A 71,882-nucleotide genomic window follows, 5' to 3' on the forward strand; every position below is an offset into this window, starting at 1 on the left:
GGAACATAATGTTGATGTGTGGTTTTAGGTTTTGATTTCTTTCGCCGCAGTCACTCTGCCCAGGACTTGGCTGGCTCCAGGACTGGTGCCTTCTCTTATGGCTCTGGCTTAGCGGAAAGTTTCTTTTCATTTCGGGTGCCCCAGGATGCTTCTCCAGGTGAGTCCAGTCTTTTGATCAGGCACTCCTGGCCAGTTTCATCGGGTAAAAGAAACCACTTTCTGCCTCACCACTACCAAGGCTCCCACCTTGACAGAATTATGTTGTGATTAAGAACAAAGGAAAGCCTTGAAGGGATTTAAGCAATAGAGTAAGTTTGTCTAATTCATGTATTCGAAGCACTTCCCTGGTTACTACTTAGAGACTAGACTGATGAGAAACAAAGGTGAATATGGGGAAACCAGTCAGATTGTTCCAGCAAATAGTCTAGGCAAGAGGTGATGGTGGTGGTTTGGTTGCAACTGGTTAAAGAGAAATGGATGGATTTGAGATATCCAGGAAACATTTGTGCATTATTTTATGATGGACGTGATCAAGGACATACATCTAAGCGCTAAACGGGATACACCTTGACTAAATGAGGGTCTGCCTGTATGTTTTGCTAACATTATATTTGCTGAGCTTTATCATTTCTTGACATTCTAAGCCATACATAGAGCACTTTCCCCTGGGGCGGGAGCTTCCACAGAGCCTGGCTCTCCATTGGACTTGTGATTGGTAGCAGTGATGACAATGAAGTAAGTTTAAGAGTCTTACTTTTGCTTCCCAGTCTCGCCGCCCCCCCCACCCCCCACCCCCCACCGGAGAAGCTGGTATCCAGTACATCAGACCTGCCAAAATGTCTCACCTCCCGGAAGCATATGTCTCCTGAGAAGTTTACAGAAATAATGGACCAAAGAGAACAGTTCTACCACAAGGGTAAGAAAAAAGGCAGAAAGAGAGGAGGAGAAGGCAATTTTTCTCAGATTCTATGCCAGGAGCTGAGAGCCAGGGATTCATCAGAAGTCTAGAATATAGTGGGTGAGAGTGACGACTTCTATCAGATATGATTGGGAGAAGGTTTGTTAGGTTCGAAAGGGGAAGAACTGGGTGGGGAAGCAGAAGACAGAGTTGGGAAGAGGTAGGAGGCAGCATGTGGCTTCCCAGCACTGAGCATAGATAACCACCCAAAACAGGATACTGGACAATGAAGTCCCCTGGAAGCCAGATGTATGGTCTTTGAAAACACTATCTACACAACAGTTGAAAAAGCCCAGATTTTGGAGCCGGATATCAAAGTCTAAGCTGAGCTGTGATAACTTATCAGCTCTTTATCTTTGAGAAAATTATTGAAGTTTTCTCAGTTGCCTCATTTCTAAAATCATACGAACTTTGCAGGATTGCCAAAGAGATTAATGAATGAATTAATGATAAATAAGTTATCGGCAAATATTACTGTCTTCTTTCAGCGACCCCCTTTCCTTACCAAACATAAAACAAAATAGTGCCCCCAAAAAGCAACAAAGGAAAAGTACACCAAAGCAAAAGTTAGGACTGGAGAAGCCAGATGGTGATTTTAAAATCAGGGTAACCATATTTTTTCAAGCAAAACTTGGGACACATGACTTGCCCTGAAAAGGAGACTGAACTTATGGAATTGAGAATGTTCCAGAAAACCTAGACCTAGTAGTCATTGATCTTATCTGGAACAGGGGACATGTTAGAGCAAAAAAGAAGCCAAAATAAAATAAAAATAGGACCTCTGAGATGAACGTTAATGGACAAAACTTTGAAATACTACAATGAATCAGAGTTGGAAACCTTAGGGCTAGGATGGAAGTGTCTATTAGAAAACAGGATGCTCTGAGGTACACCTCAAGCTAGGTACCATTGGCAGAAGGACATGATGAAGATTTCAATGGAGGAAGGGCATGTCTACTGCAGAAAAATGGCATACTCCTATAGCAAAATTTCTAGTAGACAAGTCTTAGGTACTAGCTCCAAGAGAGCTGCTTCTGGTTCTTCTGATGGCCCAGTGCCCTACTGGGTGTAGACTAGGTGACCTCGCCACCCCTTGCAGCACAGCCAGGAGAGCTCCACGTGAAGGTCTAGGCGTCCCTATTACCATTTTCTCTTCCTCAACCCCATGCAGCCCTTTGTGAGTATTGCCTCTTCTCATTCCACAGTGAATTTCTCACCACTTGGTGACAAAAACAGCCTTTTCCTAGGCACTTGATACCTGAAGAGAGTGGATGAGCTGTATCACCGAAAGTATGCCCGGCGTCCGGTCTAAAGTTGATAAGTGAAATTTTAGAGTGTAGGTGGCTTAAAGATTCTCCTCTGGGTGACAGATGCAGTTCTGAGAGTGTGAACAGGCCAGAGAGGGTCCGTAGCTTCCAAAATGATCAGAGGTGGGGAGTTTGTACCACGAGGACCAAGTAAAACTCTTGGGGCTCTTTGCCCATGAAAGGCAAAAGCTGGGGGGAGGGGCACGTTCTTAAATCTTGAATCTGAAAAAAAGAGTCAACTTGTTTACCTGATCTACTCATGATAGGAAGCTCCCCTAGAAGCCTGATAGAAACAAAATTAGCATCCACAACAGAAGCAGGCAGGCTGTGAACCCGAACCTATGGAACTCATTACTCCAATGGGGCGAGTTGGTAACAAAGATGAAGAGCATCAGAGAAGGACACGCCAGTGTGTTGGAGAGACTCATAAGGAAACAGGGTGCTGGGGATTCTGTGAGAGGCAGAAGCCTTGGCTGGAGGGAACCTTAGGCTAAGGGGCTGTGAGCAATCGTCCCGTGTTGCGATTCCTTCTGGGTAGAAGAAGTGAGATTTGGGAAATAAGTGGGTAGGGGCAGAAGGAGAGAAGAGTTTGATGGAAGTGGATGGAATCGGGAAGAGAAATAGGAGAATTCTTTATGGTACTTTTTAAAGGAAAATCAAAGATTCAGAATTAGAATCTTGTAGTGCATGGACCCAGATATCTGCCTTCAGTTAATCTTCCAAATTGGGAAGATAAGCAGAATGGAAGTGTGAGAAGCAATTGCTTTTACAACACATAAATCTCAACAGATCAGTCCCTGTGCCCGAATACTTCATCTCTATTTTCCTGTTTTTAAATTTTCCCCCCTACTTTGGTATATGAAGGGGGAAGACTAAAAAGGTTTGCCAAGGGCAGGATAGGGAACAGGGAAAGATGAGGAAGAAGTCCTGGGTAAACCAGATACCCGGATAAAACAGGAAAACTGCAGGATAAAGGGTGTCCTCTGTTCACTCCTAACCACTGCCAGCGTTCTCAGCCTTGTGGGGCAACTGAAGTGTGCCTCTGGGATGTTAGGAGGTAAGCGAGGTTGGAAAGGGGGCCGACTGGCCAGGCTGCAGGGTATGGTTGAGAACGGCAGGCTCCTTAAGCAGACTCATCAGACTTTGGCGCTACCAGGGAGTCATCTGTTTGTTTGCTTATCTGTTGTCTGTTTGTAATATGGTTGTTAAGGGCAAGTCAGTGGCAAAGAGGGGGCCATTAAATGTGTCAAGCTAGTTCAGTCATCAGAAGCAGAGAGAGAGAGAGAGAGAGAGAGAGAGGAGAAAGAAGAGACAGAGGAAGAGAGAGAGAATTGGGATTTTTCAAGGGAGAGTTTCCAAATCAGGTTCCCTCCCTCTCCTGGTCCACATGCTTAAGCAGCATTGTACCAAGAAAAGAAAAGCTGGGCCTCATCCTTGTCTCACAGGAGCAATGAACCTACACCACTGAGATGTTAGCTGAAATAAAGATTGTATGTCAGTGCAGTGCTCTGCGGAGCTCTGCCTCTGCACTGCCCAGCCTGTTTTCCCATCACAGACAGGATGTGTCATGGGGACCCTGCCCACCTCCCAGCCTTGGCTTCCATGGCGTTGGGCTCAGGGCCCTCAGGCGTCCAGGTTTGTTGCTGGAAGGGCAGTGGAACGCCCCAGACCTCGGGATATCTTTAGGAGAGCCTGCCTCGGGTAAGGAGCAGGTATGGGGAAAGGGGGGATGCCCAGGGTGAGACTCATGATTGAATGTCCTTCTTTTGTTTCTTTATCTGTGGAGAGGTTCCTTGAAAAAGTACGCTATAGAATTTCTGCCCTCTCTCGATCGTATAAATGTCCCCCACTCTTAGCTGGTAAATAGATTGGATTGGACACAGCAGCCCCCAAAAGCACTGGCCCTGTAGAGTGAGGGGCCATCCTTAGGGGGTCCTTCATGCCTTTCCCTGCTGTAGTCACTGTCATGGGCTTGTGGTGCTAGAGGAGCCCTTTGTGAAAAGGGAGATGGAGGGATGGAGGGAAGGCTCAGCCTTGAATCACAGACCGGAAATGTGGCAGATCCGTTGTCTCCCGCAAGATCCTGATAGCTTGCCTCTCCTTTGTTACAAGTTTGTTATTATTAAATTTCTGTGCTGTTAGTTCTTTCTTCGTTTCGTAGGGTTTTCTGTGAATTTCTAAATTTTAGGTTTGGTACTAAACTAATAGAACACAATTAAAAAGTAGGGAAGGAGGGAATAACTCCCATATTTCTTGGAAACCAGAACACAACCAGTGCAGCAGCTGTCATGCAGAGAAACCTGCTGGCCCTCCTGGCTCTGAGGTCCCACTCTCCCCACGCGCATGTACGCCCACAGCTGTGAACTTGCCGAGCGCTCACCTCACACCCTCCCTCTCTCCCTTCCAATTCCATTCTCTGAGAGGTACAGGGGGAACAAAGAGTGAAACACAGCCTCCACCGCCAGCTTCCTTCCCTGATCGTAAGACACCTTACAGACACCTTACAGAGCCAGCAGACAGGGGCCAGAAATGACTTCAGGATATGAGGATCAAAGCTCCTTGGTCCCGTGCCTTGTTGGTGTTACCGGCACAAGTGAGCACAGGGCAGAGGTGAATAGGTTACGTTTTGGGCTCCTGCAGCCAAAAACATTGTTTCAATCCCTAGCAGGAAACTCTTCCCTTAGAGGATGGTTTTTCCCTCTTGAGCTAGGGCACTGCTTCATCTAGGATCTTCTTGTAAAACAGCAATAGTTCAGGGGCGTGAAGTTATTTCAGTTATTAACTTATGTACTTGTAGAAAGTTTCCTCTGCCACCCCAGCAGGAAAGGGGCACTTTGGAGGAGGGAGGATGGCTTCTGTCAGTGGGGAGGAGGGCAGGCGTGGGCAGGCCGCCCTAGGGATAACAGGACACTGGGCACAGGGAGATGAGGTGCTGGGCCCGCCCACTTCACTGCTTGCTCCGGGCTGTTCGACTCACAACAGGCACCAGAAAATCCGAGATAAAGCCCTGCGAGAGCGCTAATCTTGCATCAGCTGACTCCCTTCCCAGGCCCTCTCCAGGTGCTCGCTGAACTCTTGTTCTCTTACACCAGCTGTAGCTGCCACCCAGCAGCCCGCCTTGGCTGACCCCCATTGCCTACTCCTCCTCAGCAAGCTGTTTGGGGGCCCTCAGTCTAGTTGGCAGCCCTGGCAGGACAATGTATGCCTTTCCTAGGATCTCTGGAGTAGTGTCTGTAGTCATGGGAGCAAAGCCCTTATTCACCTGAGTTCTTTTTTTTTTTAATTTTTATTTTATATTGGAGCAGAGTCGATTAACAGTGTTGTGTTATTTTCAGGTGTAGAGCAAAGTGATTCAGTTATACATATCCATGTATCTATTCTTTTTCAAATCTCTTCCCATTTAGGTTATTACAGAATATTGAGCAGAGTTCCCTGGGCTATACAGTAGGTCCCTGTTGTTTACCTATTTTAAATACAGCAGTGTATATGTGTCAATCCCAAACTCCCAATCTATCCCTCCCTCCCATCCTTCCCCCCTGGTAACCGTAAGTTCATTCTCTTAGTCTCTGAGTCTGTTTCTGTTTTGTAAATAAGTTCATTTGTGTCACTTTTTTCTTTTTTTTTGCAGATTCTGCATAAAAGAAATGTCGTATGATATTTGTCTTTCTCTGTCTGATTTACTTCACTTAGTACCATAATCACCTGAGTTCTTGAGGCAGGAGACTCCGGACCTTGCCTTCTATCCACATAGTTTGCTGGGGGGTCTTTGTGGCCTGAGCAACCAGGACCTTCTGTGTCACCGAATGCCGCAGCCAGGCCTGCTGCCACTTGTGAGTCATTTGGACACTATGTGGGGGTGATATTAAAAATATTTAATGAGACTATCAAGGTGCTGCCCATACCGTGCACGCCGGCAGAATATGAGCCCTGGTTCAGCTGCAGGGCACCCAGGAGGGCACTGGTCATTGTCACCACTGCACAGAGGTTTCCAGCCCCTTCCTCTCCCCCTCTTCACTGACCTTGATACTAAGCCCTAGGACTTCCTCTGGTACCTCCGGCATCTACTTCATTAAAACTGACTCCTGCTGGCTCTGAACAGAGCCCTCTCCCCCTGTTTAAGGTCAGCATATGAGGGAATGATTTTCCAGTTGCCCGGTCACCATTTTCACCCTAAGGTAGGCTACAATCATGCAGATAAAGAACTTACCTATGTGGACAAAAGTCACCCAGGACAACCTACAGCAGGAGAGGACGGAGTGATGACTTGATAAAGGCATTGAGGCCTGTTAACGCAGCTCAAGCAAGAATACCAACATGTCACAGTATATTGACACAGATGTGGAGAGTGGTCCAGCCCACTGACCATGAGGCAACTTCTGGTCTCCAGGGGACATACTAAACACACACACACACACGCACACACACACATGTACGTACGTACGTACGTTTCTGAATCTCAGAGTCCCAGGAGCCAGCATTCGGAGGCCAGTTCCCTCCTGTCCCACTATTCGTCTGCCTCCCTCACTGAGCTTCCAGCAAAACTTCTGCTTCCCAGCCAAGACACACAAGAAGGAAATTCCACTCTAAAGTTAGGCGGTGCAGAGATGCCACAAACCACAGAGAAATGCGAAGGAGTAAACAGCACCAGCTGGATCTTGAACTTAATCTTGCCTTTTTAAATTTAGGAGAGTTTACGTGGGCAGCCACAGGACAGGGTGATACAGTGAATGTGTCCCATGCCTTCAAAACCTACCCACGTCTAGGAAGATATCTGGGGATGCTCAAGTAATTGGGGTTTCTAGAATTGTTTTGACCACCTCAGAGCACAGCATATGGTTTGTCTAGGGGCTTCTGAGAAGAGGCTGGGCGGCGGAAGATTGAGCTCAATTTTTAACTGATCAATCTCAGCCTACTTTTCTAGCTATCGATGGGCTCCAGCGCCCACCGCCACCCCCCCCCCGACCCCCACCAGATGCTTCTTGATCTCTTTCCAGGCAGAGAGAACGGGCTGTCTGATGTCAGGACGCCCCACGTCCAGATCTGAAAGAACATTACCGCAAGGGCAAAGGGAGGGCCGTTTGGAGCAGTGATTCTATGTAAGCGACTGAGACCTGGTCGTCTGCTCTTAAAGAAAGACACAGGGATGAAGAGACCAAGTGCCTTGGGCACTTCCCATACACCACTTTTTTAAGCCATTCAATCCTGAGAGGCGTCCTTATCCCTCTTACTGATGAGGGAACAAAGGCTTAGGGGAATTAAGCACTGTGCTCAAGGTCAAAGCAGCTCAAAGCCACCTTGCTGTTCGAGTTCAGGCCCATCCCCTTCCAGGTCTGCTACGGCAAGGCCCTAATACATGTTATGAGCTCACAGCTGAGGTCAGCACAGTGAGCGGTTACCGGTGGAGCTCTACCGACCTTCGGTTCAGTCGCAGCTCTGAGGCCACAGTGACGGGTTTGCTCCTGCCACTGTCAATTAGCTGCCCGGTTCTGGGCCTTCTTAGCCTGCCTTGTCTCCAAAACAGATGCTGCTGGGCGTAAGGTAGGAATGGGTCATCCCCTACAGACGGAGTAAAAAACCCTCAAAAGGTGAAACCCTTAGGATGCAGGAGTACCATTCTGCCATGTTTTGCGAAAATCATCTTAAAAAAAAAAAAATCAAGTAATATACTGCCCAGCCCATACTGAGCTGGCTTTGGGAACTCATCAAACAACCTCAGGCCCTGTGCCTCTACTCACACTTTCTTCCCCTTATGAAATCTTTCCAACTATCTCCTGGGAACCACCATCCACAGCTCCAATGACTTCCTCCGCTGCTCTCAACAGAATTCATATGCACCTGTTGTGGCACTTTCCTCACTGCTTCCAGTGGCCTCTGTGCGCTCTGTCCCCCCAGCAGATGGAGACTTCTGTGGGAGCAGTCTGAGCTTTAATCCTACTCCTCCAAGGCAGAGCATCTAACCCCACGGCTGCCTGCGGATGCCCTCTGGTGGCTCTTCAGGGTAATGACAACACAAAGGTGCCCGGAAGAGTACGGGGTAGGCTCTTTATTGGGTGGTTATTGCTGTACGACAGGGGTCAGATGAGACACAAGCAGCGTCAGCCCCAGGAATGTGGCTCTCCTCTCCCAGTGGGTGTGTTTCTTCAGAAAATCCCACGAGGCTGGGACAAGTGAGCCCAAGGTTAGAAGTGGAACTGGAACGCCTCGGTCGCGTGCTGCTTCCAGGGCTCCAGGCTGGGCAGCAGGGAGGAGATGCCCATGACGTGCCAGGTCTCCCCATCCGACACCATTGAGGTCTGGTAGGACAGCAGCTGCACCTCCGACTCTGCCAGGAGGCCTGGAAGTAGAAGAAACCCCTGGTTGGCACAGGGCTGGGGGGAAGGAGAAGCAAGAGGCTGGGAGCAGGCTCACAAGACTTGAGTTCCCAAGATCAATGTTGCAACGGGGGTGATGGTCTCAGAATCAAAGCGCTGAGACAGGGAACAAAGGGCTCTGCCCAGGTCCCTCGCTATTCTGCAGGCTTTAGGAACACCCTGGCCATCAGGCAAGGCAGGGGAGGGAAGATCAACCACAAAGAGCCAGAGCTGGACTTGCCAGCTGCCAGTTTTACCCAGACCATCAGCAAAGGGGAAAAGCAGGGGAAAGTTCCCCTGGGCAGCTGGCAACGATAGTGAAATTAGGCCCTTGGAGGCCTGTGGACACAGTCTCTGCCATACTTGGAAGTGCTCCAGAACTCCCAGGAGCCCGAGCGCCAGGGGACAGGAGCAGATCCAAGATGCCCACGACATCTGGAGGGGATACCCTGACATGGTTTGTTGGATCAGGCTGGCCACCACCGGGCCTGAGGTCAGAAGGAAACCTGCAACTTAATTCTGAGCTCCTGGGATACAGCTCTACAGGCAGTTCTCAACTGTGTCCTTGCTGTGGTGAGCACCTGCCTATCAATAGGGGCTCTGGGGCCCTACCCCTGACGACCTTAGATAAGGCACTGAACCTCAGAACTCCATACCGGCTCCCCAAATGTCCTGGAACCTGCTGCAGATCCAGTGATGCCGGCAGGCATGGAGAGGGGCTGAAGGAGGCAAAAGTCCACGGAGCCCAGTCCCAGGACAGAGTCCTCAACACACACCCACCGCTGCCTCAAGGGCACCGGCCGGCCCGACAGGTCCCTCCTCACCAATCATGGTCGGCAGCATCGCAGGGTTGGAGGGGTGAGTCCTGAACATGAGCAGCGGCAGGCCCCGGTGGAGAGGCACCTCTGGTCTGAAGACAGCTCCGTTGAGTGCCTGCAGCACAGGCGTGGTGCCCTGGACCCAGCCCACGGCCTGGTAGGGGGCACCTGCCAGGGCCACGGTCAGGAGGCATTTCCCGCAGCCCTGCTCCCCTGGTGCAGCAGGGCTGTGGGAAGTGGTTACCTGCAGAGAGAAGGCAAAAAGGCACCGTGACGCCCACCCCCTCGCTAGGCCTAATCGCCAATTTATAGGGCTTCAGCCCTGCGGCCACGCCATGCTCAGCAATTCAGGGCGGGTGGCGGTGGGGAGAGGGCAGATGGGGAAGCCACAAGGGGCGGCAGAGGCTAAGAGGATGTGCGGCGAGCTCCCGGAGTCTGCAGACTAACCAGGAACCCGGGTGCCGTGGTAAAGGGGCACTGGTTGGAGTGGGCCGAGCACGCCGGGCTATCTCCCAGCTCCCAGCCGGGCTCCTCGATTTCCTCAGCTGTGAAGTGGGGCTACTGCTGTCCCTCCCACTCACAGAGCACTTATACACAAAGCACTTTCACGAGTATTAGTTCACTCGTAGCGATGCTCGGGGCCGGTGGTATCTGCACTCTGCAAGTGAAGAGATCACAGCTACTTCTCACAGGCAGACACTGTCACCTGCAGGACTGGCGCCCAGGGCTCCCGCTCGGGGAGCAGAGCTGCAAGGTGCTCTGAACACAGGCGAGAAAAGCAGTGCTGACCCGGGATGGAGGGGATGGAGGGCAGGGGAGGGGAGGGGAGGGGTGCGCACATTGAGGCCGGACTCTTTCACCAGCAGCTTGGCATTCACCAGGTTCACCTCCACCTGACGGGAAGCATCCTTCAGGAGGCCAACGATGACGGCGGGGGTCAGGCAGTTCCCAGAGTTCTTCAGGGACAATCCTGGGGACCCAGAGAAGCCACCGTAAGGCCACTGTGTGTAGAACAACAAGGGGGTGGGCAGCACATCACTGGCCCCGAGCTCTGGGTCATGGCTCCTCACTGACCTGGGGGCCCAACTCCAGCCTGCCAGGCGGTTCTGCTTTCCTCTCGGGGTGGGGGACACACGGGGGGTCCAGGCCAGGACACTGGGGATGCTCTACACCAGTTTAAGAAGCTCTTCTCCAGAACCCGGCCTAACTCTGCTGCCCCGCACACCTGCCCCTGGCCTGTCCGCCCTGGCCTGCCTGTCCTTCCCCAAAGGGACACTTGAAAATTATCCTACCCTCATCCCTACCCGGCACTCAGGCCCTTGCCAGCCTCAGGAAATGGAAGCAGGAAGGGGCGACTAAAGCAGCTGGGCCCACTTCCCTGTCTTGTCTCCTTGAGGCCTCGGCACCCCGGCCAGCGAGGCCCCTGGCTCTGCCCCTGCCTGGTACCGGCAATGCTCAGGTTCTACCTGCCTCCGCTCCAGTCTCTCCCCAAGGGAGGGGATGCCCAATGGTCAACGGGGAGGACAAGCCCCTGCAGGGATCAGGGGACCGGGGCCCTCCCTGGTCTCTCAACCACGCCTGCACAGGGCTGGACCCACTGCACAGGCGGCCAGAGGGGCAGACAGCAGGGACTGCTCCCGTCCCCACTCCCCTGCGGAGCAAATGCCCCTGCGGGCATCAGCCTGCCCGAGGGCCCACCTGAGGATGTCAGAGCACAAAATGTCCTCGCCGCCTGCCTCGTCTGACACCCCCGCCCCGGCTTTCACTTCACAGGTGAAGAACTCACAGCTCAGAGAAGGAAAAGTCCCACAGCAGGTAAGCAACAGGGTCAAAACCAGAATAAAATGTTCTGTTGCTTCACCTGGACTCCCTCCACCAATCCTACTGCCTCGCACGTGAAATTCCAAATCTTACGGAGGTCCCTCTTGCACCCCAAACATGCATGTCTTAAAAAGACTGCATCAACGTGATTTACGAAAATTAAGTATATCTCCCAATAACTTTTTGTACTCATCCTCGTCAGTAGCAAGCAAGCCATACTCAGACCAAACATGAAGCACGGAGTCATGAGAGCGGGGTCACCTCTGCGTCCCTCACTGGTCTGTTCCTGCAGCAGACACGCCCGGTGGGGTGCCGAGTCCACGCCCCTCTTCCCTCTCCCTCTGCAGAGTTCCCGGCTTACCCTGTGTTACCACCTGAATGGTCCCTTTGGGGGACCCAGCCCAGGCTTGCATCAGTGCCCCAAGAGCTTCTGCCAGACCAATCCAAGGCTTGGTGTGTGGAGAGAAGGCACTGGTGAGGGCCTGGGCGTTTACCTGCAGAGAGAGGGGAGCAGGGCAGAGGTCAGGAAGGGATGGGACAGGGCACACCTGCCCAACTCGGCCCCCAAGCAAGGTCTTACTGCTGAGACTCAGCTCCACGTGGAGAGCAGGTGGCACGGGGCCACCCTTGCTTTGGGTGCCTGGGGGGTGATAACCTCCACTAGCCACCAACGAGGTAACAACAACGTGTTCCCACAGCTGAGGAGAGCTATAGAGCCAGAAGAGGGCACAGAAGGCTAAGACCACTTCCAACTGCCAGAAGGGAGTGGGAAGATGGGGAAAAGGACACCTCCCTCTTCTCTGAACATGTGCCAGCGCCCCCAACCCACTCCACCGGAGACTTGTTTCTCCTGTGCTGGGGAAGGAAGATGGGTCTTTGACATAAAACGTATGGGGAGGGCTTCCCTGGTGGCGCAGTGGTGAAGGATCCACCTGCCAACGCAGTGGACACGGGTTCGTGCCCCGGTCCGGGAAGATCCCACATGCCGCGGAGCGGCTGGGCCCGTGAGCCATGGCCGCTGAGCCTGCGCGTCCGGAGCCTGTGCTCCTCAACGGGAGGGGCCACAACAGTGAGAGGCCCGTGTACCGCAAAAAAAAAAAAAAAAAAAAATCACAATTTGTAAGGCTGGATTTATATACTTTTTTTTTTTTTTTTTTGGTCATGCCGCGCAGCTTGTGGAATCTCAGTTCCCCAACCAGGGATTGAACCCAGGCCATGGCAGTGAAAGCGCAGAATCCTAAACACTAGACCACCAGGGAACTCCCTGGATTCACACACTTCTGATGATCCTATCACTCTTTAAAAGTTGACTCCTGTGAAGTCCACCACAGGCCTGCTAGGCAGTTGAAGAAGGCAGAAGCCACATAATCTTCTGACGTTGTAAGTCTACGGTCTGGCTGGCTGGACCCCCAGCAGGGGCTTGATAACGAAAACCAGCTTGTTCTGTGTCAAAATGTCTATTCCATCTTGTGGCTCTGAGTTAAGTATCTGGCCACTTATGCTGAGGCAACTTGTAAAGAGAACCATCTAAGAAAGATTCAATTAGAAACCCGGGTTGGGGGCTTCCCTGGTGGCGCAGTGGTTGAGAGTCCACCTGCCGATACAGGGGACACGGGTTCGTGCCCCGGTCTGGGAGGATCCCGCGTGCCGCGGAGCAGCTGGGCCCGTGGGCCATGGCCGCTGAGCCTGCGCGTCTGGAGCCTGTGCTCCGCAACGGGAGAGGCCACAGCAGTGAGAGGCCCACGTACTGCAAAAAAAAAAAAAAAAGAAAAGAAAAAGAAACCCGGGTTGGATGCAAATCAGGCAGCTCTAAGATGTAATGAAAAGAAAACACGGACGCTTCTATTCCTGTTTTCATAAAGACACAACTGGCAGAGAATTAAAGAAGAGACTTGTGATGACAGAAACAACCAAGGAGGCGGGACCCCCAGCAGACCCTTCTGTGTAAGGGGCATCCTGGTGTGATCGCACCCTGCGGCCGGGTCCCCTTTGATCCTCTCCGAAGGGCACAGAAAGGGCAGTGAGTCCCAGAGCTGCAGGGGGAGAACTGAAGGGCCAGGCCACAGCTGGGGTGTGAAAGCCTGCAGCAGGCAGCAGGAAAGTGCTCATCTGAGAAGCCCCAAAGGCAGGCGTCACGCTTGGTCAGGTGCCTGCACAGGCCAGGCCGGTGCTTCCCCCAGGTCTGCTGAGTAAAAGGAGCGTCTGTCTTCTCTAGAAGATGAGTGGGAGCCTCCAGGAAGAGCCAATGCACTGGGGCACCAACCTGACCCTAATGCTAACCTGTGCCTCACGTCAGAGCAGAACTGGAGAGGACCCGGTAAAGAATGAGGGACAGAGGAGTTTCCCATGTAACAAATATGTCTTTCTTACAAATGCCTACTCTACCCCACCAGCCGTTGTGGCTGGAGAGTTCAATTTGCCTAAGTTTAACAATTTGACTAGGAGATGTGACCCCTTAAGTAAGAAGGGGACATTTTGTGGGCCCATTTGACGGAGCTGGTGTTGAGTCCCCGTCATGAAAAGGCCTGGAATGCCACCACTCCCTGAATAACTCATAAGGGCTGCACCGCTGAGGGCTGTACCCTGCCTTGTGAGTGGACAGAAAAAAGAAAAGCCCAGCCCAGACTGGGTGGCAATGGTCACGGTGGCCCAAACCTCGCCTGGGTCCCCACCAGCCTCACGGGGGAGGAATGAACTGCTCAGAAGCCCACGGCATGCAAAGGGAGTGAGAAAGCGTGCCCTGTCTTGAGAAGCCCACAGACACAGCGCAGAGAAAGGGTGCAGACGTGGATGTGGATGTGTCTTTGTTGACCACCGAGCTGTGGCCACTGCCAGGCTGTCCCAGCCTGCCCGTCGCACCTGCGAAGGCTGCCCCCGAGGAGCCCTCCTACGGGACAGCAGTAGGCGCCTTTACTTTCTCAGGGTGTAGAGGCCACAGTGGCCTGGGCTCTTAAACCAGGGCTGGCAGGGTTGAACAAAGCATACTGTGTCTCTCCTGCCGCAGTTCTGTCCTCAGAAGCGAAAATGCCTGTGTTGAGGGTCAGCCAGGAGGGTCAGGGACTACCCCCCAGCCGCGCCCCAACTCTCATTCATTATTGGTTAAATGCTCCAGGCAGAGCCACATGAACTGCAGAGAAGCTTACATCGTTTTGCTTTTGGTGGTGTTTTCTTTTTTGTTGTTTGTCCTCTGAGAACTTAGAATTTAATTAAGAACTAAGATATAAACTCATGAAACGTCAATAATAGGAGAGAATGTGGCTCACTGCAAAAGGGTTGGGATGGAGCTAGAAAGGCCAAGCAAGTCTTCGTGAAGGGGCAGGTGGCGCGCAAGCCCCTTGATGGACAGCTATGCCTTCCTTATTCACCTCCATATCCCCAAAGGGCTCTGACAGTATCTGGTACCCACTGGAGCTTAGGGACCATCTGAGTGACTGAGTGAATGAGACAGGACTTGAAGTATAAGTCAGGTTCAGGTTGGAAGAGGAACAGGTACCAGGAAGGGCCCACTGTGAACACAGTCAAGAAACCATGATTTGGGGGAAAGAAAGGGGGCCAGCTGGCTTGGAGGGTTCCTATGGGGATGATGGGTGCAGGCTTCTGGGTAGGGCAACCCTGCTCAGGGTCCTAAGAGAGATGGGATGAAAGGCGAGCGCTCGGGGTCACGAGGTGAGAACGCCCTCTCAGGGCTTTCTCCACAGGCCATCCCCCACCTGCCCCTACCTCGGGCATTCCGCCATCATGCCAGCCACACTCCTTCACTCCCAAGGCCTGTGGAGAACAAAGGAGCCTTTCTCCAGAGGCAGGGCACTGGGAAAAAACACAATCTCAGCAGTGAGCCTACAATATAAACAAGCTGAGCTGGCTCCTTGCTGCTGGGCCTCAGCTCTCAAGGCTAAGCAGGGGCAGCTCCTGCCACCCCACCCAGCACACTGGCTCAAGTACAGTCCCTTATCTTCGGCTCCCAGGGCTGAATCTGGTCCCAGCGACAACACGCCCTTCTGCAACTCCTCCCTCTGACCTCCGGGCCCAGCCCCACGTGGCGTACTTACTACTCCCGCTAGAGATTTCCCCTTCACCATGTCCACAAACTGGATGGCAATTTCCTCCCCGCAGCGGCTCTGGGCCTCCTTGGTACTGGCGCCCAGGTGGGGGCAGCTGATGACGTTCTCGTGGTCCACCAAGGCCCGGTCCCGGGGTGGCTCCTGCCCAGAAAGAGACATCTCTGGGTGGGTTGCTTCAGATGGCCCCAGGGAGTTGGAGGGGAAGAGGGCAGGGGTGATGCTGCCTCCTACTTCCGTTTTGTCTGGGTGGTCACTGGACTCAATAATAACCGTCTTCCTCATGAATGTTCCATCACAGCAGAGTAGACAGAGCTGTAGACCGGATTCCAATCTCAGCTCCACCACGTACTACCTATGTGCTTTTGGGCAAAATCTCCATCTCTCTGAGCCTCAGTTTCCCTATCTATAAAATGGGTTACTACTACCTACCTCCTAACACTATTATGGAGATTATGCAGTAATAAAGGAGGTTCTCAACCAGTGGTAGCTGGTATAGCTGATATTGGTTTTTCCCCTCTAGTCCCTGCCCCAAGTCCAGTCCACCCCTCAGCACTTCCTGTCAGCTCTTAGCACAGAGGCAGGCTCTTTGAGGGCATTCCACACGGGTGTTGCATCCTGGCTCTCACCAGGACAGGCGGCCCACCTGGCCACCCCTACCCCACCCTCCAGTGCCCCTGCCACCCCTTCTGCTCACCAGGCACAATATAGGGGCGTTGGACCTGTTACTTAGGCCTCCTCTCTTCTGCATTCTCCCCAGGACTCTATCGGCTCCCACGGGATTTGGCCACATAGGTCTGTGAGTGCCGGCCGCAGAGTAGTAAGTGTCATGGGGAGGCCAAAGAGAGCGGGGGGAGGTGCTGTGTTAGGGAGACGGCGATATAAACAAGAGCCAGGCACACCCTTGCCTTCAAGGAGCTGACGATGTAGCTGAGAGAGATGGCCAGGACCACAAACCCAACGCATGCTGTGCCCTGGGCAGGGAACAGACACTGAGTGCTACGGGGGGTCAGAGGGCCAGGGTCTTGCCAAGGCCACAAAGCTGGTAACCAGCAAACCCCCGCTGCCTAATCCAAAGCCCGTGCTTTCTCCCCAATCTCTGACGCTGAGGTGGGATTTTTAAGAGAGGTGGACAGGATTCGAGTGGAAATGCTATCGGGTGTGAGGGCAGGATGGGGGCAGTGGGTGAGCAGATGCTATATCTCTGCTCCTGCACAGAGACCTAGGGACAGCAGCCTCTGGGACCAGGGGAACACGTCTAACCAGTATTCTCGGCTTCCTTCCCTCTGCGGGAAGAGAGGAAGGGAAAGGAAAGCCAACATACACTGGGTGGAATGTCTTCTTGGCAGTGGGATTCATTTCACCAGAGATCTGTATCAATACCTTAAACCCCTCTCTGCCTGCCCGAAATCCTCCGCCTCAGAACTGATCTGCTGCTCTGTCTTCCTCTGAACTTATCAACAGGGTAGCCGTCCAGGAGCCCAAGCCCAGGAATGCATCCTATATAAACTCTGAGTTTTACAGAAGACAGCACGGCTGCCTCTGTACCAGGCTCTGCACTGGGCTCCTCAAACCACAGATGTGTTACTTTTGGCGACACAATTTCTCCCACTAGAGACAGGAAGCTCAAGGTCTTTGCACAGCTGGGCTTGCAGCCCAAGTCCCTCTGCTCTGGTCTCCCCTCTCCACCAGCACTGAGCAGGGACTCACCTCTGTGAAAACGTCCAGCGCGGCTCCAGCACACTGACCCGACTGCAGGGCCCGGAGCAGGGCGCCTTCGTCCACAATCCCTCCGCGAGCACAGTTCACCACACGTACCCCCTTCTTGCACTGGGCAAAGGTGCTGTCGTTCAGCAGGCCTGGAACGGAGGGAGGAGCTTCCCTGGGGCACTGGTGTGGGGATCCCCATGCTCTCCCCACTGCACTGGCCACCGCACTGGCTCCATGGCCACCGCATCGGCTCCAAAGGCCCTCTCTCCCTCCCACCAGCTCTTCCCCACACACCTCCTTTCTGGGGGACCACGGTCTTTCTGGTCTCACTGCTCCCTTCTCAGATGCTCTGGGGCAGGAGATCTTGTCATGGATTTGGACCAGACTCAGTTTAGAAACATCCCAAATATCCCCGAGACATTAGTGCTGCCGGCAGTGGTCCCAGGAAGTACTCACGGGGTCGCTGGTCCTACATGTTGACCCAGACCACCCAGACCCTGTGCATTTCTACCTAACTCACCCCTCCTCGGTCTGATGCAAGGCCATGTAACAAAACATCACCGTGCTCCATGCTCACAGGATCTGAATGGGCCACCGCCACAGCTGGTCCCCAGCATAGGCGGAAAGGCCAGACTGAGGGCCTACCCTTATCTGGTCTGTGGCTTCTGTGGCCAACCCACAAGGTAGGGGCACACCTACCTGTGGTGGAAGGCAGGAGAGGTGTGTGCACAGTGATAAAGTCACAGAGAGGCCAGATCTCCTCCAAGGGCACCTGCTGCACACCGAAGGAGGCCGAGACCTCTGGCGAAATGATGGGGTCATACCCTATGGTCTGGGGAAGTCAGAGAGGGAGAGTAAGTGTCACTGTTCATTATTAGCACTGGTATTATTAGTCACAGCAGCCATTTACGGAGCACTGACCCTATGCCCCGCACCACAGTTAAGCCTTCCCCAACACCTGTCTACCTCTCATGACAATACAACTGGGTTGGCACTATTCTTCCTTCATTAGAGCTGAAGGAAGTGGAGCTTACACACTGGAGGGGGCGGCGCCAGAGTTCAAAGGCAGGTTCGCCCACCTCCAAGCGCTGAACCACGAACGGGTGCGGTAACAACCGGTGCGCGGTTGGACCAGTGGAGCTCAGACGCCCTTGGAAAGTGGGGAGCCCACGTGAGGCGGGACAATCCTGCGGGAAGCGGTGACACGGTCGGAGGGCACGAGGGAAAGGGGGAGAAGCTGTCTGCAGCCGGAGGCGCCACAGGCCAGGAGACAGAGGCAGGTGCACCACCCACTTCAACAGAGCGAGGAAGAGATGAGGGAGGAGGACAGTGGTGGTGCTGAGCGGGTTACCAAGGAGACGGGACTCGCCACTGGGGAAGACGGTGAAACACCAGTGCTGACACCAGCGGGGAGAGTACGGTCCCCTCTCTTGAAGTTTCTTTTAACAAGACTTAAAGTGCGTCTCGTTTTGGAAGCCATAACTTGGTGACTAATCGCGCAGAGAGGTATAAATGACTAACGACAAATCCTTTCAACAAGGCAGGTTTGACTGGGATGGGGAAGGACATCAAGAGAGGGAAAGTGAGACATAAAGGCACCGTGGGTGGGGAGGACCCAGAAAGAAGCCTGGTCTGGGCTGGCTGGGGAGGGGGTGGGCCCCCAAAGCAGAGGGACCGCCCTGAGGCTGCGGAGAAGGAGGGAAGTTTGACGCCTGGGAGATGGGGACAGACAAGAAACTCAGGGGTGTAAACTTCATGAACCCTATGAAATCAGCTAAAGGTCATCACATATTGATGGGAAGAGGGAAAGGTGGAGAAGACAAAGCTCAGGAGAAGGAAGAAAGGACACAGACTCATAGCAGATAATGGCAAACATCTCTAGCATTCACTATGTGTCTCAAACCTCCTTAGGTACTATTATTTCCCTGTTTCACATATGAGGAAACTAAGGTGGAGGTTAAATGATTTAGCCAAGGTCCTAAGAGTAGCAAGTGGTAGAGCTGGGACACAAGTGTTCTGACTCCAGGGCCTGCACTCCTAATGCCTACCCTGTAATCAGGGGTGGAGTGAGCAGCCCACAGCCCCACCTGAGAAAACAGGAGTAGAATGAGATGGAAACATCTCTCCCACATCAGAAAGAATCTTGGGTGTCAGCCACACCCCTCTCAGCAGGGACAATGCTTTAAAGGTTGCCAAGGCAGCACAAGCAGCAGGGATGCATATGCCACCAGGCGAGAAGCATCCACCTCTTGCAACAGCAAAGACCTACCCACTTTCTGCCTGGTCTGCCCAGGAAGCCTTCCCAGGGCTCTCTCCATGGGCTTGGTCCATGTCTCAAAGGCATGGATGTCCTCAAGAAGGCCGGACAGCCAACTGAGCTGGGCAGGCTGGCAGGACCCAGGATACGGCCTCTGAACCAGTGAACCAGGAGCCGGACCTGAGTCCTGCCTCAGTCACTGTCGACTGTGTGTCAAGGTGCAAGTCAGTGCCTCCAGACCTGGGTCCTCAACTCTACGTAAAGAAGCAGGTGGATGATTTCAAAGTCACCCCTGCTCTGACTTCCAACAATTCAACATTCCATGAAAAGAAAGCTCCCTTAGCCCTGAGAAAATGTTCAGAGTTGGCCCAGGATTAAACAAAAACAAACAGAAAGAACTTCAACAGTGGTCATCTCTAGGTGGTAGGGTTAATTTTTCTCTTTTATGCTTTCCTACGCTCGTTTAACTTTCCCCCACTGATCATGAATTTCTTTTGAAGTTAGGGAAATATACAAGTTATTTTAGAAAATAATGGCACAGAAGATCGCTATATCAAGTCAGCACTCTTAGAGAAGAAACTGAAAACGGTTATGAACAAGGTGTCACTTTGGGGTCACGTTTTTCATCATCAGCCTTGTGGGACAACAAACGCTGGGTGGGTCCCACTCCGACCTCCGGCAGAGGTTTAGGAGAAAGAGGTTGCCTCCCAGACGCCCTACGGGATCGTGAGCTCGGGACCGCCTGAGCCCCACGTGGCCATTCCCCCAGATGTAACCTCCTCGTTTCTCTTGGGGAGAATGAAACGCCCAGGGGAGGGGAGAGGATCCTGCCCTTGTCCTCACAAGTCTTCTTTGTCCGTGGGCTCTGAGACTGGTTGAAACAACGGCCCCGTTCATTTCTAAGCCAGATGTACTTTTCCTCATGTGGAGTGGGAAGAGGGTAGGGACACCAGCGGAGGTCACACAGCCAAGCCCGATGGAGGGGGTTCACACAACTCTATTGGCTCTGGGCTCCTAGGAGCCAAGAAGCAGCACAGGGCTGCCAGGAGGAAGGGTCTTGCAGGCCAAGCCTGGCCCAGTGCCCCCGCTGCAGCTGCCTGGGTCTAAAGGGAAGTGGACGGCGTGGGGTGGGGGCAAGAGGAGGGATAAGCGTCTGCCGCAGTGGTCAGCAGGCCCCGACTCAGCTTTCTTTCACAGAGAAACAGTACCTCGTTCATCTGCAGACAACCGCAGGGAAGAATTCTACCCTGTTCTCATTTTTCACTCAAAATACCCAGGGCGGACAGGAGCTGAGCTCAACTAAGGGCTGGGGTTCTTGTATCAGGGGACCACGTTGCCAGAGATAAAAAGGGTGATAGCAGGCCCGGGAGACCAATCCCGAGGCGCGTCCTAACGTATCCTGGCTAGGTCAGATGTCCTCACGTGCGGAAATCAGGACACTCGCGGTTACACACATCTATGATTCCTAGAGAGGAGCCTTGGGGAGCTGCGCAAAGGGATGCCCCACCTCACCCCGTCCCAGGACTCCTGGTGTTGGGGCGGCAGAGGAACCCTAGGTTTTCAAGCGGAGCTCCAGGGTGACGTCCTAGCTGCCGTCCTAGGAGGCAGCCTTGGGAGGCTGAGCACGCTGCTTCCGGTCCCCTGGCTGACCGTGGACGGAGGAGAGCAAGAAGGCCTGCAAGGTAAAGGGACTCCAACAGGGGAGCCTAACGGTCATGCCCCCTCTCTACCCCAGAGCCAATCTTCGGGCTTAGCGTTGGTGCTCTCCCCCAACACGCTGAAACCTTACACAGAAACTCCGTATAAAGCCAGATCGATTCAAAGGGGCAGAGGTGAAGGCCCAGAGCCCCACCACCTGCTCTCTTTCTGGGCCCATACCCCAGGTCCTTATTCTATATCTGAAAATATTTGAACATCACTGCTCTAGGGCAGTAGGAATTCCAGGTACCAGACTGAGATGGCAGCCGCCTGTCCTGCGAATGGCTGAACACAGGGACACGAGGCAGGGACTGATTAACGAGCAGGGGTCAGAAATAAAGACGGCGGTGGTGGAGTGGGGCAAAAAGCACCAGGCTGGAACTCAGGAGGCCCAGAGTCTGAGCTGGACTCCACCCCTTACTCGTCCTATTATCTTGAGCGTATCACGTAAGCTCCCTGGGCCTCAGTTTCCTTATCTGTAAAACTGGGTTAATAATATTGACCCCAGAGGGTCATTGCAAGCACAGTATCTAACACAGCAGAGCTCAGTCAATATTAGCAGGACCTGAAAGAATCAGGGACAACTGGTGCCTCGGGTTCAACGTCCATCCCTCTGGGCTAACGTCAGACTCATCACAACCCTGGGCGCAAAGAAACTGTTAAGAGATGCTGGTCTGCTCCTCACAGAAAACCCTGAAAAGAAAGTGCAAGGCTCAGCCCCTGGTCGGCTGGGGCCTGTGGACCCACTCTAGGGGACAAGCCAGCTTGAATGCCTTGAGCCTCCAGAGTTATAACCTGTTATCCAGCAACACGATTGAGAAAAAGTTTCAAGCAGAAAGAACATCACAGAGTGTAAGACCCAAATGATTCAGAACACCAGCGGGCTGCAGGCTGCCAGAATTATCCTGAAACCCACATCTGCACCTGTGGCTCAAAGCAAGGACAGCAGCTGCTCTAAGGTGGAAACCGAGGCTCCTCCTAGGCCTGTGCTGGCATAAGTGGGCTCTTCGCCCACCGATCCCCACCTGGCTAAGCTCCCCCTTCCGTAAGTGACCAGACGGTCCCAAAGAAAGGAAGGGAAAGGGGTGGTCCACCCCCAGTATCTGAGCCCAAGAAGGTCTCTCCTTACAGCTCCTGTGATGTGAAGGGACCCCTTTTTTTTTTTTTAAACTATTTAATAGCTTTTATTCTGCACATTTATATAAGTAACAGTTTTACCAGGGAAATCGTTTTCACCCAACCACCATATATCTGAAAGCATTATGTTGAAGTATAAACTCAAAATGAGGCCAAGGAGGCTCAGTAATACTGGGGCTTATAACGTAGGAGCTGAGACTTCCCCTGTCTGGAGGAGTTCCATGACCCTAGAAGAGCAGGTACTGTTGTCACTTGGAGCAAGAATGGTAGACAGAGGTCCTGCATCAGTTACACTTTTCAGTATTGGTGAAAATGAAAACTGTCCACCTGTTTTGATGACTGTTCAGTCACACAAGAGAAAGCCATGACCGGTTCCCTGCTTTCACAGTCCGGTTTGCTTAGGGAGGACATTTTCCCCGGGCATGTTGGAAAAACGGGGGAAACCATGATTTCATCTGTTACACTTTTTTTTTTTTGCACACACGTTTCACCAAAACATTTTCCTTGTAACAAAATGAAACTATCCGAAGAGTCGTTTCGGATAGTTTAAATCCTGATACCTTAGAGAGGGTCAGATAATAGTTGTCCATTAGCAGCCTAATTAGTGATAAACAGCCTGGTGACAGATCAGGAACACGATGAGACCCCAGGTGCCAGGAGCGCAGAGGATGATAAAGATAAACTTTACAAGCTTTGCTGTTTCGCCCGAGCCAGCCCAGCTAGAACTACTCAGTGTCCCCTACGACTACTGGTCCACTCTATGTCTTTAATTAGGTTGTTCTCCCAAGTTACTGTAGCAAACCCAGTCCTTAATAATTGGACACCGTTGCCTAGGACCACACAGTAAACTCACTGCCAGGACCATTTCACAGTTTAAAGAAAGTGGTAGCCCATTGGGATGATGGATGTTCACAGACATCAGGGCTCACAGGGCGTCTGCGTCTATGTTCACATGCCCTCTTCACATGCTGGCCAAGTGGTTATCCTGTCTTGCAGGTATATCTGCAGAGATGCGGGACTCACTCTCTCCTGAGACCATTCATTCTACTGGGGACCAGCTCTGTAGCTCTGCCCCTCCAGCTTACACCTAGTGGTCCTCCCTGGATCTACTTCTTAGAGAGCATGACTCTTCTATAAGACTTCTGTTTAGCTATTTGAAGGCCTCCACTGTGACTCCCAAGTCTTGATGGGTTCAGTGACCCCAGTGCCTTCAGCCCTTTCTTAGGAAACACAGACATGAGCTCCCTCACCATCACCCTCTGTCTCCAAAGCTTTCACAGTCTCCCAGAACTTGGGGTCTTTGACTGCTCAAATACTCACACAGGAGCTGATCAGTACACAGCATGAAGAATGTCACCTCCCTTGCTCTGAATGTCATACTTCTTTTAATGCTGTCAGAAGTCACATAAACTTTTCTATCAATCATATCACTCACTGTTAACCACACTGCCCTGTTGTCAAACAAAAGCCTCCTCCCCTAGAAAAAGCCTTTTATACTCACCTCTACACCCAAGTCTAGTTGCTCTGGAGGCTCATATGTAGGGCACTGATGTATCCCAAACAAAGTTCCTATTAGAGTGCCCAACTATTCTAGACTTCGAATGTCTTTTAGGACCTGATTCTGCACTTTTAAGCATTAACTACTTTTCTCCTTGCTTCCTGTCATCCACAAATGACACATCATCCAGGCTGTTGATGAGAATGGTGGACAAGGCAGAGCCCTGCACCATCCTGTACAATCTCCCTACAGACTGAGTCGGATCCCTCTTTCAACCAATTACTAAACCCTTAGCACCAAGCTCACGGTCTCCATCTTCACCCCGAGGGTATCATGAAAGACCTCACCAACGCTTGCTAAAGTCCACATCTGCAAACAATCTAAATGTCCATCACTGAGGGGATAGCCAAACAAAATCAATTTATCCCTACAAAGGAATTCCATGCAACAGTTTTAAAATACGGTAAATCTATTTATTCCAAGCCATGCGTTTTTATCTTAACGACATGCACAATATTCCATTCTCTCTAGAAATAGAATTCCTCTATAGGCATAGAACTGTATGCATTCCATATAAATGCATGGAAAAAATCTGAGATGACACAGATCAAACCGACGTTACCTGTGAGGAAACTCTGACTGGTGTGGTCATTTAGGAGACCTCTATCTATATTTCAGTTTTTATGAGGATGCACTGACTTATTACATGAATACAATATAATTTTAAATAGTCAAGATATATGACATCTAGGGAGTCCCATGATATTACCAGTTTAATACTGATTTCCAAAGAGAGACCAAGACTAGTTTGAAACAACTTGTGTTTCGTAAACGCTAATCAGACAGCGTCCTGTTTGGATGCGAAGTCATCTCTTTTACAATTTGCTCAAGAATCTTCCTTCCTTGCCCTTTAGAAAATCTTGCTCTCCACAACTGCTTGAACATGAACCAAGGTTCAGATGATGCAGGTCAGTGATCTGCTGCCCTGAGACGAGATTAAGAATGTGTTGGGACCTGGAAACATGTTAAGGAGCTGGGTCAAAGTGAGCAGCTGAGCACGAAGAGACACCACTTTGGCCAGTGGGAAAGGACCAGAGCCAGGCTGCTCTTGAGGGGCTGGGGTTGGGGGGATATCCCAAGGTGTGTTCCGGGTTTTCAAAGAGCATGTCCCAGAAGCACGACGGTCTAGAGTAACCCTCCAGAGACATCTGGACAGAAGAAACCCCCCAACGAAGCAGCTACATGCTGCAACACACAAAAAAAGGCACCCACATCCTCAAAACCATGCTGGGAATAAAACGTGTGGGCATGTGGTGAGTGTTATGCCAGAGACACAGATCAACACTCAGAAGCAGGCTCTAGGCATCTCTGAGCTGGGCCCTGTCAGTCACTTCCGCTGTTGATGCTCAAGGTCCTACATTCCTCTGTGCCTCTAGGAAGCAGCCCTGGCAGCGGTTAAGTAGCTGAGTGGTGCCAAAGGAACAGACAAGCTTATCTTATCCATCACTTCAATTATTCAAGACATGAGGCGGGACTTCTTGTCTGACTTAAGTCACTGCCAGTCTCAAGTCCTTGACAATGAGTGTTCCTGAGCTAGAAGAGCCTGGTGTGCTGTGGCACCGTGCGGAAGGGGAGTGCATGTGACAGAACGGCTGCTGGGGCTGGCAACCATCCCAAAGTCACGGTGTCATCGATGAAACGCTCACCTGTTTGGTTACCTGTGCCCCGAGTTTTACTTCACCCTGACCCCTGCTTTTAGATGATCAGAATTTTTCATGAGCTGAACCTTTACCTTGATCCCTCACCAATGAGGAAAAAGGAGAAAGTGCTCCCTGTGGCTACGGCCCCTCACCACCCCTGCACAAAGGACGCGGCTTTGGTTTGTTTCCATGATCAATGGATCCACCTCTCACAGGGAGCCAGAAAAATGTCCCCGCCCTTCCCAGTGCGGAGGCTTAGAAACGATGTCTGGCTGACTTCAATTAATAGGGTGGGAAGTAGAGGCAGGGGAGAGAAGATGTGGATTGTGGTACAATGGGTTGCCCACCTGGTTCTTGTTCATCGTCCATTTACTGTGAGCCCTTAGCAAAAACTTACAAACTCCAAAGGTCGACATAAAATTAAGGGTTAATCTATAAAGTCTCTTCTAACGCAATGAAGGTGGGAGGGACATATAGAAAGGAAAGAGCAAGGGAAAAAGGGACAATTCCATAGCAGCTCTATGTAAATTTTTCTAGAACTGAAATGATCTGATTTTCAAAACCATTTTCCTTAATGTTTAACTAAAGCTTTCCTGGCTGCAGTTTGAACCCACAATCCCTCCCTCAACAGTCACAGGAAACGTGGAGACGGCCACCAGCCGACCCAGCTGCTACACCTCTCTGGCCCACCTGGGCAGTCCCGTGGGCTTCCTCTCTTGGCCGAATGGCCTCCCGCCTCGGCAAGGTCTCCTGGATTGGCCCCAGAGGCTGGGGGTGGCACTGCTACTGATGACAACCCTCCGTCAACCAGAAGAACTACTGAGCTCCCAGCATAGGATAAGAGAGAGCCCTGGTGGGCGGCGGGGGTCAGGGATGATTTCTGAGAGATGTGTGAGGTCTCCTGGCCACCGTGGGCTCCACGATCATTTCACAGCGTATAGGCAAGCACCCTTCAATCTCTTCTGGACTATGGAGGGGGGCTAGAAGATGGATGGACAATTGCTCTGTTTTAATGTTATAAATTTGCTCCTGTTTTCTGAATTATCACAGAAGACAGAAGCAGCAAAACAGGGAGGCCCTCGCAGAAGGGGAGGAAAGGAAGGGCAGGATACAAGACCCCTCTCAGCTCCATGGGGACTCAAGGCAATTACTCACCCCAGAGCTGAAGGACCTCCACCAAGCATTCCCAGATGTTGAATTCAAGGGTCTAGATCAGCAGGCCAATGTTCCCTCCCTCCCTGACTTTGCCACCCATTCACTCAGGAGCTCTAAAGTGGGGGTCAGGCCCTCCTAGGGCAAAGCCTTTAGCTTCTCTCAAGCAAACCTGCCTCCTCCAAAATTGCTATGGGAAGCCCCACATCAAAGTGGTCTGGTGACCTCTTACCTTCATCCCAAAGGATTGCATCCGGGTGGCCACCTCTCTCCCAATTCTGCCCAGGCCAAGAATTCCTAGGATCTTTCCATTCAGCTCTGTTCCCATGAACTGCAAACAGGTGAAGAAGTGGAAGTCAGCACCCAAAGTGGACCTCGGGCACCCAGACAGGTGGGGTGAGGCAAAGCCGGCTGCTCACCTTCTTCCGTTCCCATTTGCCATCCTTCATGGAGGCCGTCGCCTGGGGAATCTGTCTGCAAGGACAGACAAAGTCAGCGGGCCCACCCAGACCCTGCCAGCCCAGGAAGGAGGTGCAATGTGAGGGCTGCACAGCCACTATTTCTGCCGGGCATCCCCCCAGGGAACCAAGCTCAAGCTGGGTCTGGGGGGCTTAGGTTCAGAAACACCGAGGATGGTCAAGGGAGGGTAGCGGGGGAAACCTTTGGCGAGACCTGACTTGGAGCCCTGGGATTTGTCTCCAGCTAGGTGTCTGGGAGGAGGTTCTGAGTCCATCTCAGTGGCTGGAGTATCAGCCTGAGTGACTCTGGGCATGTAAAAAGCAATAGCTAATCCTCCAGGTTTGTAGGGATAATGAAATGGGGTATTGGTGGATTTTGATAACACCAAATGTTCCAGAAATTCAAGAATTTCCATTTTCCCATTCCATCCAGAGCCATAACCTACATCTTCCACTGTATCAAGGGACAGCTGAATACTTATTCTCCCTTGAGAGTTAGGCTAGACTGGGGTGGGCGGGTGGTGTAGTCCAGACACTTCCAACAACCACACAACCTCCTGTCCCACCACACACACACACACACACACACACACACACACACACACGCACACACACTCTCTCCACAGCTTATCTCCTCCTATTGGTCAACATGGAGGTCTGAGTCTCTGTGTTTTCTGGAGAGGACAAAGGAAGTTAGGGCAATGCGAGAGGTCAGAGGGCAAGGTGTGTCATGTGGGACATGGCCCTCCAGGCTTCTCCAGAAGCTAGAAAGGAAGAGACAAGGAACAATGTTTAAACATCAGCTCATTTAATGCTCACAACTGCATGGGGGTGGAGTGTGGCCACTGGGGGTTAAATACCTTGCCCAGCATCACTCAACTAGAAGTAGCACAATCAATTCAAAGCCAAGGAAGACATCCCCACCAGTTAGCCTCCTAAGTATTTAAATGCAGGCGTTCCTGCCGGCCACAAAATTCAGAGATGTGTGCATGTCTGCGTGTGTGAGAGAGAAGAGATTCCAAGATAACCCTTCCTGTATTTCCACTTCACTGACTTCTTATAAAAAGCATTCTTTCCTGTCTACACGTTACCAGGACACAGACTTCCATCTGAGGGTGAGGTTGATGGGAATCTGTTCTACGATCAGAGTCCCAAGAACTCATGGGTAAACTCAGCAAAGCTTACATAACAAGTTCATGGAAGAAGCTCCATCTCACTGCTCTGGCCCATGGGGCCTCATTTCAGGAATGTCATTTAGGACAATGACTTGCCTTGAGGAAATGCTCCCCCCTCAGCAAAGCCAGCCGGATGGGATGCCTCTGACCGAGTGAGACAGAGCCCCCGGCTCTGGCCTCCCGACCTCTGCCCACCTGACTGCAAGACGCCATCTCAGAGATGTGCGTGCAGCACCACGGAGCACAGGAAACCCTCACACCCTCCCTCTGGGCGCTCCACCCAGCTGGCCGTGGTGCCTCCCCAGGTTTCAACATTTCGGGATCCTCACCAAGCCAGTCTGGGGAGGACCATGACATGGGCAAGGGACCTCCCAAGAATTATACGGAGGCCGGCCTGACTTACAAGAGAAAATAAAGCAGGCACAACGGTGACATCTACATTTGTTGTATTCTCCACTCTTTCTTTCCGTGCCCTTGTTCTTCTCCAGCACCTCAGGAACAGGCAAAATCTGTTCAAAGTCCCCCACCGTGAGGCCCATTCAGCCCTGCTCTCCACCCACATTGCCCAATGCTCTCAACTTTACCGTGCACACTTCCCACCCCCTCTACCGCTGCCCTGCCTGGAAAGTGGTCTGATTAAACCAGCACACAGGGGTTATGAGAGACTGGTGATTCCTTCTCACAGGGTGCTTCTTTCTTGGTTTTGATGATGAGTGAGGTCATGATGAGTGGCTGGCGACAGGGCGCTTCCCCTAAGTCATACCACTTTGCCTACTCCTTTAAGTAAAGCTGGTCTTGGAATAGGAGGAAGATTATTCCTGACTCGCAAGGGAAACACAACCTCCAGAAAAAAAGTGAGAGAATTAGAAAGCTGCACTGGGATCGCTCCCTCACCCCCCCAAGAAACCAAAAAGAAACCACCACTGAATTTAATAGCACAAGTGACACCAGGGCATCAGGCCTCAACACTTCTGCAGATGTTCCAGGAGATCCAGACAGCCAGCTTAGGGACCCCTTCCGGGCTGGGTCCCTCCTGCTGTGCAATTCTCCCTGTTCTTCCCTTTCTCCAACCTCCTCTCCTCTTCACTGACAAGTGAATATCAGTGAATACCTAAGATCTCAGGTAGAAATCTTGGGGAAGAGTTAGAACAAAGGTGAACTCCCTCAGATCCCCTCCCAGCAGGGAGGAGAATAGGTCTTGAGAAGGGAAAGGAATCATTTCTCAGCCCCAGAAGGTTTCAGGCCTGAGTAGTGACGTGAGGGGTCCTGGCTGCCTGGGTTCCTTGGTTTAAGGATCCGCGGATCTGCAAAGGGACCCAGAGCATCTTCCTGCCCTCCCACTGGCTCCTTGCCCTTCCCACTGACCCACTGCCTTTTCAACAGCAGTGTTCATACAGTCATTTTACCACCCAGCACAGTAAGATTCATGCACATCCTGTGTGTTTGCAAACAACCTGAGAAGCCACCTGACCTTGGTGCGCCAGAACCAGTGTAACGAATGTTCAGTTGAGGACTGACGGCCTTGAAGGTTCTTAGCAGCCTGCAAGTCACCAAGCTGAAGTGTTTCTAAGTTTCTCGGGGTCAGTTTGCTTAGGGAGTCATAATAATTGACAGACCACAGACAGTGACTCTGCTCAGAAGTCAGGGACTTACCTGGCCAGGCACATGATCATCCCACAGGTGAGCTCCGCAGCGCTGAGGCTGTTCCCACTGGGGGTGCTAAAGATGGAAGAAGATGGGGGACATCGGTCAGCCAGACCCAGGATTCCCACTCCTGTCCCAGTGGAAAGACTAGTGCACGCTGTGCTCTCTCTCCCGCTCCATAAGCTTTCCTCTTCTTTTTGTTTGTTTTGTTTAGTTTTATGGGTTTTTTTTTGACTTTTTTAAAAATTGAAGTATAGTTGATGTATAATATTATATAAGTTACAGGTGTACAATATAGTGATTCACAATTTTTAAAGGTTACACTCCATTTATAGTTATCATAAAATATTGGCCATATTCCCTGCATTGTACAGTATATCCTTACAGCTTATTTTATACCTAATAGTTTGTACCTCTTAACCCCCTACCCCTACGTTGCCCCTCCCCCCTTCCCTCTCCCCGCTGGTAGCCACTAGATTGTTCTCTATATCTGTGAATCTGTTTCTTTTTTGTTATATTCACTAGTTTGATTTATTTTTTAGATTCCATATGTAAGTGATAACATACAGTATTTGTCTTTCTATGTCTGACTTATTTCACTTAGCATAATGCCTTCCAAAACCATCCAAATGGCAAAATTTCATTCTTTTCATGCCTGAGTAGTATTCTATTATATATATATAACATCTTCTTTACCCATTCATCTGTCGATGGATACTCAGATTGCTTCCATATCTTGGCAATTGTACATAATGCTGCTATGAACGTGGGCGTGCACCTATCTTTTAGAATTAGCATTTTTGGTTTTTTTGGATATATACCCAGGAGTGAAATTGCTGGGTCATGTGGTAGTCCTTTCTTTAGTTTTTTGAGGAATCTCCAACTGTTCTCCACAGTGGCTGCACCAATTTACATTCCCACCAACAGTGTACGAGGGTTCCCTTTTCTCCACATTCTCGCCAACATCTTGAACTTACCTGTCCTTAGTGAAAACCCCTAACACCACGCCACTGCCCTGGGTTCTGTGATATACTCCTGCCCTAACCCCAGGTCTGGAAGAAAACCCCTTTGCCCTGGCTTTATGTTTTCCTGCGGAGGGACCTCCATTCGAGAAACACACTCATCTCTCTACCCAAACTCATTTCTCCCGGGGCAGAGAAGTATCTCAATAGATTGGGAGAGATACGTATGACTCAGCCCTTCTCTCTCTCCCCTTACTTTAGGATCTACCTGCCTACAGAAAGACAAATCCCTGCTGTTCCATGCCATCAATCTTGTTTTTAAAAATTTTTATTGGAGTATAGTTGATTTTACACTGTTGTGTTAGTTTCATGCCATCAGTCTTATTGAGGCTGTACCCGTGACAGATACAGAGGTCAGCCCCTTGCCCACAGACCTTTATCAATGTGCCCAACCTGTCTTTTTTTTAGTAACAAAGCTAATATTTTTATCTTGTCCTGTTTGACTTTTCCTCCTATTTCTCAACAAGTTTTGCACTGAGAAATCATCTTCACAAGTTAAATCATAGGGTAATGTTGACTCTACCCATCTTACAGAAAGGAAAATAGAGATAATACCCGTGAAACTATTTTTCTTTTCTCAAAGGCTTTTTCTTGTTGCTCTTGAAATAATTTATTAACACACGTGTTCACCCTCCTTTCCCTCTTTTCTTCTCTGGAAATGAAGGTTATAAGGTGAAAAGTCAAGAGATCCTATTTTTAAAAAGTTAAAAATCAAGGTAAAAGGATTCTCAGACATGTATACACTGATGTGTATAAAATTGATGACTATTAAGAACCTGCTGTATAAAAAAATAATAAAAAAATAAAGTAGACCAAAAAACAGTTTCTTTCCCTTGAAAATACAGAACTTTTCAAAAGGAAATAAATAAAAATAAAAAAAGGATTCTCAGAGTCTGTCTTTCCATAAGAACACCTGGCTTCCTGACTCGCCCAGCGAATGACCAGGCTACATGGGATACAGGAAGAGGTGCGGGGACCAGGGGGCTGGTGCCTCTGGGTCCAGCGCAAGATTGGAGGATGGGTTATTGGTTAACATTTCGTCTGTTGGATATTGACCTCAGGCAGACGATTGGGTTGGTTAACCCCTACCCTATGGAGGGAAGTGGAGGGAAGGGAGGGGAAAGTCTCGAGAACACTGAGGCTCCCGAGGAAAGAGGAAAGGCTCGAGGACAGAGAAGTGGAAGGGGTTAACCTTGCCACACCACTTACATGCCAGACCGGGGCCAGAAATGAGTGTTGCCTAGCGCTGGCATGCTGCCATGACCTTTGCCCTGGGTTTCTGCAAAAACAGCTCTAAAGGGGACCCCTTCCCTCTTGGCCCTGGAGTAAAGAGAAACTGGGTTCCCGGCCCCCGAAGGGTGCAGGGAAGTGAGGAAGAGAGAATGGGAGAGTCCGTCTACTAGCAAAGGTTACGCAGCTGCACAAGGGAGACCATAGTCAAGCAGAGCCGACAGAACCTGGCTTCAGATGAAACAGCCGAGGGGGAAGGGCAGGGCTGAAGCAGGGACTGAGACAAATCCACCAGCATTCTTCTGATTCCCCAACCAGGCTGCAGGCGTGCAAGCATCTAGGGGGCAGGTGTGTGAAGCATTTTGAGATTACAAAGAGAGCCTCTGTGTCAAAAACCCGGGAACCGCTAAGCGGTGAGTGCTGCGCCCCTCTCTGGACTTGGCCTGGAGCGGGCGGCCTCCTGGACCACCACCCCACCACTTCCACGACTTACTTCATGACCAGGATGCCCTTCCTTGTTGCAGCCTCCAGATCCACATTGTCCACGCCCGTGCCAGCCCGGCCCACCACCTGCAGCTTCTTGGTCGCGTTGATGACATCAGAGGTCACCTTGGTGGCCGAGCGGACAATAAGGCCTTCGCAGTCCTGAGGCAGAAGAAGAAACACCTGGATCCACAGAGTTGGTCTCTGAGACCTCGTAAAGCCCTTCTGTCCACAGTGGGAGTTCCTGCAGGCTGGCTGACTTTGGATACATTCAGGGAAAGGAAGGCACGTTTATGCACACACATCTGAAAGACCCCGCGATCACTCATGCTTGGGTTCACATCCAAGCTCCAGTCCTGACAAGCTATGACTCTGAGCTTCGGCCTCCTTAAGTGTGTGAGGAAGAGATGAGACAGGAAGGTACAACGCCTGGCATGATATCTGGCCCCGCTCAATGGACATCGCTTCCTCCACTGGACACGGAGCTACTGATGGGAAGAGGTGGGATTGGATTCTACTTTGTAAGCCCCTATGCCTGGTACACAGAAGGCACTCAATAGATGAATACATGAAGTGAATAAAAGACAAATTGTTAAAAGAAAAACATTTCCTAAAACAGAAACCAAAGTAAGGGGAAGGGCAGAAAATAATTAAACGTGTCCATAGTTACTTGGAAAACCAGGCAATATAAGGCTAAGACTATACCTATGTGAAAAATCAGACTTTCTGGATTCATCACAGCCATTATACCTGGGCTAAGCCAGACCCCAGGACAATCTTCCTTAGGCTCACCCAGAATCCAGTGGTATCTTCTGCAGAATAAGGATACTGTTGCCAAACACCCGATGAGAATCCCCAGGAAATGGAGCAGGTGAGCAAATACACACTCTGTCCCAAGCTGGCTGTCCCAGGTTGGTGGGCAAGCAGCAAGGGTCACTGCACAAGCAGCAGGCTGGGAACCAGGAGGCTGGGGTTCTAGGCCTAGGGCTGGCAATGACAAGTTGGGTCACTGTACCAAGTCATGTCACCCCGTACCCTGGTCTCCTTCTGTAACATAAGAGCATTGGAACAGATGGCCCCTGGGGTCCCTCCCACATCTGATCTGACACCTGTAAGCCACGCTGCATTTCCCCAGTGGAGCACCCAGCTCGTGGGTTCTCCCACGAGAACCTTCTCTCTTCCCTCCTCACCACACGGATTCTGGAGACAGAGAAAGGCCACGGGCATCTGGCTCCCAGGGTGAGGACCCACACTGTGTTTACTGTGTGCAAGCCCAGAGCCTTGGAACCAGTTTGGACAAGTTACATGCAGAGAGAGCACAGAGTTCTTTGCTCTCCACGGATGGAAGAAGAGGAATGAAGCTTACGTCGCAGCCTCTTTAGATCTGGAGGGCTTCTCAACACTGGGATGATTGTTCAAGAGAGGCTGCAGAATTACTTCTCTGGAGGCATGAATGCTTCATGCATCCCCACTGGCTGGGGGCTGTGCCAGACCGCAAACAGCTGGATGGAGGACCCTTCACGGGCACTCCAAGCCTTGTGTGTCTGTGGTTCTGAATAGAATGCTCCTTGAATGCTCGCTCCAAAGCTGCCAGCCCTTCCGCAAACCTTGGGAATCTGCTTCCCACAGGACAGACCCGCTGTAGAAGAGGATGCAGACTCCCCAGGAGTCCACCCCATTCCTGCAGACCCCGAGGACAAGCCCAGAGACAGCATGGCGTTTTTCTTTAACAAGCACGACCTCTGTCTGTGGAAGGATCTCCCTTACAGAGATTTATCCTGCAGTCTCTCTCTACTTTTCCCTCAAGGGTGTGTCCCAGCTTTCTGTGAAGCCAAGAAGTCTGAAGAGCCTCCAGTCAGACCAGCACAGATGTACATGCAGAGCTCACCCATCCCAAGTGGGAATCTGCCTTTGCAGACTCCCATTCAGCAGACGCTGGTCCCACACGATCCGGGCATTCCTGTGGCCAGAGTTCACGGGCTTTCAAGACCCTTTACACCCTCAACTACCCCTGTTCCTGTTCATTCAAACACATCATCAATTCATTCATTCAAGGGAATTCCCTGGTGGTCCAGTGGTTGGGACACTGCACTTCCACTGCTGAGGGCGCGGGTTCAATCCCTGGTCAGGGAACTAAGATACCTTGAGCCACACGGTGTGACAAAAACACAAAAAAAAACAAAAAACAAAAAACCAGAATTCATTCAACCAGCATGCATTTACTGAGAGCCTGTGTGCCAACCAACCTAGCTGCCGCTGATCCCTCAAAAGCCCTGCACTCCAGGCCCGGTCCCCTTCTCGGGCCCCACGTCATCCCTCGGAGACTTGGCTCCCTGCAGTCCACTCCTCTCCTCTACTTATGCAAACCGCAGTCCTTTGCAAATCCACCCGCATCTTCCCTGCAGTTTGCAGTGATTATAACTTTCTTCTGCAGCACCCCAAGGTCCTCTCTGGCACTCCCGCAGTAGGAATCTCAACACTGCACCCACTCTGCTGTCTACTGTTGTCTGCTTTGTGCGTGCTCTATCTGTATAAGAATGCAGGCTGGGGGCTTCCCTGGTGGCGCAGTGGTTGAGAGACCGCCTGCTGATGCAGGGGACACGGGTTCGTGTCCCGGTCCGGGAGGATCCCACATGCCGCGGAGCGGCTGGGCCCGTGAGCCATGGCCGCTGAGCCTGCGCGTCCGGAGCCTGTGCTCCGCAATGGGAGAGGCCACAACAGTGAGAGGCCCGTGTACAGAAAAAAAAAAAAAAGAATGCAGGCTGGAACAGGCATTTGCTTACACTTGGGTTTCCTCCCCACTCCCAGTCCCACAGCTGCTTCAGAGCTGGAAAACAACAGTCCACTGTTCTGCTGGATTTATAGCTGTTCCGGACAAACTATGCAAACTCAGCAGTGGAAACCCATTCACGTTCCTCAAGTTCACACATGCTTCCTTTCCCAAGAACAGGCTTGGCCTTGGGGATGATTCTAGCAGTGCTCCTGCTTCTGACTTACATCACAGGAGAAGTCAGAGAACCTCTCCAGATCATGTTCCCCAGCTATAGAGAATGCAGGTGGGCGCGGTTTGGCACAATATGTGTGATCCTGATTAAGTAGATGGTTATTTAACTCTTGCAAACCAAATCCTAGTGTAAAGGCTAGAAATTTGCATTTTAAGAGAGCCTTTCAAAACATGGACTCTTGCATCGAACTTTATTCCCTTCTTATCCTTTCTTCAAATTCTGAAATAAAGATACAAAGGTGCTTCAGTAAATTAAATGCATTCCCAGCGTGCGTTTAGAGGATTCTGACCAGCATTGCTAGTTAATGAAACAGAAGAAAATATCAGAACGCAACACATCTAGTAAGGGTATTCTTTCATGAAACTTTAGTGTATGTGTGTACACATATGTGTGTGTATAGTGAGTTATAATGTAAAATGAATTTCCTATTGTGGGCCATGGTCAAAGTTTAAAAGCCACTGATACATGCTAAGATTTAAATGTTCCTGCATATTAGGCTTATTTAAGATGTGACATCTGCTGATAGAAGAGGGGTACACAGTCTAATAAGAGTTTAGTTGAGTTCCAAACAAGATGCTTTATTATTCCAAGCCAGTGTTTTCCAAACTTTTGACTAAGACCCACAGTAAGAAACACATGTTTAAGTTATGATTTTATACTCATATACCACACACACCACAAACACATAATAATTGAAACAAATTTCGTGACACAATACTTAGCCTTACTATCTGCATTGCTCTCTGATATTTCTTATTTTGTTTTTTTAAATGCTAATCATGACCCATTAAATGGACTTCATCACCCATTAATGAGCTGTGACTTGCTTCAAGTCTGAAAAGCATGGTTCTGGGGGATGATTGTACTTCCTGACCACAGACTGAGAGAGAATAAATTGTGCCTGCCCAGAATACCAAGGAGTGGGAACGGAGGCCAGGCCTGGTTCAGGCACTGGGCCCCAGTTTCTTTCAGTATGAAAAAGGTTTAAACAGGGGAGGGCAGGGGCCACTAACCCAGGCACCTCTCCATGCAGAATAACAAGAGGCAAGTGTGGATATGAGGATCCTCCAGTGGCCCAAGGAGACTAACCAGCAGTCTGAACCTAGTGCTTTTTACAAAGACAGACGTGAAGACTGGGCACTCCCAAACCGTCCAACAATGTAGCCAACAAACACCCCTCCTCTCCTGCCAGAAGTTTTCAGTGCCTTTAAAATGTCCTCCAAGTTCCAGCCCCAGATTCCCTGCACCCACCCGGCCAACTCTCAACACCATGGAAACCCTCCACTAGTGACCAGGGCCTCCCATTCTAGTCAATTCCACACTCACCACTCCCTCTCAACCCACCCTACCCCCGGGGTACAGAATTTTAATTTCCATAACAAAGCTGGGAAGCCCCAAGTCCAGGCCACTCTTCCCAACCCGGTGGTCTGGTGGAGGTGAGAATCTAGAGACCACTCCACTTCCTTCTGGCCACGGCCCAGAGCCAAGGCCATGATACCATCTGCACAAAAGAGGAGGTGACAAGTGTGAGGTGCCGTTTCCCCATCCAGTCCTAGGGTAGTCCAAGGATCACGTCCTGAGCCCTTGGCCCCCACCAAGTCCAGGCTGATCACCCACTTCTCTCCATTTGCAACGCCGTGGAGGAGGAAAAGGCTAGGCTGCCGGATGGTCTCATTTAGCACTCAAGTACTGTGTCATCTGGTCACTTGTCTCACCGTGTGTTGGCCAGGCTCCTAACTAGCTGACAAACTTCTTTAAGACAGGGACCAGGGACTTCCCTGGTGGCGCAGTGGTTAAGAATCCACCTGCCAATGCAGGGGACACGGGTTCGAGCCCTGGTCCAGGAAGATCCCACATGTCACGGACAACTAAACCCGTGCACCACAACTGCTGAGTCCGCGTGCCACAGCTACTGAAGTCCGTGATCCACAACAACAGAAGCCACGCAGTAAGAAGCCGGAGCACCGCAACGAAGAGCAGCTCCCTATGGCCGCAACTAGAGGAAGCCCACAAGGAGCAAGGAAGACCCAACGCAGCCAAAAAAATAAAAAAGACAGGGACCAGTCAGAAACTTCTCTGCGTACAAGCCAGGGGCAGAATACAGTACCACGGGGTGGGAGAAGAGCGGCAGGGGTTCCATGGAGAAACACAGCAGGAGATACAATGGCAGTTATGAAGACCATGCGATTGCCTCACAGCTAAAGCAACAGTAGCCACCTCTGTGGTTTGATTTAAGGGACTCTGGAGAGGGTGGATCCGCGCTGAGACTGGTTGAAGTTGGTAGGAGGCTACACTGCGGGGTGTGGGAGTTTGGGGGCAGGGGAGAATACATCCGGACGGGTCGGGTAGAGACACCTGGGCGCTGGGCACAGTACAGAAGTAAGAAGTGCAGAAACTGGAGTGAAGAATTCACGAAATAAATGTTATAAGGCAGGAAGAGGCCACCAAACCTCGCAGGATTTTTACAAGCAAGTTAGAGAAAGATCTGAAGTAAACTGCACAAACGGTGATAACGTTCCTGAGAAAGATCTGCTAGGAAATATACGTTTCCTGGGGGCTTTGGGATCGGAATCTCGTCCGATCAGGCCATTCCTGACCCCGCCGAGCCCACTGGCGGAGACTAAGCCTGGACAGCGGCGGCCGAGGCGACTGCCGCGTGGCCGGCGCGGAGATCTCGGGCGCCCCCCGCCCGCCCCTCTTTCCTCCGAGCGCTCCCAGGCGGCAGAGGGGCGGTGAAAACTCTCAGCAGTCTTGCATCAGATGAAAGGCGGGTATGGCGTTTGCCGCTCCAGCCGGGCCGCCTTCCCTGCAGCTTCTCCAGCAGCCACGGAACAGGCTGGGACTCCGCCGGGGCCCCCCAGGGAAAGCAGCACTTGGCTGGGCGAGCCAGGGCTTGGCTGGGGAAGGATCGCCGGTCCCTGAGCTCCAAGCAGGGAAGCCACTTTGGCGCCTCTCCCCCGGGGCCCCCGCTGGAGGTGGGGAGAGGCGGCGCCGGGCTGCCAGGGCCACTGAGCGCAACGGCCCTGGGAAGCCGCGCTGGCATCCCCCGGGCAGCCTGCAGGACCAGCTGAAGCAGCCAGCACTTTGCAATGCTGGCGGGAGGCATGCCAACGTGAAACACGCGGTTGCAAACGGAACGGAAAGTTTGCATCCTGCAGCTTGCCGCCCTTTGTTCCTCCCTCCTTCTTCTCCCTCCCCCCTTCCCAGCCCCCAATCTCGGGAGACCCCAAGACTGACACCAGCGATGGGGGTGAGGGTGGGGCACGCTGGGCCGGAATTGGTCAGCCAGTGTCCGCGGAGGATGCCTCGCAGCCCTAGTCTGTCTCCCGCTCGCCTAACCTGCAGCTCGGCTATCAGCTCCTCCTGGCTCAGGTTCTGCTTCTCCACCACCTGCAGCCCTCCATCTTGCAGGATCTTCCGGCAGCAAGGGTCCAGGCTATCACTGATAAGCACTTTCCGTAAATTTGCAAAGGCCATTGCTGGAGTCGGCCTCGGAATCGGCAGCTCTCCCTGGGCAGAAACACCTAAACGGAGAAGCTGCTGTTCCGGCTGGCTGGCTCGTGTAACTGGGAAGGATTCGCGATCTCCCGCTCCCCCTTATCTCCCACTCCTGCTCCTGCCGTCTCCTTTTGATTGGACAGAAACGCTCCAACTCTCTGTGACTCCGCCCCCTCCTCGCGGTTCGGAGCTTTCAGATCCCCGCCCACCACATTATTCTCCGGAGATGAATTTCTCAATCTCAGCCGAAGCATTTATCTACACCTGGTGAGTATACAGAAGCACAATTGACGCTGAGCAGCTGATTCATATCTGAAATAAACTGAGAAATATTCGTTCTCGTCGTGAGAGAAATGTTTCATCTTCATTCTTTCCTCCTACGGACCCATTCACTAATTCCTTAACAAGCATTGATTGAACGCACCTACTATGTGCAAGGCACGGTGCTGGATGCTGAAGAGGCTCGAACGTCAAAAAGACATAGCCCCTTTCCTCTGGTGGCCTAACATCCGAGGGTACCAAAGACACAGACACGGAAAGATAAATTTTAAAAAGCAGAGGGAAACCGTTTCTGAGACCTCACAAAGCAGTGATTACTTCCACATGAATGATGCAATGAGAATTATGAGGTTAAAAGAGAGCAAGGGCCTGGTGCCTTTGGACCAGCCAAAACGTTTGTTCAAGTTCAATATTCTCCTCTTCCTTTCTGATTATAAAAAAAAAAAAGAAGAAGAAAAGGAAAATGAGATGTCAGTCTGGCCTAGTTTACATATTGACCAAGGAGGTACTTCCCAGCTCTTAACTCCTTTATGTTGAAACCCCACAGCAGACATGCTTTTCCATGCCCCACCTTGCCGAATACTGGAAAATTCCATCTTGGATTATTTAAGGCCACCTAGGATCAGGGATGCTCATAGATGGATTAGAATTCAGTGTTTTAGACATATCTGGCCCAGTTAAGCGCTGTGTTCTGCAGCCCTACACCATTCACAAAACTCAAGTGCTAGACCCTTATCCTATAGAACGACACAATGTCAATATTCTGACGTAACGAAACTTTGGACAGATAATTCCTAGGCACAAATCAGAAGTTAGACCAAATGCTCCCAGTGGGAAAGGAGATAATTTGGCTATTCTGTTTACTGGTTTGGATGATTTCTTGGTCCTACATTCCAGCACTCGTGAGTATTCCATTTCTCTTCCTCTCAGGAGGTGCCCAGCAGCCCTGGGGGTCCTGGGAGCAGATGGTGGACCTGGCCCCAGAGGCTAACAAAGAGACTTGGGAAGCACCCATTTTGGTTACCACTTTCACTCACCCGCTTCCAGGACTCACCCTCTGCTTTCATTCAGTGTAGAATCTAAAGCCCGCTGTCTCTAAAGGGTAACCCGCTGTCTCTAAAGACACCCCTTTACCCCAAGTCAAACTTCTCAGGTGGTGTTGAACTCACAACCAGAGGCCCTTCACACCTGTCACCTGGGTATTATTTTCTTTCTTTATTATGTACACCCCACCTACTTTCAAAATGACACACAAAAGATACTTCTAAGACCATTAAGAAAATAGTTAACAGATAAGAGTCCATTTCCAGGTAGAAGGGAGGGTGTGTAAAAATTTCTACCCTAAGCAAGTCAGAAATATTCCTCTTAAATTTCTATAGCATTGTCCTCAAGTTATTTCACAGTGCCTTGTACAACATATATGTGAACATTTCCCCCCAGGATCAGAGATACAACTTTATATCCCTGTAATAGTGCCTCGCACAGCGCTTTCCATATTGGACATTCAGAAGACGTTTCATTCAAAATTAATTTATCGAGCACCTACTATGTGCCAGGTACTGTGGCTTAACACTCGGGGTGTGGTGAGGCACAAGTCACATCCCTTTCCCCAGAAAAACAACATTTAAAGTGTAGCATTTGAAGGATAAATACAGAGGAGCTAAAGTGCTTTGGGAGCAAGAAGGAGACCCCTCAGCACAAACTAGAGGCAGCAGGAAGGATTCTAGAAAGGTTGCCTTTGAGCTGACACTTCGGTGTTCATTGAGGGCAGCCACTCTGAGAGGTCCAGGGATACAGAGATGAGTACAACCTATTCCGCCTTCAAGCCGCTCACGGTCAGCCGCCTACTCTTGAAAGCATATAGGATGTACAGTATAAGAAACAGCCAGGTAGAGGAGAAATAACATTTACAAAAGCCTGGAGACGTGAAGAATTATGAGACGTTCGTAATGGCTTCTCCAGGGGCACTAGCAGTGGGAGGTGCCCGGGAACAGATGAGACTGCAGAGGGGCCAGGAGTGAAAGGCCTTGTCCTGAGAAGAGGTTTAAACTTGACTGGAAAGGTGGTACAGAGGTGCTGAGCCAATTTTTAGAAGCGATATGATTAAATGAGCTGTGGCTGAGCTGAGCCTCGATACTGTTAATGTAGACAATACGCCTCCCCATCCCACCCACCCCGACCCCTCACTCCATCTCCAACTTCAATTGGAAGTTGCAGGGTTTTCTTTTATAATGGTGGGCTGAGTGGGGCAAATGTTCTCTCTCTGTGTGTTATTGCCTCCATCCGTAAAACAGGAACTTTGGCCCTCTTGGAAGCATTAGGAAAAGAGTTCCGCCTTTCTCTCTAGACCCCTCACTCCCTCCCTTCCCCTGACCCCAGCCCCTTGGGAAGAGAGCCTGATCTGATTCTGAGTCTGGGGGAAAGGTTGAGTGTGAACCCAGGTCAGCCCTTTCTTGGCGCTCTCTCCTGGAGCTGGAAGCCCACAAAATAACGTGCACTCTCCTACTTCCTTGTGTGTGTTGAATCCCCCAACGCAGGCCCCACTCCACGCACCTGAGGGTGCGGGAGCTCCAGCCACTCAGCTGCTCTGCCTGTGGATGATAAGTTCCGTGGGCGAGGGGCAGCCAGGAGTAGGAATCCCATTTTTCTACTTGGAGCCCAGCTGCGATCTCCAAACCCACCTTCGGAATAATAAAACAGATATTTTGAGAGGTAGACGATGAATTGTCATCTGTAGAATGTGCACATCTGGATTTGAATTCCAGCTTCTCAAATTACTGATTATGTGACTATGGGCAAATGACATTGCCTCTGTAAGACTTAGTTTTCTTCTCTGTACTATGAGACTAGCACTGGGCTAGTGCTTATTTCACAAGATTGTTGTGAGGATTAAATAAGGCAGAGCACGCAAATGACTGCTTGGCTTTCATTCATTCAGTCAGTCAATATGTATTTATTGGGAAACTGTAAGCCGGGCACTGCTGAAGGTGCTGGGAATGAAGCTTTGAATGAGACAAACACAACCTCTGCCCTCACGGAGCTTATGTTGAAGAGAGAAAATAAGTAAATAAATAGATGAAAATTTTTAAAAGATAATCTCAGGGTGTAAGTACAATGCAACTGAGTGACGTGATAGAGGATTGGGGTGAGGGGACATCTATTTTAGTCGTTATGATCAGGGACGATCTTTCCAAGAAGATGATATTTGGGTTGAGACTGATATAAGAAGTCAATTATCCAAAGAAAGAAGGAAAGAGAATTATAGACAGAGCGAAAAGCAGAACAAGTCAAGGAGCACTCGAGGGACGTGCCCACCAATATTTCGGTAGCTTTTACTGTGTGTCAGGCACAGTGCCAGGCTCTGGGATAACGACACTGGGCAAGTCACGCGAGGCCCCTGCCCTCAGGGAACTCGCAGTCCAGTGTGTGAGAGCGTGTGCTGCATGTTTGGTCTATAGTGGACAGCCAGGAAAGCCTCTGAGGAGGCAGCACTGAAGCTGAGATCTGAAAGTGGAGGAAGAGCCCTGGAGAACATCTGGAGGAAAGAGAACAGTAAGAACAAAGTCACTCAGGTGGGAAAGAGCATGGCTTTTTCTAGGAACTGACAGAAGGTCCGAACACCTGTCATGTAGGGAGAATAAGGGGGAACGGGGCCTGAGATGAGGTGGGGAGGTCGGCAGGGGGCCAGACCATTCAGGCCATGGGAATAGTCTGGACTTTTGTGGATGCAAAGAATACCTTTTTTTTTTTTTTTTTTTTTGCGGTACGCGGGCCTCTCACTGTTGTGGCCTCTCCCATTGCGGAGCACAGGCTCCGGACGCGCAGGCTCAGCGGCCATGGCTCACGGGCCCAGCCACTCCCCGGCATGTGGGATCCTCCCGGACCGAGGCACGAACCCGTGTCCCCTGCATCGGCAGGCGGATTCTCAACCACTGCGCCACCAGGGAAGCTCCAAAGAATACCATTTAAACTGGCCTGAGGGAAAAAAGGGATCACTCAGGTCTCTGAAAAGATCAGTGCGGACAGAAATGAGTTCAAATGGTGTCACTGGTCATCTGTGTCTCTCTCTTGTCTCTGTTTGCCTCTGGGTTTGCTTCATTTCCAGGAAGGCAAGATGTGGCATAAATGTCACCAGAGAGTGGAGAACAGAATATTCGGCTGTATATTCTAGCAGTTTAGCATCCTGGAAGACTGCACTAGTCTTCCGATGGTTGCTGCAACATGTCCAGACCTGATCCTCATTGGGCCAACTTGGAACATGTATCTGTCCCTGAACTATTCACTGTGGCCAGCGGAAGGGACTTGCTGACTGGCCAGTCTTAGAGAAAGCACCCACTTCAGAGCTAGGGAGAGGATTTGTTCCATCGGAAGTGTACACTAATAGTGTGAGAAAAGTGGGTCCCCCTAAAAAATTCAGGGTGCTGAACCAAAAGAAGGGGAGTGGGGACTGGAGGACAGGCTGGCAATACCAATCGCTGACCACGACACCATGGTAAGGAGTTTGGATTTTATTCCAGCTAGGATGGGAAACCATTGAAGGATTAGTTAATAAGAAGGGGCAAGTATTATCTAAGTTTTAAAACGATCACTCTATTTTAACACACAAAAAAGCCCCTTTTTACAGTGTTGTTTTGATGATGATGATGTGATAACAATAAATACAAGGATATAATGATTAGAAGAGAAGTGGGTCCCTTGTTTGGCACGTGAAGCCAATCAGTAAGGTACACACAGGACTTGAAAAGGCAACTCTCTGTCAGTAAAACTAATATTAATCACTAATGGATGAATTTAATCACCTGAGAAAGTAAACCATCCCGAGAGAACGTAAATGCCTGAAATAGGAGTTTGGGGAACCACCAGATCAAATGAAGGCAAGAAGAATACTATTTCACCCAAATACAATGGAACGTTAAGGGGAAAAAAAACTCGTAATATAATCAATTGTATTAAAATTTTTCTGAAAGGAATATATTAATAGAAAGGCTGTTCTGCTTGTTCAAAAGGGTGATTCGAGGCAAGTCTTGGCTTTTACCCAGCACTGTTCCAGGAGAAAAAGAGGAAAACAGTACATGTGACAGACAGGAGTGCCGAGGTCATTAGTAAGGTGTACTCTGATGTGGTACAGAGAGAATTCATCAGACAGTATCATCGTCTGTATAAAAATACCCCTGTTGACTATGCAACTCTTTTTCTTACCATTTTTCTGAGTAATTATTTTACTTTCCAGATACCCTGATGCTAGCAAGGGGCCACTGGGTAGATCTGTTTCTCAGCAGATCCCATCATCTTTGAGTCCTGTAGAAAAAAGAGAAACAGGCAGAAGCTAAAAGGCTGTTTTGTGAAGGGCGCCTGTCATCAGGGGAACGCTATGAGTGACAGGCGCAAGGGAACTGGTATGGCAGTCTAGTGGCAGGCAATCCCCTTTCACGAACACGGAAGCTTTCGGGTTTATACTCTGGTCTCTTGTGAGTTAGGCTAGCGAGAATCTCTGAAACTCTGATCAATACTAGGGGCTCTGATAAAATCAAATTTTTAAACTTATTGACCCAAGAATGAACCCTGAGCTACTACCTTGGGAGTCTAGTAGTCAGAGGGCTTCCTTCTGCTATCTCAAGCTCTCCCCTCTTTACCTTCAACCGCAATGTCTCGAAACCTCTTTAGGTCACTGAACTCTACAAGAATCTGATGAAAGCTACAAACCCTCTCACCTCCTAAATTGTGCAGACAGTTTTGGGGACTAATGAGGCTCCTGAAGCTCATTCATAAGGCTTACAGTATTCCATGAACCTCTTGCTACTGTTAAAAAAACAAAATTCAACCAAATAAACTTGAAGATCTAACTGCCTTTATTCAACGATGCACGAATGAGCAATATCCCATCTAACAACTAGAAGGGTTCTCCTGAGGGGTGCAAAATGGAAGGCTTTCATAGAAAAGAGAGTGGGACAAGGAAGTCATTAGCAGAAGAAATGAAAATTTTATTTGGGGCCAGGATATCTTCTTTTGGGGACCAGCAATAATCTTTATCACATACATTGCCTCTTCTTGGGGAAGGGAGAGGGAGATGGAGAGGGCCCACAGGACAGATTATCTCGTTGGTGCTGACCAGAACCTGGTCCCAGACTGGTTGGTTAAGATTACATTTCTAGGGAAGGTCGAAACTGTTATTAAGTCATATATTAAGTCTAGGTTTGGTATCATGGGCTTTAACACACTGATGCCATTTTGGGCCTGCGGTTTTCTCTTTAACATAAGAAACCCATAGTTTACATGAGTGAGACAGGGTAATAAAATGCAAAATAGCCACAGTAATAATACAAATATTTATGGATCATTTTTAAGTGCTAGATAAATATAATTCAGTAAATCCTCATAGCACCTCTATGAAGTAGGCACCTCTATTCTCATTTTATAAACGATAAATCTGAGACACATTGCTGCATTTTCCCCAGCTTTACAATTTAGAGAAGTAAAAATGACTTAAAGTCACAGGCCAATAAATTGTAAAGTTGGGATTATAGCATTTCTTTAAATCTCTAGTTAAACTTCTAATTGTGCCGTCCTTAAATCTTTCAAAATGAAATGAAAGATCTTTCCACTTTTAGAATACCATATTCAATTTAGAAACAGCAGCACAAAAGCCTTGACTGTTATAACTACTGACTACAGGCAGAAATCAGGGATTCTGTGTCACCTGAGAAGTTGTCCAAGATACCGGTGTTTACCAAGAAATGAGAGTCATAGTGTGGTAGCAGAATAATGGTCCCCCAAGATGTCCACATCCTAAAGACCAGAACCCGTGAATGTTACCTCATATGGCAAAAGGGACTTTGCAGATGTAATTAGGTTAAGGAGTCTGAGGCAGGGAGATGATCCTGGGTTATCTGAGTGGATGGATCCCAAGGGTCCTCGTAAGAGGGACCCAGGAAGAGTCAGAGGGAGAGAGAAACCATGTGATGGTAGAAGCAGAGATTGGAGTGATGTGCTTTGAAAATGGAGGAAGAGACAAGCCGGGAATGTAACTGGCCTCTAGAAACTAGAAGAGGCAAGGAAACAGATTCTCCCTAGAGCCTCCAGAAGGAACCAGCCCTGCTGACACCTTGACTTTGGCCCAGTGAAACTGATTTCAGAATTCTGAACTCTAGAACCCTAGGAGAATAAATGTGTGTTGTTTCAAGCCAGCAAATGTGTGACAATTTGTTACAGCAACAATAGAAGTCTAATATACTTGGAAACCGTGCAAAATGAAAAGAACAAAATTTTCTAAAAGAAACAAAATGAAATTCTAAAAGATAAGAAAGGTAGATGGAACATTAATGGTCTCCCTGTCCCCTTGCCTCTAACTAACCAGGGAATTTACATAAAAACAAACAAACCTCCTAGGTAGTTCTAGTTAAGCCTAAAGTGAGACAGGATGGATAGGACCAGAGAACTCTTCTCACCTTTCCCTTCCCATTCCTTAATCATCTATTTCCTGGAGCGATTAGCTGATTAAGGGTACCTGAGGCCAGAGATGAAAGAGAAAAGAAATGAAGGGCCGATCATCCCCCAACCCGTTCAAAAAGCTGGCTTTTGAACCATTGGAACGTGGCACTGTAGGCAAGTCTGAAGGAGCTATTTAAAGGAGGTGATCCTGAGTCACAGGGGAATGGAGCTCCCGTGCACTCAGGTGACAGAGGTAGGAGAGGGGAGGGGTGCACTACCCCCACTCCTCATTCATTCTTTCCACACACACTATATAACTGAGTAACTACAACATATCCGGCAGTTGTAGGGCCCTAGCTTTCATGGAATTTACTTCTAGTGGAAGTGACAAGCATTAATCAAATAATCACACAAATTTGTTGGGGACATAAATATTCAGTCCATAGCACTGTCCAAAACCTTAGCATTTCCCCCCCAAAACCTGGGCTCCAATGTCAGGCTTCCTCAACATATACTTCAAGCCCAAGAGTCCATACTTCCACAGCTCAGTGCACAGCAGATTTCAGAATCAAATATACATGGATAAGATGAGTTAAAAATTCAAAGTCTCCCTTTATGCAGTTTACGTTGACTGTACTGCAAGGCATTAATCTTTCTTTTTTCCAGGCCCTTCTAATTTTATTTGATTTTATTATTCTTCCAGATCACATACTCCCCATTTCTTGCTTCAATAGTAGGGAAAAATTAGCCCTAGACTAAGCATTGTTTTGGTCTTGCCTAACAAAGATTAAAAGAAATATCTGAAAGGAGCAAACTGTTCCCAATTAACTTAACCACTTCCCAGAACAACTTGAGAATATATATAGAAACACAATAATAGTCAGCGTGCAAGATGGTGAAGTTTGCAATGTATAGGATTCAATTAAAATTACCAAGCAAAGAAACAGGAACATGTTACTCATAATGAGGAGAAAAATCAGTCAATGGCAACAACCCAGAACTCGACACAGATGATAGATTAAAAGGCAAGGACATGGGCTTCCCTGGTGGCGCAGTGGCTGAGAGTCCGCCTGCCGATGCAGGGGACATGGGTTCGTGCCCCGGTCCGGGAAGATCCCACATACCACGGAATGGCTGGGCCCGTGAGCCATGGCCGCTGAGCCTGCGCGTCCGGAGCCCGTGCTCCGCAATGGGAGAGACCACAGCAGTGAGAGGCCTGCGTAACGCAAAAAAAAAAAAAAAAAAAAAAAAAAAAGGCAAGGACATAAAAACAAGTATGATAACTGTATACAATATATTCGAAAAACTAAAGGAAATATTGAACATGTGACGTATATACATGGATGATGTAAAAAGAGTCAAATCAAATTTCCAGAGATGGAAACTACAATGTTTGAGATGGAAAGTCTCAGGATGGAATTAACAGCAGACTAGACATTATAGAAGAAAAGACTGGTAAATTTGAAGACACATCAATATAAACTGCTCAAAATGAACTACTACACAGGATACTATGACTGGGAAAACATTAATAGTGAGTAGTTAGAAAACTTCAAGTGGTCTAATATAAATGTTACTGAAGTCCCCAAAGGGGAGGTGAGGGGTCAGGGGGAAGAAAAAACACTTGAAGTAACAATGGCCAAAAAATTTTCCAAGTTTGATTAAACTATAAATCAACACACTCAGAAGCTTACTGAACCCCAGGCACAAGATATATGAAGAAAATTACACCAACTCTCACACAATTAAGTTGAAAAAAAACTGACAAAGGAGACTTCCCTGGTGGTGCAGTGGTTAAGAATCCGCCTGCCAATGCAGGGGACACGGGTTCGAGCTCTGGTCCAGGAAGATCCCACATGCCGCGGAGCAACTAAGCCTGTGCACCACAACTACTGAGCTTGTGCTCTAGAGGCTGTGAGCCACAACTACTGAAGCCCATGTGCCACAACTACTGAAGCCCGTGTGCCTAGAGCCCATGCTCCACAACAAGAGAAGCCAGCGAGATGAAAAGCCTGCCCACTGCAACAAAGAGTAGCCCCCGCTCGCCACAACTAAAGAAAGCCTACGTGAAGCAATGAAGACTCAACACAGCCAAAAGTAAATAAACTTATATATTAAAAAAAAATGACAAAGGGAAAATCTTAATAGCAGGCAGAGGGGGAAAAAACACATGATGTTATATACAGAGGAACGAAGATAAGAATTATGGCAGACTTTTCATTAATGCAGGCCAGAAGAAAGTAAAACAACATCTTTAAAGTACTGAAAGGGAAAAAAAATCTATCTACCTAGAATTTTAAGGCCAGCAAAAGCATCTTTCAAAAATGAAGACAACATTTTCAGACATACAAAAGTTGAAAAATTAATCATCAGCAAACTTCCACTATAAGAAATATAAAAGGAAGTCCTTCAGGCAGAAGGAAAATGACACCATCTGGATCTACACAAAGGAAATGCTAATTATATGGGTATATAAAATGATGCTGCACAACTTGCCCAAAGTCAGGGAGTGGCAGACCAGGGACTTGAGTGTAGGTCTTTTGACATCAAGGTCAATCTATACCCACTACATCATGCTGCTGTGCATAATACTATGCCATTTATTTAATTAAAAAACACTGCTTACACACGTATTCTGTACAAAGTGCTATGCAAGTTTGGCAATATGGAAGACTCCAAGAATAAATAAAATACATGTATGGGACTTCCCTGGCTGTCCAGTGGTTAAGACTCCACACTCCCAGTGCCGGGGTCACGGGTTCAATCTCTGGTTGGGGAATTAAGATCCCACATGCAGCACAGCATGGCAAAAAAAAAAAAAAGAAAAAAAAAACAAACACATGCTCTCCTCCCAAAGGACTTTACATTCTGTCTGGGGAATCAGATGTGGAAAGGAAGGGTCTAAGTTTAGGGAAAGGCATGGGAAGTTCTGAGAATAACCTGAGAATGGAGCTCCACCATCAAAATTGTAAATTAGAGTACTTGTATCATTGGTCCACTTTTAATTAAGAGCAAGACCACTTCATCCTTTAGGCATTACAGGCTCATGGCTCAGGAACTGTGACGGTCCTAAAACAGTTCTTACTGACAGTTCAAACTGACTCTGACATTAGAAGATTTCTTTTCTTTAATATTTATTTATTTATTTTGGTTGCACTGGATCTTAGTTGTGGCATGCGGGATCTTCATTGCAGCATGCAGAATCTTTAGTTGTGGCATGCAGACTTTTTAGTTGTGGCATGCGGACTCTTAGTTGTGGCATGCGAACTCTCAGTGTGGCATGCATGTGGGATCTAGTTCCCTGACCAGGGGTTGAATCCAGGTCTCCTGCATTGGGAGCATGGAATCTTATCCACTGGACCACCAGGGAAGTCCCTGGCATTAGAAGATTTAAATGAAAGCATAACCCCTATTCTTTTATTTGACAAGCATTTATTAAGGGCTTTGTTATGAGCCATAGTAAATGTTGAGGATACAAAAATTGTATCATAAGGCACTATGATAGTATTATCTTCATCGTTTCATACCAGGAAAATGGAATGGATCATATGTTTAGTGGTTAGCTCAGAGGAGGACTACATCACCGGAGGCTAGCACTTCTGGAAGCCTTCATGGAATTGCTGGGCTGGGTCTTTAAGAAGGAACAGGATAGGATAGGACAGGCAGTGAAGAAGGGTGAGCCTTTCTAGAGGGTTCTAAGCACAAATATGGAAGGAGCAATGTGCATAGGAAAGTGGTGGGGGGAGAAGGGGAAGGAACCTGGCCTGGCTGTAGTAGGCATTATTGTTGAAGAAGAAAAGAGATTAGTTTGGAAAAGTAGGTTATAAAAAAACTTTCTGTATCATGCGGAGGTTTTAAATTTAGAGACTGACACAGGACTCAGGCTGTTAATAGAGGGGGAAAATAAAGACAAGCTAACTGTAAATTCTAGTATCAAGCCCATGATTATATCTTCATTAGCAACTTGCTCAACCATCTGTATAACCAGTAATTAGGCAATGCATAAATGCAGATAAGCCATATGTTTCTGTGTTCCCCAGAAGGCAACCTCTTGGGAAATTAGATAGGCAGATAAAGTATAAATTGGCAATCTGATAATCAGAAGCTGTCCCAATGACCCCATATTGAGTTAAAGACCTGAGCTGATAGACATTCAGTTTGGTCATATAGTGGCTATAGGATCTTTGACAGATGTAGCTTACTGTCCTCACGTGAAGAACAGAGTTGTTGTGAACATGTCCTGAAGAAAATGGTTGCATAAATGCTTTGAAAATACACATCCTAAACAACTGTTACTTGTTGTTACTGTTCAGTGATGAGAAATAAGAGGCACTATTGTTTTGGATATGTTTGACAAAAAAAGGCAAATGTGTTCAAAGATGACCATTATTTTCTGTTATTCTATAACCATTTCCTTCAACCTGTTTTTCTTGAAGCCATTTTATGTATTGATCTCTGTTTTACTCCAATATCTCTTCTTGCTTTGCCCATCTGTACAAGGTTATAAAAGGTACCTCAAATACAAGTCAAACAAACAAAAGAGTTGATGCATATGACGTGAATATTGATTTATTCATTTATGTATTTGTTTATTTACCTTTATGGTTCAATTAAAATATGCCAGGAACTATGCAAATAAAAAAGATGCTACATCCTTAAGGAGCTCACAGTGTGTGGGCCACACAGTCAGGTAAATCAGCGACACTATTACCAAGCAATGTGGAAAGCACTGGTGAGGGTATTTTCATATGCTCTGAGAAATCAGATGGGTTGTCTGAGCTGTGGGGCTGGGCTGAGGAAGCTCCCAAAGCCAGGGACACTGAGCTGAATATTGAAAGATTACTGGAGCAATCTACCTAGTAAGTAAATCACACCTGGTGCAGAGGGAAACTGCAAGTAGAGCAGTTAATATCAGAGTGTAAGATGTGAGGGAGTAGTGATGAGCAATGACACAAGAGAATGGACATTGGCCAGGTCAGGAAGAGCCATGCAATCAAAGAGTGTGTATGTTATCGACAAAGAGATAGGGAAGCATTGAAGGGATAGAGAGTGTGTTCAGGTGGGGGGGTTTATCTGGAACATACATACATGCATGTATGTATGTATATACATGCATATATATATATATGTATATATATATGTATGTATGTATGACAGATTCTAGGTGTGGAGGTGTTGACAGCATTCAGTTATAAAATACCGTGGAGTCTTTGAACCTACTTGTATTGTCTGGTCTTTTTACTCTCTTCCTGGACCTCCTACTGAATGTCTTTGGACCTTTTCATTGTCTATAATCTTTGTAACATGAGAGTATGATGAAGAAAAAGATAAATGTGAACATTTTATGGTATTAAGCCTGTGAATGAGTGAAGTAGCTTTACCACTGACATCCAAATGACTTATGTGGTAGGGGTGGACCAAATAGGATAACGTATATAGAAGCAGTTTGTGAGCAACAGTGACCACCAAGTGATAGCTATTATTATTATAATATATATTTCGTGTCTAGATGCTTTGGTTAGAGAGATGATGATAACATAGGCAGCATTTCCAATCCACTTGGACAATCAAAGCACTATTTCAAGTAAATCTGGCAAAACCATGTAGCGAGGCAGGAAATTCACTGAAAGATCATAAACATAGTTCTGTGAACTTCTCTGGCATGAAATGCTGTGCATAGTGATAAGTTTGGTGCAGAAACATAGCAGAGAGCAAAGGGACAGCTTGTAAATTGGGATCTTACCCAAACCCTTAATGGTCAACAGATGTCCACAAATAATTATCCAGAGAATGGAAAAACTGGCTTGTTGAAGTTTGGGGCTATTAATAATGCTCTGTTTCTCCAGTGATCCTTTCCCTCAGGGGAACTGGGAGTGGTTGGCATGCATCCTCATTACTCACAACTTTGTTCCTGCTGTGGCTGGCAAGATTGGGACGCATCATTAAACACACCATGGTTGGTACAGCAGTAGCAATGAAAGGTACGGGGAGTCTTCCTCAGGCCACCCCAGGAAGTTAGGTCCATTCAATAGTTAAGAAACATTTACAGAAGGTCTGTATTTGCATGGCACGTAGTAAGCGCTCAATAAACATTAGTCTCATATTGTAGCATACAGTAAGTACTGCATAACTATTGTTGTGGAAGGGATCTAGAAACAGACTTACCATGCTCCTGGGCCAGAACTTCTGCTACCATGTGTGCCTTCTAAGTCCACCACAGCAGATACTGCTAGCTAACCATCGATTCTGTTCTTCTCTAGGGCACACTACCTTACGGACACACACATAGACCATATTTCCAGCCTTCTTAGAGTTAGCTGTTATTACATGATTGAATTCTAGCAACAGAATGTAAGCAAAATTGATGAAAACCAATTCCAGTCCTGGCCCTTAAAACCTCCTTCATAGTTTCTGCTTCCCATAATGAGTGAGCAGGATGCTACAGGACCAATTCCCCCACAGAAACAACTATCAGATCTGAAAATAATGCAAAAATCATCTGTCTCATGGTATTGGAAAGTACTAGATAATGAGTAGTATACTCTTTGCTTGTATCTAGAATATACAAAGAACTCTTACAACTCATAATAAGAAGACAACCTGATTTTTTTTTTTTTTTTTGGTGGTACGCGGCTTCTCACCGTTGTGGCCTCTCTCATTGCAGAGCATAGGCTCCGGACGCACAGGCTCAGTGGCCATGGCTCACGGGCACAGCTGCTCCGCGGCATGTGGGATCTTCCCGGACCGGGGCACGAACCCATGTCCCCTGCATTGGCAGGTGGACTCAACCACTGCGCCACCAGGGAAGCCCCCAACCTGATTTTTTTAATACGCAAAAGATTTGAACAGATACTTCACAAAATAAAATATGCAAATAGCCAATAAGCACATGAAAATATGCTCAACATCACTAGTTGTTAGGACCATGCAAGTGAAAACCCAGATTCTATTACATACCCACTAGAATGGCTAAAATTAAAAATACTGACAGTTCCAAGTATTGATGAGGACCTGGGTCAACTAGAACTCTCAGACATTACTGGTGAGAATGAAAGATGGTTACAGTCATTTTAGTAAACAGTATAAAATTGAGAATACACTTACCTTATGACCCAGTAATCAAACTCCTAGGTATTTACACAAGAGAAATGAACACACAAGACATACATCTGCACACCATAGCAGAACTATTCATAATAACTGAAACCTGGAACTCATCAAGATGTCCATCAACTGGTGAATGGATTAACAAATTGTGGTATATCCATGCAATGAAATACTCCTCAGCAATAGAAAGAAATGAACTACTAACACAATCATCAACATGAATTATACTGAGCAAAGGAAGCATGACACAGAAGAATACATACTGTATTTCATTTAGTATGTAGAATTCAAGAACAGGCAAAACTGATCTATATTGACAGAGAGTTGCCTGGGGCTAAGGGTTGGGAGAGGGGATCAGATGTAAAGAGGCATCAGGAACGTTTTAAGATATTGAAAATGTCTATATTGTGATTGTCACAGTGGATATACAACTGTACACAATTACCAAAAGTTCATCGAACTGTACCATTAAAATGGGTGAATTTTATTTTATGAAACCCTCACTTGAATTTCTCTCTCCTACTCATCTGCCAGCTAATGGTGGTACCCAGAGAGGTCTTGGAAGCCCTGTGTTGACAATGGTAGAGCCCCCATGATCCTGGCTCCCTAGAGAATGTATGGGACACAACACTCACCAACATTGCTGAACAAGAACCTCACACTAGATGGTTTTGTGAGTGAGAAATAAATGGTTAGTGTTAGGTCCCTGAAATTTGGGGAGTTACAGAAACTACAATTTCTTTAAGTAATCTATCCCCAAAGTAAAACATACAGTCAAGACCACTTAAATTGTTCTCACTCAATTCATAGTATTTAAATTAGAGGAAAATTAATGATAACCTAAATGTCCAAAATAAGGGAACAATTAGATAATTGTGATATATTCATCCTATGTAACGTTTATTATATAACCACTTACATAATAATTATGAGAACTATGTAGTAACCTGGATACACACTCAAAGTGAGAAATGAAAAAGGCAAAACCCCAAATTGTGTCTATGCTATTTATTAGGAGGCCCAGACACCTTAACTTGTGTTGGCCCAAGTCTTTAAACATATTTAGGCCTCTCTGAAGAGACACACCTGGCATATGTTTGCTTGTTGGACTGAGGAACCTATTAAGTAAAATTCCATCATAAGGAGAAGGGAATCAAATCACGGAAGCTCAGCACAGGAACAGTCACCAAAAAAGAAAACGTGATGACAAGAAAACTGTCTGTCATCTAGTTTGCCCTCCTTCAAACTCCAGACTCACAGGTGCTCAAGGAAGAATGGACTGCAAGAAAAAACTGGTAAAAACCACAAGTGCGGTTTCACTAAAACCTCCACGTTTGTACTGCCTTCTAGCCTGTGTGCCTGATTCTATCACAGTGGGTTTGTTGACGGAGTAGGAGCCAGCTAACCAAGGAGCTGAACTGGCTGATGCAAGAGGGATGAAAGAGGGAGGAAGTGGGGCAGTTTCTGAGGTTTCAATGGCAGCATCAGCAACAGCAGACGTTTCTAAAGGGAGACGCTAAAAAGCAGGCGGAAATTGGATATGGCACACGATAGCTGGGAGGATTACCTCCCGAAGACTCAAGAGATAGTTAGGAGGGATTTGAGTACTGGAATTTCCGCAGAATGAATAGGGGTGGAACCAGAGGAATATTATCTGATTATCGTTAGCGCGACCTGCTGTTCACCCCCAGGCTGGTCTCAACTGTAGACACACGATTTCTCTGTGTGGGCTTATGTTTATGCATCTGTGTGTTTTTCATTATCTTTGTAAAAAGAATCGGCAAACATTTGAATAAAGTATGAAATGGAACATATAAATTAAAACATAGTAAAACAGTAGGTTTATACATACTTTTTACTTTTGTTTTGATTCTGTTCCTGCTATTATTATTTTAATAGAAACTGATAATTACATATGTACATATAATTATATGTATAAAATTATATTTGCATATATATATATATCAGGGTCTACATTCAATCCTGTTCCTTTTAAAGACCAACTAGCAAAGTCATTCACTAGCTTTAACACGTGGTGCTTGATGGGAATTAGTTTAATTAATTTGATAACATAATAGGCTTCTTAATAAATGAAAACAGAAAGTTTGAAAAAGGCCACACCCTGGGGAAAAGACAAGAATGCAGAGACTTAATCCAGTTCAGATCACAAGACACAGCAGGCTGCAGAGATGTGTAGCAGAGAGAAGCATGGGAGAAGAGAGCTGTATTTGGGTGGAGTGGAATGGGGGGCCGGGTGGGCGTGCAGACCGCTCTGGAAAATATTTTACCTAAAGAGAAGCACTTTGCTCTTTTCCCTAAAGAGAAGCTCACTGTCCTGAAACTTCAAAGAAAGAGCACCTGACCTTGTGGGCCATATTGAGCTAGGATTATCAATTGACCTCATTTCAAAACTAGCCATGTATAGATGTGGGCAGAGGTCAGAGCCGCAGTGGGTCAGAAGAGTGGAAAGAAGCCTAGAGATCCTCTAGTTCATGAGTCACTCACTGTTGGCCACAAACATACGTGGCTTTTGGCCCACTGAGTGTTTCCAAAGTAATTTGAGCCAATATTGGAAAATTAAGTGATTTCACATGCTAATCAAGATTTCCATTTCTTTGGAAAAGTCTGAAAACATTGCAACACTGGTCTCAGGTACCCCCTGGGCCCACACATTAGCAGCTGTTCTCATTAGGAGGGAAGTGCTTGCCAGGTCCCCTGGGGCCCACTCTGGAGGCCGGGAATTGTGTTACTGGGGAATTGACTGGGGCAGAGCTGAAATGGCAGGGACTAGTTAAATTACACCCCAGAGCACTTGTACACCTCATGGAGTCTCATCCCAGAGAGGGCCTGAGTCCACCACCGTCAAACATTGCCTAGGCTCTGGGGAATCATATTGGCTCCCTGTGTGTCCCCCGGGAGTCTGTTTGGGATTTCAGAGGCTCTTTGGCCTGGAGTTGGTTTTATTCCTTAGTTGCAGGCATTGCACTCACGCTTGGCAACCAGGACAACTTATTCCTGCCTCCTTCTCCCAACACCTGTTCAGGCTGGACGCCAATAGCCATCCCATTATAATGGATCAATATTTACTCTTTCAACAATTTCTGGCAGCTTATAATCTGTCAATTGTACAAGGTGCTGAGGCAGTGACATCAAGCCATAGTCCTGCCCAGAGAAGACCTTAAAATGTAGACAGTGATTACTGTGACTAAAATGTTCTTGGAGAAGGCGAGGACATATCTGACTTAGTAATCGAAATCTTTCCACCAGATGGCGCTCAAGAGACTCCAGTTTAACAAAACGACGGGGCGGAAAATAAAAGCAAAATTTACCCCTTGGAAGACAAATAGCGCTACCCCTTCCGTTTCACATGTGCTTTCATGTTCTGTCACGCCTCTTACTGTTACTTGTTCCAACCCCCAGGACTGTGAGTGTGGCGTTTGGACAGAGAGGAACTCCAGCTCCCACAGCGCACCCCTGACCTGCCAACCTTAATCTCCTGAAGGCAGAGCATTTCCGAGTGAGACCGGGAAAGAACAGGCCATGCTTGAGGTGTGCTCTGGGGAGGAAATTCCTCGTCGGACGGAGGCCTGATTCTTACCTGACCTCATTACCCAGCTCTGTGGCGTCCTTTGCGAACAAGCCACACCTCTCCTCTCTGGTCTCGCCCTCTCCCTATCTGCTCATCCAGATTTGATTAGATATATCGATTTTTTTAAATGTGCCATCTCTTCCAACTATTGATAGCTTTTCGAAACCTTTTTATGGATTATAATAAACTTATCAAAAGAAATGCAAAGAGAAATTAATGACTTAGAAAGGGTGTAATTCCTCCATAAATCAACTCTTGGACATATCCACTGATAACAGGTTGGCATATATTCATCTGGAGCAGGGTTTTTTAACCTCGACACTGCTGGTAGTGGGGCCAGAAAATTCTTTGTTTGGAAAACTGCCCTGGGCAGAGTCGGGTGTTCAGCCTCAGTAGTAACCCCACTCCATCACCAATACCCAGCTGTGACAACCAAAAATGTACCCAGTGCCAAGCAGTTTCATACTATACATGCTTTCCTGCAACTTCCTTTTTTCTCTTTTTTAACTTACTAACCCATCTTGGCCATCTTTTCCATTTCAGAACATCTGGATTTATTACATTCTTTATTGTATCATGATTTATTTAACCTGGTGTCTTCTATTAATGATCATTTGGATCATCTTTAATTTTCTTACTATTACAAATGTAGCTGGGTGAAAAAAATATTATTTAAAACCAAAACTGTCTGTTGCCGCTTTTTTTTTTTTTTTTTTTTTCTCACTGCACAGCTTGTGGGATCTATCTTAGTTCCCCAACCAGGGATCAAACCCATGCCCCCTGCAGTGGAAGCACGTAGTCCTAACCAGTGGACCGCCAGGGAGTTCCCCACTTCTGCCTTTTATGGGAAGAGGAAAGTTATATTTCATATCAAAGGGAGACCAAACATCTATACTGCCTCCCTTTTCCTTATAAGAAAGAGAGGAAGTCTGAAATATGAAAATCTCTACTCATTTTCCATGTTGCGAGAGCTTGAGGCCAAATTAATGGGGTTTTGAGTAGTCTGACCAATTATCTAAGCTTTAGATGGGCTGGGGACTGGGGAAGGTGTAGAAAGAAAAACTGCTCTGAATAACAGAGGGAGGCATTTCCCCTGTCCCAACAGAGCCTAAGGAGGCGGTAAGCCCTGGAAAGACAGCCTGATAAGATGTGAGCAAAGTCCAGAGGTGAAGGGAGGAGAGCAAGTGACCATCAGGACAGGAGTCCATGGGAAAATGCAGCCAGTGAGAAATTCCTCATGAGAGTGTCCAAAGAACTTTTATGTATGAGGATGTCTAACATTAATTTTTGAATGAGTCCATTTGTGTGGCTGTAAAAACCCCTTTTGTCATCTCAAACCTGTAAAAGTTGCTACACATCCAAATGCCTCGGGAGGCATTTTTGTTGTTTGGCTATGTTTTGTTTTGTTTTAAGAAGATGGAAAATCAGGGAAACGGGACTGAATGCCACGTGTAGGTTTGTTCAAATAAAAGAGACGAGACTAGCTGTGAGAGGTGAGACCCACGTGGGATTAAGGATTCAGACAGAGCCAGAACTCTGAGCAAGATAGAAGTAATGATGAGAAAATAAAACAGCCAAAACACAGAGATCACGTGGAGGGCAGTGAACGGCCGGCAGCGTTAGGGTCTCCTGTCAATTTCACTTAACTCTCAAGGCATAGAATGACTGCTGGCAGCTGACTCACACCACCAGGACTGCAGTGACATCCTTGTACATACAGCTTTATGTTCTTGTGCAACATTTTTTTGCTCATTCCACAAACATTTATTGAATTCCTACCATTCTCTGGAGGGAGCAATAAACAATAGTCAATGGTCTTAGATCCCTAAAGATTAAGTTTGCATTCTCTTAGGTAAATTGCTGGGTCAAAGGACATGACAATTTCAAAATTCTGAAAGATTTCAAAATGTTCTTTCCCACCCAGAAATGAGACTCTTCCAGGCTTTGTTTATATTTGCTAATGGTTTAATATGTTTCCTCATCCTTAAACCTTATCTATCAAAAGTGTATACTAACGCATCATGTGAATCTCTAAATTGATTTTCTCCCCAAATGTCCAACTGGTTTTTTGGAGCCACAATTTATTCAGTAGTTCAACCTGCCACCATTGATTTGTAATGTTTCCCTCGTGGTATTTTAACTTCTGTGTGATAGAATCTGTTTCCATGCTATTCCTTCTGTTTCATTGATTTGCCTATCTTTTCTCATGCCAGAACTACAATCATTTTTTGCATTATTTTAGCTTTATGAATAATGTAATATCTGGGGAGGCAAGTACTCCCTCTTTACTCCCTTCTTTTGTTTTAAAAACTCTTAGTGATTCTTAGCAATTTATTCTTTCAGTTGAAGCTAAGAAGAATTTTATTAAATTCAAAAAACCCATAAGGATTACGCTAAAACTATCACCCAACTGAGGAAGTTGAAAATCTTTACAATAGTCAGTCTTCCCATCCTGGTATGTCTCTCCAGATGCAGGAAGGGTCTGCAATGGTACCCTAATTGCAAACTAACAAGTTGACCTGCAACCATTTTATGGATGTTGGCAGAAGACAGGAGATACCCAGGTCAGAGACAAAGGACTTTATTTCTCACAGCATTAGCAGTCGTCAGAGTATCAACATGTGTTATCAGTTTCCTGAGCCCCAGTTCCCATTGGGCAATGTGAAGAAGGCCAGGTACCACCTGCATATGCAGAGTTGCATTACAGAAGAACTTTGAGCTTAGGGAAACCACATCTTTACAAAGGACCTTTTTCCTGAAGGAAGATATTATCTTTATTACACTGGACAGTAAACAAACCTGTCCTTTGCTCTGGATGGATACTCTATCTCTAGCTTCCAAGGCTATTCACTATACAAACAGCCTGGAAAAAATAGGAACAAAAGCTGCCAGTTCTACAGCTCATAAGATGTGCAGAAATGGGTGAGACTATGAAAAGTTGTCTCCCAACACTTTCAGCCTATGATAATTCAATAGATAATGATAATAAGAATAACTGTAATATTGATAGTGAGAATAATGAAGAATGAGGCTTAGTGGATTCTAACTTTGCTTTATACTAGCTTTGTGACCTTGGGCAAGTTAATCTGCTTCCCTAAGCCCTAGTTCCCTCTTCTATAGAATGGAGATAATGATAGTACATATCTCATAAGTGTTGCTGTGAAGTTTCATTAATTAATGGCTAAAGGGTTTTTAAAAGATTAAATTACATTGTGAATGAAAAGCATTCACACGGCGTCTGCCACATAACCTGTGCTCGTGTAATATGGGTATTATCGTTACTGTTATCAAAAGAAATGCTGAAGTATGTTGACCTTGGGTTTGGCCATTGTATGTCCTGTTCTTACTTAATTTTAACTATTTTTTTTAGTTTATTTTTCTGAGTTTTCTAGTGGATATTATCATTTGTTAAACAGTAATTATTTGTGTTCTCCTTTCTAAAAGCCACTCTTTTTATTTTTGTGATCTATCTTGATGCATATTAACCAGGACCTTTCAAGTGATAACAATATTAGAGATAGTAGATATATGATGAGATGACTTTCAACGATTCACTGTTAAATACTGTTTCTCTTGCTCTGAAGTATATATTCTTTAACATTTTTAAGGAAGCCTTCTTGTATGAGTGGGTTTTTTTTTAACAGACTTAATTTTTTCAGAGTAGTTTTAGATTCATAGCAGAATTGAGCAGAAAGTACAGAGTTACCAGACGCCCCCTACACCCACCCATGTACAGCCTCCCCCCTGCCCCTGCCCTGTATCAACACAACACACCAGAGCGTTATGCTTGTTGATACAATGCACGGACCAACACTGATACATCATTATCACCCAGAGTCCATAGTTTACATTAGGTTCACTCTTTTATTTTTATTTTATTTTGGTAAAAGTCACATAATACAAAACATACTATTTTAACCATATTTAACTGTATAGTTCAGTGGCGCTAAGTACATTCGCGTTGCTATGCAACACTCACCATCATCCATCTCCCAAATTTTTCACCTTCCTAAACTGAAACTCTGTCCCCTTTAAACACTAACTCCCCGTTCCCCCCACTCCCCCCACCCCTGGCCCCTGGCATCTACCAGCGTACTTTCTGACTCTATGAATTTGACTATTCTAGGTACCTCGTATAAGTGGAATCAAACACTATTTCTCCACACCCAAGAATATGAATAACTAGTTTTTTAAAGCCTTTATCAGGAATAGATATTTTATCAAATGCCATTTTAGCATCAACTGAATTGCTATGGTTTTCTTTTTTGACCTATCATTGGTATTAATAGACTTTTTAATAATGCTTTTTCTTTGCATCCTTGATATAAAACTGCCCTTTCATCATGACTTTTTGATTAATGGTACTGTCACATTTGATTCATTGGTATTTTTGGTCAAGATTTTCGTATGCATGTTCATAAATGAGTTCAACTGTAATTTTCTATTGTGATATGTCTTGTGAGACCATGCAAAGACCTTCCAAACACTCTGAGCCTTTCTCCCCTCAATTTAATCTTCTTTCTATTTAAGAAAATCTGTTTGTGACAATTAGTTTGCCCCTTTCAATTTGCAAAGAATATGCTCTCTCAGCTTTTCTCATGGTTCTAACAGATAACAGACATTTAAAAAAGAATACAAATTATTTGCCAATTCTTCCATAAAATAAAAGAGGAGGGAGTACTTTCCAATTCATTCTCTGAGGTTAGTATTACCCTGATCCTCAAAGCAAAGACATCATAAAAAAACTACAGACAAATATCCTTTATGAGTATAGACACAGAATTCTTCAACAAAATACTAGCAAGCAAAATCCAGCAACATGTAAAAAGAATCATACACCATGAGCAAGTGGCATTTATCCCTGGAATACACAATTGATTTAACATGTAAAAATTAATTAAAACAATACACTACATGAATAGACCAAAGTACAAAAACCATATGATCATTTTAATAGATGCAGAAAGAAGATTTCATAGAATCCAGTACCCTTTCATGATAGAAATACTCAACAAGTAGGAATAGTAGGGAACTTCCTCAACTTGATAAAGAGCATCTATGAAAGACTCACTAGTAGCATCATACTTAATGGTGAAGACTGAATGATCTCTCCCTAAGATCAGGAGTACTGCAGGTGCTAGCCAGGGAAATTTGGCAAAAAGTGAAATAAAATGCATCCATAATGAAAAGAAAGAAGTAAAGCTATTTCTATTTGAAGATGACATGATCTTGCGTAAAGGAAATACTAAGGACTTTACTAAAAAAAAAAAAACTATTAGAGTTAATAAGCAAGTTGCAGGATTTAAGACTGACATTCAAATTATCTTTCAATACACTTTATGAAAGATCTGAAAAAAATAGGAAAACAGTTCTATTTACAACAGTAACAAAATGAATAAAATACGATTATAAAATAAGACCAGGAATTTAGCAAAAGAAGTGCAAATTTTGTTCTCTGAAAACTACAATATATTGTTGAAAGAACTTAAGACCTAATAAATGGAAAGATTTCCCATGTTCATGGATAAGAGGACTTGATCTTGTTAAGATGGCAATACTCCTTACATTGATATTCTGATTCAACTCAATACCTAAAAATTCCAGCTGGCTTTGAGCAGAGCTTGGCAAATGAATTCCAAAATTCATATGAAATGCAAGGCACCCAGAATAGCCCAAACAGCCTTGAAAAAGAAGAAAAAAGTTAAAAGATTCATACTTCCTGATTTCTAAACTTCGGAAAAGACACAGTAATCAAGGCAATTCAATGGGGGAAAGAATAGTCTTCTCAAGAAAATGATGCTGGGGCAACTGGATATCCACATGTAAAAGAATGAAGTTGGACCCTTCCTCACATCATTCATAAAATTAACTAAAAAATGGGCCATGGATCTAAATTTAAGAGCAAAAAACTATAAAACTTTTAGGAAAAGAAACATCGGGATAACTTTTTGTGACCTTGGTTTAGGCAAGGTCTTCTTAAATACGGTACTCAAAGCACAAGCAACAACAACAACAAAAAATAGATAAATTATAGTTCTTCAAATTAAACACTTTTTTACTTTAAGAACGCCATGAAGAAAATGAAAAGACAGTTCACATAATGTAAGATAATATTTTCAATCATAAAGCTTATTAGAGATTGTATCCAGAATATATATATATATATATATATATAAACTCTTAGAACTCAGCAATTAAAAACAACCCTTTTTTTTTAAAGAGCAAAGGATTTTTTTTTTTTTTTTTTTTTTTTTTTTTTGCTGTACGCGGGCCTCTCACTGCTGTGGGCCCTCCCGTCGCGGAGCGCAGACTCAGCGGCCATCCCGGACCGAGGCACGAATCCGTGTCCCCTGCATCGGCAGGCGGACTCCCAACCACTGCGCCACCAGGGAAGCCCAAAGAGCAAAGGATTTGAACAGACATTCCTCCCAGGAAGATTATACCAATGGCCAATAAGTACATAAAAATATGCTCAACGTCATTAATCATTAGGGAAATGCAAATCAAAACCACAAGAAGATACTACTTCACACCCACTAGAATGGGTAATAAAAGAGAGAGGTAATATCAAGTATTGGTCAAGATATGGAGAAATTGGAACTTTCATACATTGCTGATGGGAATGTAAAATAGTACAGCTGCTTTGCAAAAGAATTTGTCAGTTCCTCTAATAGTAAACAGAGTTAACATATGAGCCAGAAAATCCACTCCTAGGTAAATAGCTAAAAGAAATAAAAACATATGTCCACAACAAAAACTTGTACACACATGTTCATAGCACCATTATTCATAATAACCAACAAATGAAACAACCCAAATGCTCATCAACTGATCAATGGATAAATAGGGTATGGTATGGTCATACAATGGACTATAACTTGGACATAAGAAGGAATGAAATACAGATACATGCTACAATGTGGATGAACCTTGAAACACTACGTTAAGTGAAAGAAGTCAGTCACAAAATATCACATATTGTATGATTCCATTTATATGAAATGCCCAGAATAGGCAAATCTACAGAGATAAGAAGTAGATTGTTGGTGGCGTAGGACTGTGGGGAGGGGGTGGGAGGGGTAAATGGTAGAACGGAAAGTGACTGCTAATGGGTACGGGGTTTCTTTTTGAGGTGACGAAATGTTATAAAATTGATTGTGGTGATGGTTACACATCTTTGTGAATATACTAAAAAATCACCAAATTGCACACTTTAAATGGTGAATTTTATGATGTATGAATTATATCTCAATAAACCTCCTTAAAGAAAAGATTCCAACATTCATCTTTCTCTTTTGTCCTATTTTGGAATATAGATTTATAAAGTGACTCAACTATTTTAAGCTTGTTGCTATGAGCAATATATAGTCACAAGTATAATTCATATGATGTATGGTTACTGACGTGATATTAATCTGGATTATTTTTAGAATTCAGTCTCCAAGCTCAAAATTGTGCTGGGATCAATTTGTCATTGGTGGCATCCTCAAGATAGAATCTATATTCATCTCTATTATCTCAATACGTATCACAGTGCTAGACGTGCAGTAAGTGATCGATAATTATCTGTCAAATGGGCATTTAAGTAAATAAGGGGCTGACTTTACATTTATGGTCACTGTATGTGGGACTGAGGAAGAAGACAGGAGAGAAATAAGACACTGAAGTGGAAAGACAAAGAAAATTGTGAATTAAAAAAAACACACACACAGTGTGCCCCCCTTCTCCTACGCATACGTTCACACTGAAGCAACTCACGCACAGATACAGATAATTCGCTTTGCTTTCAACTCTTTCTTTAATCTTCCCGTACTCTCCTGAAAAGAGACAACTGGTATCTCCTGCAAGATGCTAAACTCTAGGTTAGGCTGCTGTAAGACTCATCCCTAAAATCTGAGTATTTAAAGACAATACAGATTCATGTTTTGTGTATGCCACACGTCCATCAAAGGGCAGTAGGTGGCTCTACTCACACTGGACCCAGGTTGAGAGGGCAACCACTGTCTGAAAGGTTGTCAGTTGTCATGTTAGAGGAGAAAAGAAACCTTTGGAGTGTTTCAGGATGGCAATTCAATGCACTGGCCACAAACTTGTATCTGCTTATAATTCCTTGTCCAGTACTAGCTACATGGCCTTAAAAGGGAGCCAGGAAACACAATTCTATCATGGGCCTGGAAGACACATAATTGGAAACATTTGGCCAACAGCATCAATGACGACCACACTGAGTAATTCCAGAATTCCTACAGAATTCCAGTATGCATACACCTGTGGGTAGCCTCTGTTTGCCCTCTCTCTGGCCCACTGCTGCCAGAGCTCTAACCAGCTATGCAGCATCAGTAGGTGGCAATGTTGGGAACTGCCATAGGAACAGGTCTGGGTAAAAGCTAACTTACCTAACACTGAGCCTTGTGAAGTCTCACCTGCCTACCCCCTAACCTCATGGAAGAATTGATCAGCTCTTCCTTGGCACCCTCCTGTATGCCAGACACACATCGATCGATGCATTTGTAACATTTCCTTCTATGTATTTGTCCACATGCCTATGTTTTCCTTAGCAATCTAATGATTATAAACATGTTTGTACCTTTCATACTTGGCACAGCACCTGGAACGAAGTAGAAGCTCAATTAACATTTGTGAAATTAAAGCATTCATGAATGAAGAGACATAGTCCAGAAAGGTTATAGACCTTGAGGTGTGTATTTCCAGCAACAGAGTGGGGTGGTGAGAGCAAAGGTGATGGACCCGCTCCAGGTGCACAAAGAAAGGCCTGTGAGGGAGAATATGTATTCAGGCCAGTGCTAATCCAGATAAATGATTGGCATCATGAGGGGACAGCAAAAAGTCCAGGGTGTCTCCAGAGGAGGAGAAGAGAGTTCCCAGGAGCCTGAGAGCAGGCAGTGGTCAGGGATTCATATAAGTGGCTGACACTAGCAAGGTGCATAACTTGACTTAGGAATGCACGTCCTGTTTCCAAGCACCTACCCTCACACCCTAGGTTAACTATAAAATTGTCCCAATGGCCCCTCAGCAGTGGGGAGGGCAGTTTCGATGCTTCCAGATTTTTCTGCCTGATCAAGATCCCACCCTGAGAGTAAGTTTCCCTATAATAAACTGACCCATAGATTACGTGGAGCTACGGCCTCGTTTTTCGGTCTCAAGATGCCTTCTCAGTTTGCTGGGCACTTTTGTTCCCTCCATCCTCCAGCAGAAGGTCTGAGAGCAGGAAGCATCCTCCTGCCACCCCCAGCACCAGGCAGGTGCTTAACAAAATTTTGAGAGAATAAACAGTCCTTGCCCTCCAGAGGCTTGCAATCTGGTTGGGGAACAAGGCTATTGTACATAATCTGTGAAATTAAGAGCTGTTAAGAGGCAGTCCTTCAGAGAACAACTGGGGAATGTGTTCCTTCCTTGCAGCTAAACCCAAAATTTCCTACAAGGCTTTACGATACCTAAGTGATTTGGAGGAAAATGCTAATAATATCGTTATTCTTAAGAGTTTTCGGGTAACCTCTTTCCTGTTTCATTTCATGTGTTTCCTCATTACCATGGTCATGTTTGGTTTCTTAACTGTGTTTGTTACCAGCACTGGAAGAATGAAGCCCATTTTGCACAAATGCATAAATCTGGTTTCAGTTTAAAAAAACAAAAACAAAAACATTATTTTTAGGCCCCATTCCATCTCAATCTTTTCAATGTTCTGATACACCGGCCCAAGTATGCTAATACTTTGGAGACAGCCAAGTCAATGACCAATCTAAAGGCAAAAATAGTTCTGCAGAGTTCAGACTCTCTAGGCCAAAGGTGATAACAGAGAAAACCAATCATGAACATTTTGTATATTGATCTCTAGAGTAGAAAGGCATGAGATCCTCATGCCATACCGGATTTGTTTCACTGTCTGCTATTTGGTCCTAACAGATTCTTTCCACTTAAATTAACACAGCTGCCCTTAGAAAAACGCTCTATGAGAAAACCCTTCCCTCTCAAGATCAATTATAAGAAAAGCCTTGCAGTTCCCCTACTAACACTGGCAGCAGGTCTCCGGCAATAATATTCTTTGTTCTGGGATGTGTAGATTCAATGAAAGGTCCATATGTTATGGTATAGTAGCCAGACATTTGAAAAGGCAAGGTACACTCTAGTAAAAAGGGTATAACTTTGAGTCCTACTGTAGATGTCTTATAAAGAACCAGCTCAGGAGGGAAAGGAAAATTTCTTATGTGGCCATCCTTACATCTGCTTTTTTAAACATTTTATTTTGTTTTATTTTAATTTTGTTTCTGCATTCAGAACGTAAAAGATCTTAAAGTCTCAAAAACAAAGAAATGCTTTTTCTATAAGCCAAATCTTTTACAAACATTCGATTTCCTCAGAAAGAGAAGATAATTTGGATCTTTATACTGAAGATTTCATCTGGCCAAATTCAAGAAAAACTTTAAACTTGGAGACACGCTTCAGGGAACCTGCCAGATCTGAAAATAAAACTAAAAGTTTTATGTATTTATTGTACTTACCAGAATGGCCAAAATGAAAGAAAAGATGGTGTTGCAGCGGAAAAAAAGCAACTGGAACCCTCAAACATTGTTTGGAGAGTCTGAATAGCACGAACAATTGCCAGTATCTTCAAAAGCTGAGCAAACATATGCCATACGACCTAGCAAGCCACTCTTAGGCGTATACCCAGCAGAAACACATCGTATACTTACCAAAACACGTGTAGTAGAAAGTCCATGGCAGAGCTCTCCAGAAGATCCCCACACCAGAAAAAACACAAATGCCCAACAGAAGTAGAATGGATAAATAAATAGTGGTATATTCGTAATGGAATCCTATACAGCAAAGACAACACATAAACCACAACCTCACATAAGGACACGGATGAACCTCATAAACATAATGTTGAGTGAAAGAAGGCAAACAAAAGAGTTGTGTGTGTTTCCATTTATATAAAGTTCAAGGACAGGCAAAACTAATGTACAGTGTTACAAGTCAGGATAGAGGTTACCCTTGGGAGGGGGTGGTTACTAAGAGGGGGCGAGAGGTGGCCTTTGGGGTGGTAATAACCTTCTGTTTCTTAATCTGGATTTGGGGTACACAGGTGTGTTCTCTTTGGAAAAATTCATTGAGCTGTACATCTGTGACTAGTGTGTTTTTCTGTAAGTACTTGTACTTCAATGAAAAGTTTACTTTAAAAAGAAGTTTAATGATGAAAGAAACCTAAATGTCCATTGACAGAGGAGTGGATAAAGAAGATGTGATACATATATACAATGGAATATTATTCAGTCATGAAAAAGAACAAAATAATGTCATATGCAGCAACATGGATGGACCTAGAGATTGTCATACAGAGTGAAGTAAGTCAGACAGAGAAAGACAAATATCATATGATATCGCTTATATGTGGAATCTAAAAAAATAGTACAAATGAACTTATTTACAAAACAGAAATAGAGTCACAGATGTAGAAAACAAATTTACAGTTACCAGGGGGAGAAAGGGGAGGGAGGGATAAACTGAGAGGTCGGGATTGACATATATGCACTACAATATATAAAATAGATAACTAATAAGGACCTACTGAATAGCACAGGGAACTCTTCTCAATACTCTGTAATGACCTATGTGGGAAAAGAATCTGAAAAAAAAGTGGATACATGTATATGTATAACTGATTCACTTTGCTGTACAGCAGAAAGGAACACAACATTTTAAATCAACTATATTCTGATAAAAAATTTTTAAAAAAAAGTTTAATGTAATTATAGTCTGTATGTCCCGAGCTTTACTAGGCAGTTTGATATAATTATAGCCCAGAGTCATGTTTATAATAATCATCATCTAAATCTCGATCCTCCATGCCTACAACTGCTGACTAGCAGGAAGGCTTTTGTTTTTTCATTCTTCATTTCTCCAACTACTTCTAAGAATTCCCAGAAATGTGTAACTTTAGTGGAATCACCAGTTTTGGTGGTCTCTTCCTCTGAGATTTCCAGAAGGTAGACCACCACCTCACATGTAATCAGAGCCCCTGCTGACCCTCCCCTCTGTTGTCCACCGCCACTTGGATCATCTCTGAGACCTGGTCTTGCCACCATTGTCCTCCTCTGGACATCTGAGTCTCTCCCAGTCTCCTGTGCTCTCTTCTCTCTTGGCCAGTATATCCACGTGTCCTGTTCTTCTGGGAGGACTACTACAGCTGTGCTCTGTGAGCCCTTAGAAATACAATTCTAGCATTTCTACCACAGCCCTACCCTGAGTCTCCAGTTGTTTTCCCAGGTGGCTCCCCGAGGGCTCCAGGCTGGTCTTCAACAAACCTCACTCAGCAACTACAGAAGTGAATTATTGACGAAGGGGGAGGGGGATGGCCAGCCTGTTGCACATGAGTGTCCTGTGACTCCAAGTGGAGGCTTTGGAAAGAACCATTAGGTCTTCCCTGTTGGGTGGCTTGGCTTACCAGCTGGAAGACTGCTTTGCCTAGTTGACGTCAGCTCAGTTAGAACCCTTTTGCAGTGGGAGAGGTTTCAGTGAGACGGGCTGATGGTTTCTTACTTTAGATCAGTTCGTTCCTGTGTTGGCAACAGGGAAAACTCAGAGGGCGAGCAGAGTCTCCCACTATTTGCCCTGGTTAAGCCTTAACCACTTTGTGCACACCCCAATATCCAGCCTGCTCTCTCTCTCTATTGGTTTACGTCAGGAAGGGTGACCTTGGCTAAGTCTTTAACCACTTCTTTTTCAACTTCCTTAGGAGAAAAATCATCCCACAATGCAGTTGTTGATCAAATGAGGTCTCATGAAGGGGACTTGTAAAAAGTAGACTGCTGGTGAGGTATATTCATCTTGGTTAATCCTTTTTGGAGAATGAAAAGGAGAATTCATCTGAATTCTGTAAGTGTCCATTAGGGGGTGCCCTTTCATTCCAAATTCCCCCAGCAGTTCTATTCTAAATTCAGCAGGCAGAATTCCACTGCTTTTTTCTTAGGCTTAAGTGGCAAGGAAAGGGAGGGTACTGCCTCATGCCCTCTCAGCCTAGAAATGGGACATGGTTCTCCTTTATTATTTTTTTTAAATTAATTTTTATTGGAGTATAGTTTCTTTACAATATTGTATTAGTTTCTACTGTGCAGCAAAATGAATCAGTTATACATATACATATATCCCCTCTTTTTTGGATTTCCTTCCCTTTAGGTCACCAGCACTTTACACTCTTTTTTTTTCTTTTCACACCTTTTTTTTTTTGCACACACACACACACACACACTGTATCCTTTATTATCATAACCAGGAAGACTCCGTTTTCTTTATGCCTTTAGTAAACCATAACCTAAGGAATCGATTGATTCTGAAGCCCATTTTTATGAGATAATATTATGGCCAGCCATAAGTATCAACTACATCAGGGTGTGGTAATGGGGTACAAGCCACTTTGCCGGGGGGAAGCAAAAGGAATTAGCAGAGGTGGGAATGGTTATTTAAAGCCTATTTTGTGCTAGGTGTTTTACAGATATAATTTCACTTAATCCTCGATTACAGGGGTTGGAAAACTATGACCCAGAGGTCATATTCGGCTGGATGGCTGTTTTGTAAGTAAAATGTGATTGGAACATGGCCACACTCATTTGTTTACAAGTTGTCTGTGTGCCTTCACTGTACGATAGCAGCAACGATATGGCCCAGCGGGTCTAAAATATTCACAATCTGGCTCATCACAGAAAAGGTTTGCTGACTCCTGCTTTATAACCAGGTGAGATGGGAATTACTGATGAATAAACAGCAACTCAGAAAAATTCAGTAACTAGCCAAATTCACACTGCTAGGAAATTACGGGGTTAGACTTCGACTCAAAGCAGACCTTCTGTCCAAAGCCCTTGTTCTCCCTGCTGTTGCTGCACAGCAGCCTCCCCAGGTGATCCAGTGCCTCCACAGGACTGGAGTTTCACACCATGGATCTTATTTATTATCATGATTTCAAACCACTTTGCATAGTTTCCAAGGATCTGCACAATCTAATTTCAGCTTGCCTTTCCTGCTCCGTCTCCTCCTCCTTCCCCAGTGAGCCTAGCTCAAGTGACCTGGTGCCTTCGCTGTTTCCAAACGTGCCTTTCGCTTCCTTGCTCCATGTCTCCATTTCATGATTCTACTACCTCCAAATAAATACCCTCCCTCACTCTTCAGATCCTGCCTCGTCCTCCAGGAATCCCTCCTTGACCGTCTACTCGGAAGTGATCTGTCCCTCTTCCAACATGAAGAGCAGTTCTCCTTCCTGTTGATATAGCACTTATGGTATTGCTGCCTTGGATACCATTTGATAGGCCTATCTTATCTCCTGAGAGTGAGAACTGTGTGTACCCCAGCCCCTGGTAGACAGTATCATCCACATAGGGACCATGTAATGGCAGGTCCATTGATCCATGAACATTCTTCCGTAGAGATAAACTCTGTTCACCCTTCCACACAACTCGGCATGTAACTAAAAGCGCAATATTGGCATCTG

General features: G+C 46.8%; 2 protein-coding genes across 2 annotated transcripts in view; one reads left to right on the top strand and one right to left on the bottom strand.

Annotated features, from left to right (window-relative positions):
• HMGCS2 (3-hydroxy-3-methylglutaryl-CoA synthase 2) overlaps positions 1-2,270 on the top strand; it is a gene marked incomplete at both ends in the record, with an annotated part of 19,583 nt that extends 17,313 nt beyond the window's left edge. The window contains 4 exon segments of the mRNA XM_082661308.1: positions 51-161; positions 768-916; positions 2,164-2,210; positions 2,214-2,270. Of these exon segments, the coding sequence (XP_082517434.1) occupies positions 51-161; positions 768-916; positions 2,164-2,210; positions 2,214-2,270 (364 nt within the window).
• A 6,032-nt stretch (positions 2,271-8,302) lies between these two features.
• PHGDH (phosphoglycerate dehydrogenase) lies at positions 8,303-39,033 on the bottom strand. The gene is made up of 12 exons (XM_082657501.1): positions 38,821-39,033; positions 32,487-32,638; positions 29,751-29,816; positions 26,884-26,938; positions 26,697-26,795; positions 17,722-17,854; positions 17,023-17,171; positions 15,304-15,456; positions 11,616-11,748; positions 10,273-10,403; positions 9,440-9,677; positions 8,303-8,599 (listed from the first exon to the last, which is right to left on the bottom strand). Exons 1-12 carry the CDS (start codon positions 38,956-38,958, stop codon positions 8,445-8,447), a joined length of 1,602 nt encoding a protein of 533 aa, XP_082513627.1. The 5' UTR covers positions 38,959-39,033; the 3' UTR covers positions 8,303-8,444.
• Between the last annotated feature and the right edge of the window lie 32,849 nt (positions 39,034-71,882).

Source organism: Grampus griseus (genome assembly GCF_964374135.1).
Source record: "Grampus griseus genome assembly, chromosome: 1".
Classification (NCBI taxonomy): domain Eukaryota; kingdom Metazoa; phylum Chordata; class Mammalia; order Artiodactyla; family Delphinidae; genus Grampus; species Grampus griseus.

Coding starts and splice junctions, on each gene's coding strand:
- PHGDH (XM_082657501.1), bottom strand. CDS start 38,958: ATGGCCTTTGCAAATTTACGGAAAGTGCTTATCAGTGATAGCCTGGAC. Junction 26,796..26,883: donor GCAAATGGGAACGGAAGAAG/GTGAGCAGCCGG, acceptor ACCTGTTTGCAG/TTCATGGGAACAGAGCTGAA. Junction 15,457..17,022: donor CGCTGGACGTTTTCACAGAG/GTGAGTCCCTGC, acceptor CTTTCTGGGCAG/GAGCCACCCCGGGACCGGGC.